At 40.0% G+C, this 72,089-nt stretch overlaps 1 protein-coding gene across 1 annotated transcript; it reads left to right on the top strand.

The window, feature by feature from the left end:
• The first annotated feature begins 3,983 nt into the window (after positions 1 to 3,983).
• On the top strand, positions 3,984 to 60,555 carry NPSR1 (neuropeptide S receptor 1). Its single transcript, XM_041466593.1, has 9 exons — positions 3,984 to 4,130; positions 16,657 to 16,789; positions 42,656 to 42,759; positions 43,077 to 43,170; positions 47,716 to 47,917; positions 57,084 to 57,160; positions 57,834 to 57,923; positions 60,148 to 60,328; positions 60,451 to 60,555. Exons 1-9 carry the CDS (start codon positions 3,984 to 3,986, stop codon positions 60,542 to 60,544), a joined length of 1,122 nt encoding a protein of 373 aa, XP_041322527.1. The 3' UTR covers positions 60,545 to 60,555.
• Positions 60,556 to 72,089: the final 11,534 nt, after the last annotated feature.

Consider the following 72,089-nt stretch of genomic DNA (forward strand, 5'->3'; position numbering starts at 1 on the left):
GAACAGGCTAAACTTTCTCTTCCAAAGCTGGCATATAAAGAGTTGGATAAGCATGTTTTTTTTTTTTACAGAAAAGCAATTAACTTGCTGCTCTTTTAGAAGTGAGAAATATCTCATTCTCTTTCTTCTTACAGTCTGATACCATTATTTGTTCTTTGCATTTAATATGATTATGCCTAACTACTCCAGGGTGCCAAAGCTCCAAAGAGCAGAAAACCAAATATTTTTTTAATTTTACTCTGAAAGATGCCTAAATACAACAAAAATAAATCTATCATAAAGTCTCAGTAAAAAATAATATACACTTGAGCAGATCTTTTTTCTGCCCATTTCAGATGTACCTAATCTTTTTAAAAATTTGACACATTAGAATATTTACACTGGCTGACTTTTGGCAGGTTATCTGCATCATGCAGAGAAATACTGCCACACAACAGTTTCTGCCAGGGAAGTCAAGAAACAGAAACAGGTAGCATAGGAGGAACCTGATATTCCTGCATAGTCCCTCCTCCTGCTGCTGCTGAGTTTTGGAGTGTAACATCCTCTGTGATGGCACCTCTGCCTGCCATGGAGCATCCACAGCGTGGTGCACAAAACAAACCATCTCCACCTACTGCATTTCACAGCTGTTGTGCAGGAAAGACCAGAGTTTTTGCATCAGGAATTTCAGGCTTAAATAATCAAAATCACTAATTTTTTCACCTGATCTTTAAAAACTTTGGTTCATTGCTTCCTGTTTTTTCTTTTTTACCTTTTCTTTCCAGTTACCTACCTACATCTACCACATCACATCATCGCATCACATCACATCATGTCACATCACATCACATCACCACATCAATCTCCTGGTTTCACTTTCTGCAGTTGCACAGGGTTTCCTCTTCTTTCCAGTCAGGAGTGCCATACCACTATGGGGAGATGAAAGATAGGCATTGCACATCTGCCCCCACGTTTCTGCACACGCAGGATATCAGTTTTGCTACACACAGCAATCACAGAATACTCTCTTTACGTTTCAGTGGAACCATTTATGCTCTTAGGTTTTCTGGTTCTTTGGTTCAAGGTTTTATTTAAGAAAGCAAAATGTGTGTAGCTTCCGAGACTGAGATAAAGGCAACGGCAAATGAAGAGGCCTCTAAAGCAAGTTCTCTCTATTCTTCTTTCAAATAATTCATTCTTATTGCTTATGGATTTTTTAAATATCTTTCCAACTTATGAAGCATGCTGTGATGCAGTACTACAATACAGTGACTTTAAAAAAAAAGCCACTTTAAAGGTTAAGAAGGAAGAAGCATATTTTATTATATATTAGATAAAAAACTGTCTTGCAATAATAATTGGACAGCGTTTTACATTAAAACAGAGAGAACACTGAATTTCTCTCCCTGTAAAACTTTCTCAATCTCTTAAAACTTTGAAAGTTCTCGGAGACTTTCAAGGTCCCAACTGAGGAAAAAACAAAGTGAGTTACTGGAATCAATCAGCTACTCTTTCAGCACAGAGGAGTTTCTAGGATTTGATCTTGCCTTTTGTAAGTTTTTGAGATTCAGTCATAAAATATTTTATTTTGCCATTCATTTCAGAATTTGCTTATTATCACCATGGAGAGTGGGGTGGGGAAAAAAGTCTGAACACCAAGTTTCAAAGAGTTGTTAATGACTTGTAGTGGTTTAAAAACAAAGTATTTTATTCTAGAGAATTAGCTTAATTCTAGATGTGGTACCACAGACACCCCATGGCTTCAAATTCTGTGACTAAACAGCTTTTGACAAAATGAGCCCTCAACAAAACATAGCAGTGACAGTAACTGAGAAATACTCACCAGCAGAAAAGCTAGTAGTGATGGAAAATCTGAATTAGTCCTGTGTAGACTGGAGAGTGCTGGAGCAGCGCACGGTATAACCTTTTGCAGCACCATAAGCACTACTTAGAGAAAGTAGCTGGCAAAGCCACAAGACAAGTCACTCTAGGTTAGCCCTGAGGGCTGCACATGATCTGGCGTGTGGGGTGGATTCTGAGAAGCCGCTTACTGCCTGTAATACGCTTGAGCTTAACAGCTCTGTAGGAATGAAAGTGCAAAGAACCCACCAGACCCAAAAGTTCAGTGTAATAAATTTTAACCCTAGCTAAGAGAATTCTGTAAATATAAGAAAGAAATAGTAGAAGAAGGAAGAAGAGGAGTAAAAAAATGGTAAAATATTTTCAAGAAGCTTGGATGCTACCTAAATACTTTTTAGCAGAATTTCAAAGTCAGCCTCTACAATCAGTCAGAAAAAAATGCAAAAATATTCCCCTCCCTTTTATATAATATATATATGAGCATTTTCCCAGTGTTTTTCAGCAAAAATATTGTGGTTCTATAATATTTCTTTTTATCTTTTTTCTTTATAATATTTTTTAAAATCTATTTCATGTTTCCAACCTGTGAATCATTTGTCACTGTTAAATATTGATCACTGGTGCATATTAGTCAGAATTGATTGCCTCGTGACTGGTACTGACTGTCTGTATTGGTCCAGACTGATTCCCTCTTCTAAATTACTCTGCTGAATGACTCTGACGACTCCAGCATCTTCTGGAGAGTCTGATTATTGCTCAGACACTCAGAATTTTCTGCAATCTCTAGAACAACCTGGTCCAAAGGCCTAAATCCAGGCATGTCCTAACTTGGGAGGGTTCAGAGTCAAAATTTGGACCTCAATTTCCCTAAATTTCCCCTATTAATACAGGATCTGGGAGCTGGAGGGCCCTTTAGTGACCCCTCTCTTGCTGCTCATGTAGGCAGGGATAGGCACAGTCCCAAGAAGATCAGGGACATGGATGATGTGGGCGTGTTGTGGAGAAAGCTGTTCCAGCACCTGGGGAAAAGGTGTGCTGTGCTAGCAAGAGAGAGGAGTTTAATGACTCCTGAGTTCACCCGTGGCCATCTGTACCAACATAAATGCAGGAGTAGGTTTTGCCACGAGCAGGTAAGGAGAGATTGAATTGGTGCGGTGTGAGTGTGAAACACATCAAGTTCTGCTTAGGATTGCAGTGTCATGGAGGCAGAGCATCCTCGCAAAGCTGAACAAGTGCTGTATTTACAAGTGACTTTGAGCTCTGGTCAGGGAAGGTGAGTGCACTCTCATCTGTCACCTTGGTGTACAGCTAGGCTGACACCACTGGAGATGTGCAAAAACATCTGAAAAAACAGAGGGTATGGGGGATCGGTGCCCAGAAAATCTGTGAACAGAGAGATAATTGATTACCTCATTCTGAAGAGTCTTGAGCCTCCAAGTATCTAGGAGCTGTGCCCTTCCAGACAGGTTTTACATATGGTGACGAAAGCACTGCCTTCCTGGGTGTGCAGCACACTCTAGCTCTTTGCAGAGGTGAGGGAGAGGTCTATTTATGGAGTCAGGTAGATATTGACAGGTATCTTAAGCCTACAAACTTAATAGGTTTGTTTTTTTTTTTATATGGGAGAGCATGTTGGTGTTTGTTTATGGATATACTTATCCATAAACAAACTTATATCTTATGGATATAAGACTAAAGGTAATCAAAATCATATTGAGCTCAGCTAAGGTAAGTAAGCAATGCTGCTGAGTGGAATACCCAGGCTCCTGGGCTTAGTGCAGGGAGGAGCTCCATGCCTCTACAGGTGTGCCTGACTCCAGAGCTAACAGCTGGGGGTGCAAGAAAATCCAGAGTCGACAAAGCACGTGGCTGGGTCCATGTGTGCTGACTCTGTCACTGGCTGTTGCTGCTGGGAAGAGCATGTGGATGGCTGTTGTCAGAGTTGTACCAAAAGAAAGCTCAAAGGAATGCCAGCTTGGCTTTGTTGTTTTTTTGTTTTTTTTTCTACCACTCAGCTGCACTGAAGCCCGACACCTCTGGTAGCCAGTGAGAAGCTGGTTTTGTGCTGCGCTTTTACGGGAGAAGCCTGGCTGCATTAACTCTTACTAAAACCAGCACCTAGACAACTTAAGCAAAATCCAGTGATGGAGGTCAACTCCACAGAAGCCAGCAGCAGCTCCCAGGGAGGCACCGGCTGTCTGGATCTTCCCCTTGTCACTTTCACTGAAACGGTGACTTTCACAGAAGTGGTGGCAGAAGAGGAGTGGGGATCCTTTTACTATTCCTTTAAGGTATTACTTTAAGGGGTGCATTACTTTTCTCAAATGCATGCAGCTTTGGAGCATTTTCAGCACATATGTGGGGAGGCAACTAAGATTCTTTAACTATTTTTCCCCAGATATTGTTGGGGTTCTTTTCCCTGCAAAAACAGCTGACAGCATGTGTGAGGCATTTACTGAAAAGCAAAATACTTGTAGAAATTGGACTTCAGATTTACATGTCTTAGCTGACTCTATCCCCTTCCAAGAGAGGATGGTACTGATTTTCTGTAGAGGTATTGTAATTATACATGCATCTTTAGTCAAAAGCTCGCATTATTTTAACACATTTTTAATGTAATTTCTGAGATGCATCATCTTGACATAAGGGATTTCTTTTCAATTTTCCAGCTGTAACAAACATTGTACACAAGTGAGACAGGTTTTTTGTTGTTTGGAGTTTTTTTAATCATGAGGGACAGGTTGTAATTTGGTTTTTGTTTGTTTGTTTGTTTGTGAGTTGAGTGGGGGTTGCAGTGTCTCTTGAAATCTGTTGTTAAGAATGCATCAGATGAGTCATTCAGTAGTGAATGCTGTTGAATTGAATGGGAAGTGTATTCAGTCATCTCCAAAACTAAACATCACCCTAGCAATATGTAAATGTAGGAAAAAAGTCTGGAGAAGTTCTGAAGTTCATATTTCCTTCAGATTTCTATGCCTGCTGCTGCTACTTCTTAATTTTGTTCTGAATGCCACATGTCTCTTTATTTTTATGGTACGTTGTACAAGTTCAAGTCATTAAAAAGTCTGGCTAGGAGTGTCCTGCCATTCCTTCTGGAGCTCGGCACCAAAGAGATCAATTTCAGCTGGAAAGATCCAGGCATTTATATCATTTGACAACATGTGAGGTAAAAGGGAATATACTCAGAAGTAATTTTTGTATCTGTGAGATTGGTAGTGCTCTGACAAAATCTTAGTGGAATCGGTGGAATTACAGCAGGTTCCCAGCCCTGATGAAGAAAGAGGTGATCCATAGTGCCAGTCTTAATTAGTGAGGGTCTCTTTTAACATGCTGCTTATAATTGCTAAAGCAATACTTCCTACCTAGGATTTCAAGGGTGAAAATTATTTTTTATTCCTTTTTTTTTTTTTCCTCTCCATGTTAGACTCCTAAAATGCTCTTCAAAAAAAAAAAAAAAAAAATCACAAGGGACGAGAAAAATATTTTAACAACTTTCTCTTTATCTCCTTTCTTCTTTTCACAGTTAGGGCTGTAAATCTGAACAATGTCATGGGAGCAGTATTTTATAATGGTAAAAGTGACAATTAATTCCATTATTAGAAAGTCCCCAGGCAGAAAAATGCTTGTTAATAGGAGAGATTGAGTAAATTACAATAATTAGGAAACTAAGGATAGTCATGCATGCTCATCCATTGCTAAAGGAAACAATTCTGTAGCTGAGGGCTTCTCATTAGACTTGCTCTTGAGTCTCTGCCGGATGCCTGGCTCTGGCACATGTAGCATGAACTTTGCAAGGAGACTCGCTGATTTCACATAAATTACTAGCTGTTGATAGGCATGGAAATATTTTGACTCTAGAGACGGGTGACAGCTGGTGCAGCTGTAGGAAAGGAAGGAGAAAGCACCTGCTCTGATGATTACAGTGCAGGGAAGACAGGGCTCCCTGCCAGCAGTTTCAGCACTCTGTAAAACCCACATGTGGAAGGTGCTGCTGACACCTGTTAACTCCACTGGCCATCCTCCACCAGCTCTGCCCGTGTTGTGGCTGCATCCTTGCCCACTTCAGCAAGCCAAGCAGCATCGTCTTCCTCTTTACAATGCTGTAGTTAAGTAGCTAAAACAATTCAAGTTTCAGTTCGGGAAAGGCTGAATGAATTTGAAAAACAGAGTTCAGTGTTCAAAATGTAGTTTACAAATAGGGTTTGGCTTTTCAAACACACTCTAACTTGTGGCTGGCTGTGAAGGCAGGGTGGGTGAGTGGTCACTACACAGCCTGACCCCAGAATCTGTGTACAGATAGAGCGCACAAGCTATTTCTGCTTGGAAAATGCAGGTGTAACCTACCTTAGCAAAGCAGTCATAGGAAAACATGATCTAAACTGATAAGAGGAGACTAGGGAGTGACACCCCGTACCTGTGTTGATGACTTTTTAAAGATTTTACCTAATGACAGCTGTCAGGGTATCTCACATGCTGCTCAAACTACACAAGCATGTGCTGGTGTCTTCTTTTCCTCCCGACCTGCAAAAAGAGAGCTGGTACCCACCCCAGTTAATGTCTCTGTTATACTGTGGTGGCAATATGACAAAAGTAAAGTAATGTGCATTAGAGTATTTCAGTGACAGAGAGGCTGAGCTGTGAATGCTTCTCTTCCAGAAAAAAATTTGTGCTTCTGCCTATCCCTCTGCTTAACAATTAAACCCTGCACAGTTTCAGATTAGAGAATGTTTTACCAGTTCAGATTTTTGTTGTCTTTTTGGGGGGAAGGCTGAGGGGAATTTTATTAATTTATTTTATCTCAAAAATGGAACATTTCCTCCACTTAGAGGAATGCAGATCTTCTTCTTGCAGTCATTACTACAGAAGGGCCAGCTGCTCATCAAAGCTTTGCTAATGAAGTCTAATTTGGAGCCATGTGGGCTAACTAAACTGACTCTTGGCATACAGAATGGCAGCTTTTGGGGCTGGACTGGGTATATCCATGCATCACTCAGCATGCAAGATGAGCTGATGCTTTTCATGGCAAAGGCGCTGCCTCATTCCCACTGCCATTTAGGTCTTGCTGCTGTGTTATGGCAAATTGAAAACCCAGATCATCTTTCTTCCTGGGTGCCTTTCTGTGGGGTATCCTGGTAGGTTACTGACTTAAACTACAAGGAATTCTGCTGGCTGTTTCAGCACCTAATTCAGAACAGATGTGCAAATTGGTATTAATTACAGCTCCAATCTCCCAAGCCAAAGGAGAGTTCATTACATCCCTTTACAATCTCCTCCATGTGTGCTTAATCCATGTGTAAAAGGGCTCTAAGCATCAATAGCACCTGCAAAATACACTAGTCCAGAAAGAGCAGAAATCATCTAAATATCTGTAGCCTTCCTCTACTTTAGGACCTTCTTAACTCTGCAAACCTGACATGGTACAAACCGGAAACCTGCCTGGAGAAAAGGTGGAATCTCAGAATAGGTTTGGCCTGATTTTGTGCAAGGTTTGGGAGACTTTGTCAGGGCTGGAGGAAGCATCTCCTCCTGCCAGATACTAAACAGCCCAGAAGTTTTCACAATGGTAGGAGCATGTGCTTGCCCTCAGAAAGATTGCGTAGGGATCATCTCTGTTTTAAGAGCTCTGCTGAGAAAGAAGATGCCCTGCTTTTATGGAGGAAAGTAAAGGTTGGAGTGCTCAAAAAGAGAAAGCGAGCAGCAACTGTGAGTTTTCTCAGTGGGACTGTGTTCCCACCATCATTTCCTACCTCCCAGCAGAGCTGGGAATCCATCAAGTAGAATATTTTGCTTCCTGCATTGTAGAGTCCCCAGCTGTACAGCAGGACACAAAGGTTTTGTTGCTTACATCCAGGGTTGTTGGGAACCCCAGTGTCCCCCTTCCAAGTGGGAGCCTCAGTCACTGGCCCAAATGTTGACACGGCCCTTCCTCTCCCCCATGAGCCCTGGTCCCTGTGCCATGCAGAAATAGCACAGCAGTGACACTGAAGTGTTACAGCTTTCCGGAGGAACTGTGTGCCTGTCAAAACCATCAGAAATTATTTTAAACATATGTCTTTGACTGTACTCCCCCAACATTGCAGCATTCCCTGTACCTGTGTGTTTTAGCCCATGGAGCTCAGATATTAAACAGCGCAGCACAACCTAGCACAAGTAAGCACAACTCTAAAAACATGGGCTGCTTATCCATGGAGGTAATGCTCTTTACAAAGATTAGGATTTACCATCAACAGCAAAGAGCTGAGGAGACCAACATGTTGAGAGGTTTTGTAGAACTGTCCAGTTACATGGATTTGGCTCCAGGTGTTCTCAGAGGCTGCTGAAGTCACAGTCTAATGTCCCTATCCTTTCATCCAAATGTAGGAGTCGCTTTATCTCCTGAAAAGTATTTGCTTATGCTATTGCTCATTCTGATTTTCAAGCAAATATCACAGAGCATCCCATCATTGAATGCATAATAGGAAAATAATAATGGGTGCTGTCAAATTTCTGGAGTAATCTCTGCAAATGCAATCACACATTTTAGAAAATAGACATATCAAATAATTCAGAGGTAACTTTGCAATCTTTTAGTCAGGGAGAGGAGGAGGAGGATTAAGTTTATACAAATAAGGTGTAAGGGACTCCCGAACACAGCCTCTGCAATATGCTGTAATGAATGTTGCTATTCCTGAGATGCTGTGCTGAGAATGATCTCCTTGGGAAACTGCTGCTGCAGTGCTGTTGGCCAGGCTGGCCTCATCCAGAGGCTTAAACACAGCACAGAAGGGATGTTGCAGTATGACAACCCAACAGGGAGCAGCTCTGAGCCAACTGATTTGGGATGTTCCACAATAGCAACCCTCATACTGCTGTCCATGTGCTTCACACAGGCATGTGGGTTGCACCTGTCTGCCTCTCCTACATAAATATGCTTAGAAAGTATAAATCTTTTACATTTTTTAAGATATTTTAATTTTACTGATTAGAGACACATAATAATTTTAAGCAATTAAGAAAAACAACACTTTGGAGTTTTAAATAGGGCTGCCAAAAATCATAAAATTATGGATGGACCTTTGAGTGATCTAATATTATGTTTCTACATTAAAAATATTCCACAAAAAAAATGGTATGCCATTAAAAATTTATGTTTTCTGATGAAATTTAAATCAGGAATATCTGTCTAATTCTGTCGAATTTTCCTAGAATACAATGGGTAAAACATCCTGCAATAACTGAACAGTACTGCCCACATTTATTATCTGTCTTGTACCAAATCACAACAGAATGGAAAATAAGAACTATTTGGTGATAGAATTGAATTTAATTAATCACATTTGTTACTGACTGTCACCATCACACCGATAGAGGATTTTGGGACAGAGTGGGGGCTTGTTCAGCTGTTGAGGTTGGAAAGATCATTGCAATTAGCATGCATTAGATTGTGCACACTGAAGGGATGACCCTGCTCATCCATGGTGATGAAGTCAGAGCTAAGAAATAGGTTTTTTTTTAAAGAAGAGAGGTTTAAAAAAAAAAAAAAAAAAAAAAAAGAAAAATTGCTAGATTTCAAAAAGATGAGAAAGTAATATTGATAACAAAATTGCCCCTTTCCACGAGGAAGTGTCCTGATTTAGTGAATAGACTTTCTCAGCTTTTCTGTTTTCCTAAGTCTGAAAGGAAGAAAATATTGATCTTTCCTCTATGTAACACATAAACATAACATATGAGTGGAATACCATATCGACACAAACTCATACAAAACTGCTTTTCAAGTTCAACAGAACAGAAAAAAATCAACTTGCATTCCTTCCAGCTGTGTGTTTTTTCCAACGATAAGGACTCCTTGGGAACTGACTGCTGCCAGTATATTTGATGTGTTGGTGAAGGTTTCGTGTGGCAGCGCATCCCTGCTTTGCCAGAATGTTCCATAACCTTGGGCTGGGAGGATAGCCCAGGCAATCAGTTAGAAAGCAGCTCAGCGAGGCAGCCCCTGCACAGTGGATAGGAGGGCTATCAAGCACAACCAGTAGCATTTAAATGAGAAAGCAGCAGTCCCAGAGTCAAACCTGGGGCTGAACTGGTGTTTATGCACTTTGAATCAGGCTCCATTCCAGGCCACACTAATTAAAAAAAAAAAATTAACTCCTAGAGGGCTTGTTGCCTGCTGAAATGTGTTTCTCCCAAATTCAATCATAATGGAAGCACTTTCAATGACAAAATATAAAACTTAGCTTTGAACTTTCTTTTCTCCCAGTCTTTCTTACCTTCACATGAGTTTTCCCTGGGTTTTTGAGTGTCAATCAAATTGTTTTCCCAAAATTTTCAAGAATATCTTGTGTGAAATCTGTGTAGAAACATCTTCTCAGTTTTGCCTTGCTGGATGGTGAACCTTCTTTCGAAACATATTTGTATTAGAGGGGTGGACAGTACAACTTCCTGCTGCTTGTGACAGCTAAGGCTGAAGATTTCGGTGACCTGCCCAGTTGTTTGAGCATGTTTCTTTCTTATTGAGACAAGGTCTATCAGCAAATGAATCAAGAACTTTTCAGCCTTTTTTTTCAACTTTTCTTTTCTTGAGCATTAGGAGATGATTTTAATGTCATCTGAATCTTCATATTCAGGTCATTAGCATTTGTTGTGTGAATCTTACTTCTAGCCCAAGTATTCTGTTTGTTTGTGCCTCTTCTTGTAAGATATTTGGTGCGTCTTACTTTTACCTTCTTGACAGTTAGAACTGTTGTCTACATTTAAAGTATACTCAATGCACCTACAGCTTTTTTTCAAGCAGATTGCTGTTAGGTTGTGGAGGTTTTTCACAATCTAACTTGTGTAGAAAGTTTCAGCACAGGAAGAAATATGGATGTTTCCTTGGAAGTTTAACCAAGTTTGTTCTTTTTTTGTGTATTAAAGATCCTTTATTTTGGTGGAAAGCATAACCATAGTCATTACCCCTTCAGTAGCATCACACTTCATTTCTGAAAGCCCACAGTTTAAGCTGCTCAACCTGGTGGTAATTCTTCATCTCAGGACTTCAAATAAATATAAGAAAAATGCCATCTTATACTTTTAAAGTCCTTTTTCTTAAGACAATTATGTTTTTGCCATTTCCATGCCAGTAGCCTTTACACCCATACTCTTTACTAGCAGAGCAAATTTTAATTTATGTAAAGATTCCCAGAAAGATCTGAGCTGTTCATGTTTCTGTGATACGACAAATAATATGCAACGTGTGCAAATCACTAATCTGATTATGTCTGTTTAAGTATCTTCTAGTTTTAAGAATATTTGTTAAGAAAATAGGTCTTTTGCATACTTGTGTGTGTGCATAATAATTCAAGTAGAGAAGGACTTCTGGAGGTTGTCTGAACCAACCACTTGAAAGCAAATCCAAATGATGCCAGATTTTTCAGGGCAGTGTCCATTTAAGTTCTGAATATCTCTAGGGGTGGAAATCTCACAACCTTTCTGGGTTCCCATCCTGGTGCTTGACCCCCATCATGAAGAACACTTTTCTTGTAATGTCATACCAAGGTGTCCCAGGTTGCAACCCTTGTTTGTGGACTCAGATGGTGCACATCTGAGAAGAATCTGGCTCCATCTTCTCTGCACCCTCCTGCCAGATAATTGTAGGCAGCACTTAGACCCCAGAAGACTCCTCTAGGGTTTGTGCTGTGTAGGAATCTGGCAGTATGGAAAAGAGGTGTTTTATTATTTTTGCTTTGTTTGTTTATTTAAAAATTCAATTAATTATATCAGAGGTTTAGCCAGTACCTTTAAAACTCCCTAACTGGGTTAATGGTTGTATTTCTTTTATTCCCTTTAGTGTTGCAGTGCAATCCTAAGTGCAATTTGCCTTAGAGATAAGCTGATTATAAATCCCTGACAGAAATCACTCAAACTGCATGGCACCCATCTGCCTCTAGGAAATTAATTATCCTGTTTTGTGGTGTTTATTTTTTGGGAGGGCTTGTTGTTTGGGTTTTTGGGTTTTGTTTTTTGTTTTTTTTTTTAAGGGTTTTAAGTTTCCATCCTAAATGGAGGATGTTAAAATAGCAAATCTGTCCTGATCATTTTCAGTTTTCAATGTTCAAGATTCCAGATCTTCTACAGTAGGATAAAAAAAATTGCTAATCTAGACTGCTCCATTTTTCTACATGGTCTGCAATTAATGTGATTATTTTAGAGAATGAGAAAAGATTTTTCTCTTTTTTTCCCCTCCTTCAAGAAAGTGCAATGCAATCTACTAGTGGTGAACTTGACCATGAGCATGACAGTCACCCAGTTTAACAGGGGGATTTATATATTCTTTTTATGTGTTAAGAGCACTCTTGCAAAATTGCTTGGCTTGCATCATGATTACAGCTCTCTTACAATCTCAATTGCTGCTATGCTAACCCCATAATTTTTAAAATATACCAAAGGGAAGATCATTTGTGTATTCCCAGAGCTTATCAACTGTCAAGAAAAAGCTGTTCAGAGACTTAAGCTGCTACTGGCTTGTGATATGAGGGATCGTGCCTCTTCTGCACCCAGGAGACCAAGAAGATGGTGCAGAAAGATACCAGGTCAGCAGGACCAAAAAGTTACCACAGGCCTGCAGTCCTCGTATTAAGGGCCAGTCAGCCACTCCAGGCATGGAATATCCCTCCCTCTCTTTTTCTATTTGCTCATTTCTTGCCTGAAACCTATTTTTTCCAGGTTGTTTCCCCAGCAGCCTCAGCAGTTAGAGCTAAACTGGTTTAGATTGGGTCCCTGTTCAAGTACAAATAATCTTTGTCCATTGCTAGTTGAACCTCTCTTTCTATTAGGCAACTTCTCTCTAATATCAGACAAAGGCTTTTGCACCTCAAGACAAGAGGAACAGCCCCTCCACTGGAATGGGCTATCAGGTATATCCCCATTCCACAGCCACAGCTGGTGCTCCCCAGGAAGAAGGATACAAATCCTGAGAGAAAACAGAGCAAGGAAGTTGTCTGGGGAGAACTGGAAGGAGGGATGGCATTTTGATACCAAAATACTATCCAAATCTCCAAAAGGATTTAACTATGGTCTCGATTAAAGGAGTTTGCAGGGGTGATCTCTGCCTCAAATATAAAGCAGAATACACCTCTTGTTAGACTTATTCCAGCTCTGCATTCAGAAATTTTATTAAAGAAAGAAAATGACAAGCCTTTTTTATAGCTGAAGGAAAATACACACTATTTCAGACAGGTTTTCTGGCTTACGTTTCACCCATGAAGAGGCATTTTCTTCATTGACTAAGCCTGGTTTTTATCTTGGAGCAGCATAGCAAAACCCGAATATGCCCTCTGGATGTTGAGCACTTCCATGCTCCAAACACAGCAGCCTTGTGGAACAGCAGCATGTGCAATGGCTCGAGTCAAACCAAGGAAATCCTCTTGACTTTCATTTGTTGGTGACCTTAATAATGTCAACAGCATCTCTAGCTTTTCTAACCTGAAATAACTGCTCTCATGGCATAGTCTCTCATGGCATTCTCATCTAGTGTAATTATTAATGCCCATTTCAAAAGAAGCCCTTGTCAAAAGAAGTTTGGGAGGTATCTTCCTGTTTATCAGAATGCTTCTGATGTTTGCACAACATATCATTGAGGATTGTTTTTTGTAAATTACCTTGTTCAGGGTTGTTATTAAGAAAGGATTTTTGTTTGATGAATGAACAAGGCATGAAACTAAACACTTCTATGTCTAAACAACCTGAAGATGATGAATAAAAGTAGAGATAATTCAGCTGGAGTGAAATTCAAAGATCCATCAGCTACCTGTCTAATCTAAAAACTATTTTTAAGACCTTCACAGATGGAAGTTTTCCTGGCTCAATCAATCTCCCTATCTATGATATATTTTAAAGCCTTCTTTTTCTTTTTAAATTTTCATCCTGAATTCTGCACTGTGGTTTTGATTTTTAGTCCAGTCCACAGTGGATCTAAAGAAGAGATTAGTCCTTTACTTTTTTACATTAGTCTTTTTGTGTCCTCAAGGCTGTGTTCATCTTTTCCTGCCTGAAAAGTCAGCTTTTCCTGGATTTAGCAGCTTGATTCATTCAGTGGTTCTGCCTGACTATATCCTTTATGTCATCTCGTTTGTGTGTCTCTCTTGAAGCACTGTGCCCAGGAGTGGCATGGTTCAATGGAAAGATTAGAGCAGAGGCACATGTGCCTGGTGTTGATCCCAAAGCGGTGGTGGCATCGCTCTCATGGTAGGGTAATGCCGTGATATTCTGGGGCACTTTGCACGTGTGCTGCGTGTGAGGGTTTATGTTTGGAAGGCTGGTCCAACCAAGTGTGATTACGCTCACTACTCTGCAGTCCTGCACTTCTCCTTGTTGGACAGCAGGTTGCTTTTTTCCCAGTACATGTTTCCAATTCATGAAGACAATTTTGAATTGCAATCCTAGCTTCTGCAAAGGTCTTTATCACAGTGGGCATCCCATTAATAATCATGGAAGTTTTCATTCTGCAAGTTAACACAGACTGAGAGAGGCTGCAGTGATTTAAGTTGCCTATTGTTATGGCTCCTTAATCCTCAGGAATGAGATCTTTTTCCTTTTTGTCAGAATGGCAGCTCCCACAAATAGATTAATAGAAATTTTGGCTTTATTTCTTTGTCTATGGCCCTTCCAGACTTACCTCTATTTTCAGTGTTTGCATTTTTAAGTTATCTTTGCAGCCTGGTTTAATTTCTGGAGTCTAACATTGCTTAATTGTTAGGCATTGCTTTTAAATTGGCAGAAGGGATTTAATCTGACCATTTGTACTGTTCTGTTACCCTTCTAACACAGCCTCTGATGCTCCATAGCTATTTCTTCAGTGGGAATCATAAGAAGGTTTGAGTGTCAGATCCTTCTTCTGTTCCTATCTATATCAGTAAAATATGGGAATATAATTCCTTTTAAGAAAATGCCATTCTGATTTTATACCAAAGAAAATGGGAACAAGTCTAGTCCCTTAGTTTTCTTCATGTGAGAAATATGTTTTCTGAAATGGAAAAACCAAAACAAACCCTGAGGAGAAATCATTGATTTCAAGGACAAAAGTGATGTGAAATCTTATCTTTTATGATTTTATTGTCTTCCTAAAAGACATTTCCTTCCAATTCCTGTACTGAGAAAAGCATCCCCATAAAAACAGTTTCCACCATATCTCTGCCACACATTTTTAAGGAAATTTGTCTCTAAGAAATTCAAGAGATTTGCAGATACCCCAAAAAAGATGGATTTTTTTTTTTTTTTTAATCTAAAAGCTATGTATCTAGCCCACACAGGTTGTCTCATCTAGGTCACTCTATATTCAGTGGAGACAACCCATTCCAAGGTAGGTGAGATGAGTGGTGACTCATCTCTGAGACACTGCCATTACCTAGACAATACTAAGGCAATTTAGAATAGTTGTGTCTCTTTAGAACTTTTAAGTTAGGTGAGATGACATGAGTGGTAGATTATGTTGGTGAAAATCACCATGCTGGGAAAAGTGAAATCCTCTCTACACAGCCTTCATTGTTTGGTTAAATTAATCTCTGGGCTCAGGCTCAGAGTGCAACATCAAATTGCTCCTCATCAGGTCTGGCTTTCCCTGCATGACCCTGTGATCCACAAGGTAGTGTGGCTCCTACCTGGACCAAAGCTGAGTCTGGTTACCAGGAGAGGCTGCTCAGGGGGGACGATGGGAGGGACAAGGAGGGACAATGACTGCTGGCCAGGAGTGAGGCTAAGTGCCAAGGAGGGACTTAAGCTAATTATAAATTGGAAGCTCCATGTCCCTGCTCCATTCCTTTCATTTCACCTTCCCTCCCCACACTCATAGCAAGCTATTTTCTTTGCAAACAGAAGGAGCTCTGGTTTCTGCTCACCCATAGTGGCTTTTAATGAGTGTTCTCCCTGGCTTCTGCTCTGTCAGTCCAGTGAGGTAGGTAGGGTCTTACTGAGAGCATCCTTCCCCCAGTCTGCTCAGGACAGGTCCTTGAGGCCATGTCTGTGGAGTCAGCACCTGGCACCCCTCCTCAGCTGCAACCCCCACCTGCCTCCTCCATCTTCCTGTGACTCCCACGCTGTGGCTTTGCTGTATGAATGGAAAGATCCCAAACGACTGCATTGACAAAACCTAAAACAGTAGCTAGCATGTAAAGATTGGGTGTACACTCACCAAACAAGCAAACGTGGACACATACGGTGTTGATCCTGCAGCCAGAGCATCCTGATGCTTTGAGAGCAGGAACAGCTTTCTTACCTTGTTTTCTTTGTGCGCACACCACTAGGGGACGTTTTGTCATCACGTTTCAGTCGCTACACAAGTATACTTTTCTTTAGTGGGTCATGCTTCCTTTTCAGTCTTGGTGCACATCTAGATCATGGAGTGGATGTCTGAATTTCATAGGGCTCGTGAATGACCCAGACTCACTGAAGTTAGGGAAGAGAGAAGTATTTATTTCCTCCATTTCTCCAGAGGAGCCCATCTATCAACATTCCTTATGAAGTGAGGCAGCTGGTTATTTCACAGCTTGCTGGAGCAGCACAAGAAAGCTGAGAGCTGACTCTCATTTTAGCACTAAGTGAAGAATACAGACACTTCTAGTGGTTTTGTGAAGAGAGAAGTAATATACAGCCACTGCAAACCAAACTGAAATGAACATCACCAGCAGTGATGCATGTTAAGTATTTTCTGAAAAAAACCCCAAGAATGTCATTTAGACTAAATAGTGAAATCAATTGGCAAAACTCAAATTTCACTCCTGTTTTCTGTTCTCATCTCATTTGTCTGAGGATAAGTGACTGTCCATCCACCCATCAGTATGCTTTTTTCCCTTCTTTCCATTGCAGACAGAGCAGCTGGTGACTCTTTGGATACTCTTTATAGTCACAATTGCTGGAAATGCCATCGTGCTCTTCTCTACCTGGAGGAGGAAGCGGAAATCTCGAATGACCTACTTTGTTACTCAGCTGGCGATCACAGGTAGTGTATGGGAGCGGAAAGGGCACTTGACCCGCACAGGAATCACTATTAAAATGACAAATAAGAAAATGTGAGTTCAGTGATGAAGAATTCAGTTGCCACCTAATGTCCATCCAGTTGCAGTTTGCCATAAAGCAGATGGATGGCTGCTTATTTTAGGGCTCAGTCTAACTCTGATGTCAAAAGATGTTGCTAGATGTAGTAGTATGCAGCAGCTGCAACTCATTGATGTCACTAAACCTTATCTTCCAGTCTGAGTTTGCATCTGCATTTCCCAGAAGCTGTCTCCAGCTATTGTCATGGAACTGCTTAAATTAAACTAGTTTAAGATTAATCTCTTGTGTTTTTCTACTAAAACTACTCCATCAATTATGTTCCTGCAGTGAAGAGTGAAAATAACTTCATGTTGTCCAGTTTAATGAAGGGAAATATAACAATATAAAGGTGAAGAGGAATGCATTTAGATTTTTTTTTTAATGGACAAAAGGATGCTGATCCAAGGACATGGTAGTTGTTAAACAGAATGTAAAATGTACAGAAGCCTGGTTTGTAAAATCTCAGTCTCAGCAAGAAGCAAAGGAAATGAGCATAAGCAGCACATTGTTTCTCTGTGGTCTTGAATGGACTACATTTGTGGGGGTTTAAGTTTCCCAAGGGAAAATATGTGCTGTTTCTATAACAGTGTCCTGCTACTAATCCCTGCTTACAAGACATCTGTGTTGTACTGCTTGTGTATATAGGATATATTTATAGGCTTCTATTGCCTTTTTTTTTTCCCCTAAGCTATGGTAGGAATTTTAGCACTTTTTCAGTAAGGAACAATTTAATATATGATTTTCCAACAATACTGCTTCCTCCTTTGTTGCCTGTTGTACCTGTGTTTAAACTGGAAAAACAAAGCACTACACTGCCCAATTTTCAACATGCATTTTCATCAATAAATGAACTCCATGGTCTGAGCCACATCTGCTCAGGAGCATGTTCACTTTGAAGAAGTACTCTTAGCTGAAACAGACCAGAGTGTGCAAATTGATGCAAAGAGGCAGGCCTGTAACAGGTGATGTAAGAATCCTTGCAAGGTGAGGAGGTGAAGGTTTGCAGTGACTCCTCTTCTGAAGTGCTGACAGCTGTTTGCCTGAATCATCTGTAATAAATTATTTTACTTCTTATCTCAGTTGTGACCTTTATGCCACTTCCTTCATGAGCCAGCAGTATTTTCCATCAGGTAAGGCAGGTCAATACAGCCTCACCCCACAGCTTGGAAGCATCAATCACAGATCAAGCATTACAGTGTTCACAGGAGTTTCAAAATAAACAGTCTCTGCTCAAAGGGTTCCCGATCCCAGATGAATGGAATGTACTCAGGCAGCCAAGCAGAAGTACAGGCAAAGAAAGAAGAGCAGAGGAAGCCCCAGATGGACATCATCCGTTTCATACTTACTGTCAGGTGTACTGGGAGGAGCTACTGCTGTTGCTGTGCTGGGTAAGTGTCTGAGTGGGAATTTTTCCATTTTGTACCCATAGGAAAGAGGACTTTTTGTACTGGAATGGAGGTCCACAGAGAACTATTCACTAGGGGTTTAAATACTGTCAGCAAGAAGGGAGAGGAAGGCATTGCAAGTGCAATTTTGAGGGAGCTGAAAGAATCAGTGACAGTGGCAAAGACAAGACGGCCAATATACCATTAGATGTGGGCAGCAAATAGTGCTATACAGCTGATTCTATAATTTGACTGAGATTTTTGTGTTCCACTTGCTGATTCTTCTGACTTCCCCTTCCCTAAAATTATCTTTGACTTTTAAAATTGCCTGAGTTCAACAGTCTGTTCCATTTCGTATTAGAAAAATTCACATAGGAAACTCACTTGACATCCACATCTGCAATGTTATAAGAAGTAACTTCAGCTTAAACAGCAAGGCTTCTTTCAAGCAATGTCGATTTCTTTTTTGTAATGCTGGAGTCAGAACTCTCATTTATCTTCTCTCACCAAGACTGCTTGTCAGTATTTTGGCACAAGGAGATGACTTAATTCCTGAAATGGAACCATTTCACTTTCTTATCTTTAAAAATATTATTAAGAACAAAGCAAGCTGGCAACAGCCATCATCCTTTCACAACAAGTTATGAGGTAGACGCAGAACATTATGAAAACACTGACTTGTCACATTGCTTTGACATGCCAAGCATATTTAAATCCCACCAACTAAGGCCTAATCTCCTGGCAAACAGTTTCTGCTTAGTCAATATTACTACTTCCATCTATTTTGAGGTCCTTGAAATATTTATTATTTCTGCCCAGTAGCAGAAAGAAGAATAATGGATATAGCTTTATCAATGCAGGCAAAGCCATTTAAAAACTTTTTGTCTATTGATCTGTGGCTCAATAGTTGAGTGGCACCCTCAATTCTCACATTTTCCCACTGATGTAGTACCAAAATGAAATTAAAATTCAGCCTTTGTGTTAGAATAAACAAGGTATTCAAAGCAAAATTGTGCATAATACATGAATAGGAAGTGAGCGCTGTTGTTCTTCTTGACTGGTTGCCAAGCCAGATGCAGATGAGAAGTAACTAACTGATTGAGGCTTCTTTCAATACCAACAGAATTCAGTGGTTCAACCCACTCCACAAATCTAGAGAATATTCTTACTGAGCCTTTACTACCTCATAATTCAATGTGGTGCTCAAGGTTGCAGGGATCTGTAGAGATGTGAGTAATCCTTTCAACTTCAGAATGCTTAAGGATGTTGCTGAAGCCTGGATTCACAATATTTCACATTAAATATACACTTATACAATGCTTGTGTCAGTACCACATTTAAGTCTGTGTCTAACTCTCAGTTCATGCATAAATCTCTTTGAAATTGTCTGTGAATTAAGCACTAGGAAATCAGCTAAGAGTTAACAGCTGAGCTGAACAATAGTACTAATCACTCAGCATCAGCTAATTTAACAAAGAGGAATATTGCCATATTTGCCTTGTGTTCAGTTTTCAGTTTGCCTTTGGGCATATTCCTCTTCTGTAAAATGTTGTTCTTAGAAACATGTTTGTCTGTGCAGACTGAAACTAAAGCTAGGTTTCCTACAGATTTCTATCTCCAGGGTAATTTAGTTTCTCAGAAAGAGCAAGCTCTGAAGATTACCCTGTGAGGAGGGTATTTCTAAGCACTTTTCCCCAAACACTTTTCTTCTGAGCTTAGCACAAGTTATGCTCATGGCATAGCTATCTCTCCTGGCAGGAAATCTCTTACATCTTCCCCTACCCGATGCCATTTCACATAACTTCAGTGTCTTAGTGTATTTAAGATGTTTGCCTCCGACTGAAATCACCAAGTGGTTCAAGATCAAAGAGTGGGACGAGTTCACAGGCGCTGTATAAAGCTGGAAGTATTGAAGTGAAATATTGTTGTTTTCAGAAAAGATGGTTTGTCCGCACATTTATATCTGTATAGGTCAGTTTACTCAGCTCTACCAAATGAAGGTCTTCTTAAATTTACTCTCAAAATGTAAAAGCAGTGGGCATGAGGCATATATCAAATTATTTGAGGAGTAGTGGATAAGAAATGTAATTTATGGGCCAAAGAGTTACTACTTTGTAACAGTAAGAACTGCTATTATTTGACCAATTCCAAAACCAATCAAGCAATACATTTAAAAAGTCTAAATTTGAATGAAAATAAATGAATTTAAGAGAATGAGTGAAAAGAAATAATTTTGCTTCTCATTATTTTCCATTCACCTTTAACTACTACTTACAGAGGAATGTATTTAAGTTCCTTTTATTGATGAGAAGTAGGTAGTTTATTTAGATCTTTTTCTCCAACATTACCATCTGGAAATTTGCAACTTGAAATGTCATGACCTTTAGAAGCTCAGTGTGCTTCTATTCCACCATTTAGCAGAAATCAGTAATTTAGGAACAGTGTTACATTTTGTCCATTGTTAGGGGTAGAAATACATGTAGGCACTTCACTGCATGCCAAATTTTAAGCTGTAGTCTGACAGTCTTGTTTGGAAATATGTGCTCTCACATATGTATTGCTGTGGCTGTAGTGAAGAGAGAAAATAGAAAGAACATCACCTAACTTCTATGGTAGCTTACATATAAACAGGAAAACAAGAGATTTTCTGTAAACATATGTAGCTGTGCAGTCCATATTATGGTATAAATACCAAATCCTAAGAGATGACTTGAGAATGACATTAAAAAGACAAGGAGGTAATTTAAAAAGTGATATAAAGATATTTGTATCATTACCTTCCTCAGTTGCTCTCAGAAACTTGAAGGCTTGGTCCTCCCCACTGCACTCATTTTGTCAGTGTTTGGTAAAAAGCGAATACACTGAGAACCTGCTACAAGACAACACAAACACATAGGTGGAAATGGACTGTGCTAAAGCAGAGTGCTGCTTTATTTCTGTGCTGCTTCCACCCAGAGAGAGCATGACTGTGAGACTAAAACCAGCTGGGCTCAATCTCTGACTTCTAGGGGGACTTTGAATTAGATGACTGAAGGCAGAGACTACCAACTAATTTTCCAGTTAAATGCACTAAATGAATACATCTAACTGTGCAGCTACAAGAGCTAAACATACAAATTTTGTACTTCATTTCTTCTTCTCTTTTTTTTTTTTTTTCTCCTACACCAAAACCAGTAGGGTACTGGATACTGACTGCTTGAATGCACTGTGCCTGTCCTTTGATAATTTTCTTCATTGTTCTATGTGACTTGAAGGAATGAAGATGACTTGTTACTCCATGATCTGTAGAAAAGCTTAATATAATAACACCATTACCAAAATTAACATGTGGAACATTATTAACAGATAATGGTCTCTGTTCCAGCTTTTCATCAGGAAAATGATACTTGGAATATTTCTGCACTTTAGAGAAATCATACATACAAATTCATCAGTTTTACAAGTACCTTAGACATCACAGTGATTATGAGCATTGGAAGTTAATTGCACAGAGCCAATTAGCAGCTAAATCAGCAAGTCACCTTAATGGAGGTGGACTTTTGGCAGCCAAAAAGTCCATAGAGTTCCCAGTTATACTGGAAAACTTGCCTATCTTGCCAGCTGGGTCTTGGCTGGAACCTGCCAATATGATTTACACAATTGTCCACCTAAGACACAGAAACTTAATGCACAAAACTGAATAATTCCCAGAAATCTATCTTCCTCCTCTTTCCACACTAATTGTCTGCTATTTATAGGAAAAATATGAAGGCTGAAGAAAGGTGAGGGATTTCATCATCCTACCTGAAGAAAAGAAAACTTAGAAGAAGTTACAATCATACTGCAGAATTAATTGCTAAAATTGAGAGAAGGACATGTGCATTTCTTATATTCGTTATGTCCTAAAACCTCTTGAAAGTGTAATTAATGTAAGGAAACTGTCTCTGCTAATGGATCATCTGTGTTCTGCATTGCATGCTCCCATCACTGCTGAAAAAGGTTTGTCAAGATTGGGAAGAAAGAGTGTAATTTGTTAATATTCCCTCAGGCACAGACACTGAAATTTTACAGAATACCCAGTGGCATCCAAATTCCCCACTTTTGCAAGCAGCTTGATTCCCAAACACCTATCTGGAAGTCTAAAAACTCTGCAAATCACCTGACTGCACACATGGCTTGATAAATAGGGAAAGAAATAGATTACATCCACCTTTCCTCTGTAGGCTATGGAAACTATAGCATTTAGTACAACTTTCATTTTGCATTTACAGAATAAATGTGCTTCAATTTACCAAGCGCAAAAATGGTCTCTGGGAGTAAACACAGCAATGTTAGTATTGCTTATTCAATGCATCCCATGAAACTATGTGAATAAAAAAATTGTTGCATGGCTGCATTAGCTTCCTGGAAAAGCAGCAATCATTTTTCCACGCTGATTCTGCCAAGAAGATGAATTCAGTAAGAGGAAAGCAACATGAGACTTTAAGTGAGGTATGTATTAGCATGCCCCCACAAACTGAAACATAATGCAGGATAAGATAAATGTGATCACAGCCTGCAATACCCTGTGGCAGCACGAGGCAAAACAGATTTGCTACCCATTGCCATTCCTTGTGATTTAATAGCATCTAGGAGAGACTTGAATTCTCCTTTGAACTTTTACTCAGATTTGAAGATGAGTCATAGTTCCCTAGTTTGTAATATGCAACTTGGACACTGGTGCTTTACAATTCCAGTTTGATATTATGAATCATCTTTTACTATACTCTAAGATTTCTTATGTAAAGAGCCATGAGTATTTCTGCATGTCTGTATGTATTCATTTATCTTTGCATAAATGGTTAGTCAAAACATAGTTTCTATTTTCCCAAGGAAAAATATCCAATACATGCATTCCTCTTAAAATGCATTTTCTCCCAAACCAGTCCTGAAGTAGATGGGGTAAAAAGTGGAATATCCTCAGAAGGTAGGAAAGGAAACAGGAAGTGAACTTCAGTATCAAAACTGAGAGACAGAAAGAAGCTTTATGTGAATGAGATATGTTCTCTTTAGGGGTATCAGGGCCTCTATTTCACATTGTTTGGTCAGCCAGCCAAAGGAAAATGTTCACAGAAAACAGAGTAGATTTTATGTTTTAGAGGTGAAATCATGAAGCAAGAGGTCTGACACAGAAAACTTGGTATCGTGAAAATACTTTATTCCGGTCCAGTCTAGTAGTGTAGGAACATTGAATTTGGGACTAGTGCTCAAACAATCCATGGAGTTACACTACTCGCCTGTGAGGTTTAAAGCAAAACAAGCTTCTTTTGGTGCAATATTTACCTCCTCGAAAGGGTAAAGTTATGATACAAGATACAAGAACAGGACTATAAGAAAAAAAGGTAGCCTTGGAGACTTGGCAGTAATCCTGGGGTCTAAGGCAGTTGGATCACCTTTGCCTTTATTGTATGTGCCCAAAAGGTTTGGAGTCAAGCAAGTACATGAGGAAAGACAAAGAAAGAGCAATAAATCAAATCTTGATTCAGTAACCAGAGAGTTTTAGGCCAGAATGAGATGCCCCAAAAACCTGGTTGGGAGCTATTGTAGAGATGGGACATTTGGAGAATGCAGAAATGAGCTGTAGGTTTGCTGACAACAACTTCTGCTTTAGAATTCAATTCCAAACCAAATCCTAAGTGTTTTTAACCAGCCCACAGATGGAAGCCTGTTATGCTATATTTTTCTTAATACTCATGTAGTTTTAGATAATTAAATACTTTCTCAGGGGATCACTGGAAAGTCCAGGAATGGACACAGTATTTGTGTTTGCTTAGACTCTGTCCACTGGAGCTCACTGCAGTAGGAAACAGCAGCACTAGCCCAAAAAAAAAAAAAAAAAAAAAAGCTGATGTGCAGTAACTATAGGAGTAGAATGCAGTGTCTCTCCCATTAGAGGCAATATAAAGGTAATTTGCTACTGGAAGCAAGCATGATCATCCCCTTAAAAACCCTGTAATGACTTTTATTTATATAGCCTGCTTTAATCTTACAAATGCAGGAACAAGATGTCCATGATTCATGATTTGTAATTAATTAATGCAATCACAACCCACTAGGCAGACATCCTTAAACCAGAGGTTTTCTGTCTATTTTCTGTGAACAGTGGTCTTCAGATCCCTTTCAGGTAGCAAAAACCACTCTGCAGCTTAAACCCAAGTACAGAGCTGAGGTTCACACAGGCAATGAAGACTCATGAAAAAAAGTATTTTCTTTCCTCCAAGTACAGTACCTAAATGCTGCACTAAATTGTTCTGGAAGAGGACAGTTTGTGTGTTCATCATACATAGGGACTCAGTGTGGAATTTTCAGAGTGCCTAGGGATAGAAACTGTGTCTTCCTCTGCAAATGCAAAACAGCAGACACACTCTCTCTGCCTGTCAGTAGTTCCAGTACCACGTTTAGTGTAGGATATGGTCATGTGGGGTTTTCTTCACATTCCAGTGGACCACCTGGGACCTGAGAATTTAGCAACAAAGATGATACGCCTTCATTTCATCTGCATCTCAATCACTTTAACACTCTGAAGCCAGACATATCCTTTTTTAATTTGTATTTTTTTTGAGTCATGAAGTATTTTCAGTAGATGTGTTGATTCTTGTACAAAGATATTGAGTATTTCCTCCTTATACAGCTTTTAGGGACTTAATAGGCTTCAGTTCGTAAATCCTCTTGCTTCTAAAGCAGGGGAAAACCTAACTACAACAGGCCTATAAATATGCAATACAGTGTCCAATGATTATTCCTTTGCAGTGTATGTGTATGTTTAAAATCACAAGCAGGCACTAGACTTCTGTTCCTAAGTCATCTGGGAGTGTTTCTGAATGCCATCCCTAAGATTTGGGTCCCTGGATATCCCCAGAACGGAAATAAGAAATATCAGTGTAACATCTCAGCGACAATCCTGTATCCCCAAATTCACCCTAGATCATGCAATTTTAAACTAAGACAGAATCAGTTGTTCTGTTTGCTTTTCTGGCTAATAAGTAATTTCTGAAAGGATTAAAAGTGATGAATGGACCTTGTATGCCCTATCTTTATTAAAGGCATTGTTTTCTCATTTCAACAGACACACACAGCCTAAGCTTGATTCCACTTACCCACCTGCAGATTTCTGCACAGGAGGTCCACATTTACCATTTCTGTTCTTTCAGAAGAAGCTGTCATTCCTTCAGATCTTTGCATACAAATGTTTTTCCTGACTAGACAGCTGTGTGACTAAAATGAAAGCATTTCCTTTCAGCTGTGGGGTTTTTTGCCAGTAGCTTTTTACCCCATCCCCGACCCCCCCCCGCTTTCACCTGCAATATAATTTCTCCAGCTCTGTGCTGACACTTGCACTGTGCAGCTAAATTACTGCACTGTGACAGCTCTGCTGATACCTGTAGGGCTGTGTGGAGATTATAAAGGTTTGTATGGGCAACTGCAGCACTTTGAGGGCTGTAAGACAAAAATGCAGTATGGTCTGGGCTCGTATGCTAGAGCAACCATGTGGTATTTGAAAGAAACAGCAAAAATAACAACAAAATTCTAATCTTGGTTACTTTTCTAGTCAGCCAAGTGAAATGCAGATTAAGCAAGTATCTTCAGATACCTTCCTTATCTTACAGCTGGGTGGTTGACTACATAGATGACAATTTACATTTGTAGGTCTTTGACCAAAGCAATTTTAATCTGTGACCTTCTCCACCTGAGGAAATGACTGTTATTTGGAATATTACACATTTTGTTTTATACAACATCATTAATACTGAGATTAGCTCAGCTGGTGAGAGTTTGGTGCTAATGATGCCATGTTTGTGAGCTTGATCTCTGTATGAGCCATTCACTTAAGAGTTGGACTTTGGTCATCCTTCAGAGTCCCTTCCAACTTAGAATATTCTGTGATTCTGTGTGATAGCAGGGAGGGTGGAGGGCAGATGCCCTGTTAGCCTCTTGCCATGTGTACATAAGTAGGTCTGAAGAAAGCCCACACCTTGACATCAGTCCTGGGAAGAAAAATGGGACATAATTGTCACAGAGATAATTGGAATAAATCTCATGACTGCATTCTTGCACACTGGTATTCATTTTAGGGATTATTCATGCCATCTATTTTAGGCACCTCACTGTAGGTATGTAAGATACTAAGTCACCCTTCCCATGCTCAGTTTATAGCCAGTAGAGCAAAACACTCCACACAGCTCTATACTTGGGTTTAAGTTTCACTGACTTGCACAGAAGGATTCAATTCCAAATTTAGATCTCTAAAGTTGACTACATAAATCCCTCCAGTGTTCGTACATCACCAAATATGTCAGGATTACTATTCATTTTTGACAACTAAGAACCTAATCTTCCTCCTTTTCAATCAGACCTCAGAAGGCTCTGACTCAAACCCCATCCCCAAACACAAAGTTTTACAGAGAAGGTATTTCTCAGAACTTTTCCATTTGTTTATTTTCAAGCACAGCAAGGCATAGCAGTGTTACCTGATGGAAAGTGCATTATTATTTCTTTTTGTGCTCAGATTTGTTTCTTAACTGCCATCTGGAACTTTTCCAAGATTTTCTAGGTGCTGCCCAAAAGACAATTTGTTCATGAAATCACAGAATTGTTTAGGTTGGAAAAGATCGAGTCCACACTGCCAACTCCATCACTAAATCATGTCCCTGTGTATCACACCTACATCTCTTTTAAATACATCTGGGCATGGTGATTAACCCCCTTCCTTAGGCAGTCTGTTCCAATGCTTGACCATCTTTTCTGTGAAGAAATCTTTCCTAATCTTTCCTAATATCCAAACTCATGTTCCCCTGGCACAACTTGAGGCCATTTTCTCATTCTATTTCTTGATACTAGGGAAAATAGACTGCCCTCCAACTTTCCACAATGTCCTTTCAGGTAGTTGCAGAGATCTAAATGGGATGTGGAACAAAAGTGTATTTTAAGTGATAAATATTACTCCAAACCTGTGCATTAACACTGCAGCTGCATGATTAGACTTAAAGGAGAATTTTTGGGATCATAGAATAGATTAGGATAGGAAAGGCCTTCAAGTTTGTTGAGTTCAGTGCATGTAAGTGCTGTGCCCCACTGTGTTGTTGAAGAGAACCACCTGAAATCACTGATGGATGCAATGGGGATCTGATTCTGTTTCTGCACACATGTAATACACGCACAGCCACATCCACCCACCCACCCCCACACCATAGCCCTGAAATAAAAAAAAACTTGCAGGTAAGTCACACATTTCTCCACTCCTGTAATGTTATGTTGCAGGCAGTAGCAAGCAAGAAAGAAGAGTGAAGACCTGCTTAACAAGAACATGATCAGTCAAAATAGGATGGAAATTACATCTGGAAAAACTTCCAAACATTTCATTCACAAATCAAACTTTTTGCTAATTCCTAAGGAACAGGGATAACAGCACTGAAAAGCAGAAGTGTTTGATTATGCCAGTTTCTTAGAGGTTACTGATAACAAACAAAAGGAATTTTTTTCTTGAAAGACACTTTTTACTTTCATTGTAAACTAGCAAAATAGAACAATAGACAAAACGCTATTCAAATACGCCAGAAACCTACACACTAGAAGTGGGCAATAAAGGGTTGTCTGCATGAGGAAACAGTTTGCTTTGAAATTGTGGGAACTTGAAGATACATGACAAAAGAGATGTTTATTTGTTTCCTAAAAAAAACCCCAAAACCCACAAACAAAAACCCATATACATTTTGAGATGGTATTGGTTTTTTGATGGACATATTCTGGTCTTGAATGGAAGAATGATTTCTACATTTTCATTTCCAGCTCCCATAGACAGAGAGAAAATCAGGAACTGATGCCACATATGGAAAGGATGGAGAGATCTCTTAGAAAATGGCTTTTCCATGCTGCAGAGATAGGGACTGCATAATCACTGTTTTTCTAATATGTTATGGGAGTGCTGAAGTTACTGCTATATTACTAGTAAGTCCAGAAAAAAAGGTATATTAAGTATGGTAATTTCAATGCTCGTTATGAAACTGTCTCTCCAGCTGATAAGCCAGCTGAAATACATGAAATGCCATTTTCTGCTCAACCATCTTTGTTTAATTAAACATGCAAAACTTTTAGAAATCAAGGGGACATTCTTATTTAAACCCTTTTCTTAAGAACTGGATGGTCACAGATGTTTGCTTATGGAAGTCGTTGGCAGACTCCCTCTAAAAGGGCTGAAAAGCAGAGTGTCTTTTTCCCTCATCCTTAGCATGGAATCCAGTGTCACGACTCCTGAGGACAGCCTTGTACATAACACTGGTAAAGTAAGGGTCTTTCAGTGTTTTGTTCATCTTTTTGAAAGGAGAATACCATGAATATTTCTATCTTTCATTCAGAGAATCAATTTAAATTTGGATTTCTTCTTATCCCTGTCAGAAACACATGCAGGCACACAGCAAGCTTGACACATTTTAAGTACTGAACTTGTCAGATGGCACTCACCATTTGAATAATCCTCACAGTACTGGGAGCATGAGACCCATGAAGGCTCTACTACAGTACCAATCCACTCATGGAATCCATGCATCTCCAATCTCTGATGAGGTTTTATAGTGTTGTGTTACTCAAATATCAAATAAGTTTCTTTGTGTCAAAGAGTTATTAGTGGCAAATCTCATTGCTCTAAGACAGAAGCTCTAATGAAATTTTAATGCACAAAAGACAGCACAGTGATAAAACTACCCACCTGAAATCTTTGCTTTGGCAAGGTGTCTAATCTAATATTAATAAGTGACAACCACATCAGTTGCACATCAACCTAGTTTCTCTGAAGTGTCCTCATAGTATGCTGTATAATCTTCTCTCTCAAGCACACAAACTTCTTAGACAAACAAATCAGTAATGTATCCTGAGCCTTTGCAGTCTGGCTGTAAGTGAAGACTGTCTCTAAGTCTCCCTGCATGGGTATGCTGGTACTTACAGCTTGCCAGGTTCAATGGGACGCCACAACATGGTGTCTCCCAAATTCCCAGTTTGCCTTCCCTGCAAATAAACCAGCTGGGTTTGTTCAAAATAGAGCAATTTTGCTCTCAGGTATTTCTCAAATATCACATGTCTACCAAATGCTTGTTAAACCAGATGCTTTTGAGTAGTATGGGCATGTGGCACCCCAGCTTACTGGGACCTGCTTGTAGAACGACTGAAACAAGATTCAGTGCTGGTCATCTTCTGAGGCCTTGGAGAAAATGGATGGCTGATGGAAATCAGCATGGAATTGTTTTGCACTGTGTCTGGAGAAGGGGAAAGTGTGTGTATATTGCCTCAAGTATGGATCTTCTGTCACTAATGGCATTAAAAGCATGTTTTGTACTCTTAGGTTACCTTAGTGTAAGTGCATACAATGTCCAAAAGCATGGAGCATGAAACAACTTGTATACTTAAAACTGCATTTCAGCCCTCTGCCTACTAACTTCTTTTGGTTATAGTGGAGGCATAACTCCACCACTGAAAGTAACTTTTATCTGCTCTTTTTGGAGGAGCACTCACACTCCTATCTAGACCAAAGTTACCCAAATCAAATGTCTACATTCAGACCTGGAAGTGGAGAAAGAGGAGGGGAGCAGTGGAAAGGAGGAAATGATGAAGTCCAGTTTACTCACTATTAAAGAAGAGTCCCTAATACACCAAAATTCACCCGAAGGGAAAGTAATTTCCATTTTAGGGGAAGTAATGAGTCGACAGAGAAATTGTTATTTGGGATAAAGCTCTTGAGGCCAACAGAAAAAAAAAATCCTATGTTGACAATTTCATAGTGACTAGAATGGTGCCTGTTGTCTGCATGAAGGTTTTAGGTGTTCCAACATACCCTGCATCCTTTTTGACTGCAATTTGCAGAAATATTTCTTAAGGCCACAAAACCTGGACCCTGTAGACAGTATAAAGTTAATGCTCAGTTTACAAAAGAACTAGGCAATATAGAAAAATAGATGAAGATAATAACACCAACATTTGAAGAAAATAATAAATGGTAGAAGAATTCCCCAGCACACTATAAGTATTAGCAATACTTATTCAGCTGTTGAACTCTACAGCAAGTCTTGTTGCTCTTCTGTTTCTGAGGAGAGCTCCAGGTCACCTGCACAGGTTCTGATTTTGAGAGAAAGCACATCCTCAGATATGGTCCCAATTCATCAGGTAAAGGAGAAAACATATGTCTCAATATTATGTCTGAACATAACATTCATGGATGTTGCCAGGCAAGGAGATGGGAAGATTGCTGTTTAATGCAGACAGAAAATAAAGCACTATGCCACTTTCTTAGTGAACATCAGGATTATCTTTAAAATTATTCCTTTATTATTCTACCTGGCAAAGCACACACAAAGCACATGGGCACAAAAGACACTCTTGTCCTCTGTAGCCTTTGCAGGTCTCCAGAACTCTCACCTAGGGAGCCAATTCACATTAGCAGGTGAGCAAAAGCACCTTTGCTGGACTGGGCATCTCCAGAGCCTCCATGGTTTGGGAGAACACTCATAAGTAGAAGGGAAATGGTTCAGGATGCTCTGGAAAGGCTCCTTCTGTAGGAGATGAGATTACTCCAGAAAGAATGTATGTGCCACCTGCCAGTCACTGAGCTTCCAGCAAACCACACTCAGACTCCTGACTTCTTGAACTGGAGGGAAGAGTCAGAGTCAAACCAGACCACGGTGACTGGCAGGAGAGCACGAGCTGTCAGCTCGAAAGCCACGACACCAACTCCAAGAGAGCACATCTCAAAATATTAAAATGCATTAGAAGTATTAAAGCACTTCAGCTTGTGTACTTTATAAGTTATGAGCACAAAGGGCATTTGCCTTTTAATAATGTTTTTTATGAGCTGCCTGAGTGGCTTGCAAGCAGTTCAATATCCACTGCTGCATACCATTACTGCTGTAGTTTCTAGAAGACTGCTTGGGAGACTCAAGAAAGAAAATTACTGTGATCAAAGTCAAATTACAATACACAATTGTATTTCTGTGAATCCTCTACCCAGCTAATACAAATAGACTGGAAAAAATCAATTCAACAAGATTGTAGGAAAAAAAAAGCCGTGCTTCCAAAACCATGCCCCTTGAAGGTATACTTTTAAATAACTCTGTGCTCCACTTACAAGGTTTATAATGTCAATGTGAATTTGAAAGGATTTATAAAAGGAAATGGTTTTGAGTTCTTCTATTGGACCTCTTTGTATGCAGATACTATCACAAACAAAATGTTTTGCTCTTGCTAAGACTAATTTGATCATTCTGAAATGTTACAAATTAATGGACTCCTGCAAGATAGAGTTTTTCATTTTCAACTCTATTTCCAAATCCTTAAACACTTACTCATTAGTATACCAAGTACATTTTCAATATGAGTGCTTTGGTAGGTTAGCATTGTTTTCAGCTAACAGTATTTCCACAATACATTTTTTGTGCCTTGCGGAAAATGTTCTTGACATGACAGTGGTTATAAATTCTTCATATTATGCCATTTATTCATCACAAAGATAGTTTCCAACCTAAATAATTCTATGATTCTAAGATGTTTGCAAAAATATTCACATCCCTTTCTAGACCTTTCATTGCTTCAGATGTAGATAAACATACTTGGATCTTCATTAATTTTTCCCCACAGTTACATTTTTGGTGTGAATTTTAAATAAACACAAAACTTCATATTAATTCATCATTTGGGAAGACATTCCAATTTCAGAAGTACTTTGCTAGGATGTTGACTGACAGGATGTGGAAAAGGCACAAGTCAATTGATTTTAGCTGAATTAGAGTTGTTGTTTACACATCTTTATAGTCAATCAATCTCAGTGAATTACCTGCAGGGAAAATCCAAATATCTGGTTATTAATCTAAAAGATTCTCATGCATTTTTGGTCAGGAAAAGCAGCCAGGCATTTTGAAAAAACTAATATATTTTATGATTTTAGCAGGGGTTTCAATTTTGGGCTGCGATTGCAACCTTGACACAGCTTCTGGCTGGCTGGCTTAGCCCTTAAACTAAAATTCAGATGCATCCAAATGCTTTTGACACTGGTGTGGGACTTTGACTCCATTATAGCAAAGCCCTGTGTAGGTCTTGGAGGTTTTTTGTGCCCTCATATCTCAGGTTGAACCCTTTGGGAACCCAGGGAAGGAGTCAGAGAGGTCTGAGTTGGCCACACTGACAACATCTGATGCACCAGCTCCATACAGTGCCACAGTCCAGACGTGGTGTGTATAGGCACAGCCTTTATTCACATCAGTAACATAGTTTGGGAAAATGGAACAGCAGCGTCTCTAAGTCTGGCTGCAAAAACAATGGTCCTGTTTAATGCCTCTTTTCATAAATTACTTTCTTCAAAACACCACATTTTTCGAACAAGGCAAAGTGCAAGAACAGGCGGGGTTTTATTCTTGTTGCATGTAATGAGGCACAGGGAAACATGAAGGGCAAGAGGTGAACTCAGGGTTTTCTATGGGGCTCCAGAGCAAAACCAGACATAAAGATGGTTTAGGAAGCTTGTTTTGATAAACTTATGAAGTTTATTTTGATAGCCTTTCCTATGGCCCAATGGTGGCCCTGAATATGTTTTGTAGATACACTTGACAGTCAACGAAATGAACCATGCATTTTCTACATCAGCAGCAGTCAGCTTTTGCTGTGCCAATTTATGTCAGTTTGTAGGAAGCCTTAATTCTTGTTTTGACAGCTACAGAATTGTTATGTGGTCCTGAAGGACTGATTATGGCTTTCCTATCTTCAGCCTGTTTCAGACATTCAAATACTAATGACAGTTGTGTTATGTTTGTTTTTGGTTTTGTTTTTAATAAAAGGTGCTTGGCAGCTAAATTGTATAATCCTCTGGGTCCAACATTTCAGCATTAAGGGGAGAAATGGATTTCTTTCTGAATTACTTGGAAAACATTACCTCTAAATTGTATGGATTCCTGTTTGATTCCCTGATGGATGGATATCCAGGCAGGATTGTCACCTGGCATAGAGGACATTTATTTTACAGTTACTCTGCATGAGAGTTTGACTTCTGTTGTTAAATATAGGTAGGGGTGTGGAGTTTGCTACCTGTCTTTCTTCACGTGCCAGCAGTAAATGCTGACAAACAGGATTGCACAAGTGTGGTGCTGCCAACAGCATGGCCATAACGACTACACTTTACCTGGAATCATCACTTAGGATCTCATTAGCTCCCATTAAAAGACATGACTTTAAACTTTTCACATCAAAAGTACAAATACATCATTAGCACCTTTTAGTCCATCATCAGTATACTGCAGCACATCTAGTTGCAAACAGAAATTATGCTGGAAATAGGCTTTGCATGCACTAAAGTTAGCTTAACAAGATCAGGGTTTTTCTATTCCCCTCTTGTATATTAAAGCAGTGATATTTATTTACTTAGATTGTCTTTGTGTCACTAACAATAACACTGACACATTTTCTTTTACCCATCTTTGCAAGGGCTGTAGGATGACACATCCAACATTTTCATGTGGTAGTTCATCACCTGCCAGTATGTCCAACTCACGTTCATATGTTTTACAGGTTTTATCTGGAGAGGCACTTCCTTTAACTCCATTGCCTAGCTGGTTACCAAATGTTTACAAATTATTAACAGGATTTATTGAATTCAGGTCAAAGATATCATGTGGCGCTACAGAGACCTAGTTGCTCTATTAAGACCAAATGCTTAGAAGTCCATTTTGGCCATGTTCAGCTCAATTGCAGGACTGAGATCCAGACCACATGTAATGAATTTTCAGCCTGTTCTGGCACTGCAGCATATTTAATGGAAAACAGCTCAGTGTGCGTTTGCCTGATCTGCCTTTTCCACATGATGATTTTACATGGGAATTTGCCAAGGAAACTAACTAGTGTGCTTTTGTTCATGCTATGAGCAAACACCAGGGGAGACAAAGCAGATACAAAAATGGGAAGGAACACTATTCTGCTATTCTGTAAAGGAAAGCCTAAGCTTCAACAAAAATTGAGCTGCAGCATGCAATGTCACTGCTTGAGCACCATGGGAGTCTGATTTACAGTTTGCTGCGAGGGAAGAAAGAAGGCTTTACCCTTACCACTCCTACTTAAATTAAATTATCTGCATCAACAATATCTGAGCCAACTAAGGCAGCGTTGGAAGAAGTGTGGGTAATCAATGACTATAGTGACCTGGGTGCCTGAACTACACCAACAGAAAATACTCCTAGGATGGTCCACGTTTTTAGATGAGAATAGTCACACAGTTTCTGTTGTGACCAAGATATAAACCTGCTGTCCTTCAAATACTTGAGGAAAAGAGTTGGCAAAAGGACCAGTACAGAGGATTCAGAAGAAATATGTGCAAGATGTTGGGGAAGCAAATAATTAAAAATTGAATTGTTTGGTACTTGGTATCTCAGAATGTAATTTTTTTTCAGGGAAATGCTACAAGTATAGGCACCACTTGAAATATATACAGCAGCAATGAATTACAAACAGTGTGATTCCTTTGTCTTTTGAGGAGGCATATCCATGTTTTTCTGTGTTTAAGTAAGACAAATTGATCCACAGGAGTGTGTCTTCTGCATTTACACTGAGACATATTCTCTTTACACAGAATGAACCACTGAGAAACTGCATGCAACAAAATAATATTTCATCTAGTAGAAAGTGGTCTCATCTATGTGCAAGTAACACAAGATGGGAAGAGAAAACTTTATCCTAGGATTCAGAATTATCACCAACTTCATCTGCCCCTGCATATTCCCCCTAAGGGCAACTGCCAATCCCAAACCACAGGATCTGCAGGGGTCTGAAGAAGGGGTCATCTGAATGAAAATTACTTGCCTTTACTCTTCTGGTTCATAATACATCTTGGTTTGACAAGGAAACCATTCTCCAGTAATCTCTTCAACTTTGTGGGAGGAACCAGTTTTTCTGAATAATGAGACAAAGCCCTCTGTTTTGCCCACCCCACCATCCCCCCCCCCCACCGCCACCCACTGTATTTGATGTGCTGCTGCTGTTCCCGTTATCCTGCCCTCTTTGGGTAGGTACCATGCTACTTCTTGGCAGAACTGCTGGATCAGTCCAGCTCCATCCCCAGAGCAAACGTGTGGTAGGAAGAGATATATTAATAAAGGCAAATTAAACAAAACCTGAATGCCTTTCACCATCCCCCCCCCCACCGCCACCCACTGTATTTGATGTGCTGCTGCTGTTCCCGTTATCCTGCCCTCTTTGGGTAGGTACCATGCTACTTCTTGGCAGAACTGCTGGATCAGTCCAGCTCCATCCCCAGAGCAAACGTGTGGTAGGAAGAGATATATTAATAAAGGCAAATTAAACAAAACCTGAATGCCTTTCACAATGGCAGGGCATGTTACATTTCAATTCCCGGAGGCCTGATCTCCAGGTCTTTTGTAAGTGCTGTTTCTTAAGAGGTTGGTACTGTGCAGTATATGCTTTTCTCAGCCCTTCATCTTTCAAGCTGGATGAGCTATGGAGTGAGGCTGAGGCATCACTGCATCCATCCTTTACATCTAGCCTAACAGGGCCTGCCTCATCTCATGAGAAAGTGGATCTCAGAGCAGAAATATAAGAAATGCAACAAATAAATTGGGTGCTCACACAGTTCAACAACATTTCCTGTCACTTCCAGTGAGCCAGAAAAAGAAAGAAAGCACCACTTCTGCCACAAAAGAAAAAAAAAAAAAAAAAAAAAAATCCACATAGCTTTAACAGGTCAATTGAGCAGGTTTTCTCTTGACAATTTTCAATCAGGTTTTACTTCGTACATTACATTTGGTGTTCTGTTCCAGGCTGCCAGGCTTGAAGGATAAAATGCCCAGGAGCAGCACAGTAGCACAGTACACATTGTTAGTACATGTGGCAGAACTGCTGCTCCAATGCAAAATGTGTGCTCCAGTGCAGGCACCACAATGCAACAAAGCACTTGTGGGCGTCCTTGCTGATTCCCCACAAAAACTTAGTGCACCCCACATTTTGGCTCACACTTTCTGTCCTTTTGCCAGAGATTCTCTGGCAGAGAGCTGGGATCCTTGCAGATTGGATTGATGCATAAGCACAATCACATCTGCTTCGTATCAACACTTCTAAGATAGTTAAAATAAGGACTGGCAGATTCATGGCAGCTCCTGGGGTTGTCAACCATCCTCCCTATTGGCCCTGCCTCCGGCACGGTGCCCAGACACTCTGCAGTGCTGGAGCAAGGGGCTGCAAACCACCACAAACTCAGATCAATGCACATGGAGGGGTTGTGAAGAGGAGGAATAAGTTGTCAAAGCATGAGGGCAACTCTTGCACCCAGGCCCCCTGCACCCACCCTGCTCTTGCTGCATGGAGAGGCCACACACCAGGCTCTTGTGGCTCAGTGTTTAAAGAGCTAGAATGTCATAATTTGAAAAGGCATCTTATAAGTATCTTATAAGTGTCTTGTCATACAGATGCTCAGAGCAAGGACACAACCTATTTCACTATCAGGTCCTGAATGAGAGCACAGAGCAGGGTATATTTTTTAGGAAATGTGGCAACAAAATTATTTCTAGTGCAGTAAATAGTTGCAAAGCCATCTGCGAAATTTTCAGTGGAAAGCATAGACTATGTGAAGAGCAGGAGAAAAAGAGCAGCAGGGGTGTCTGCAGGAGGTAGGGCAGCTTCTCCTCCTCTCTTTGCCCTGTGCTTGTACTAAAGCCAACCACCAGGACCCCAATAACACCTAATTTAAATTTCTTGCACCCACTGTAATAGCTGTAGAAGTATCAGATGTGGGTTTTGCTAACTTGCAAGGCAAGTTCACAGCATGGTTAGCTGACAGCACATAAAGTGTGATACAGAGCAGCAAGGTCAGAGAGCAGTGGCTGCCTCATCAGTTCAAAAATCATGGACGGGACCTTAGTTTGGTCATAGGGCAATGAAGCCACTTTTTTTTTTAAGGGTCTATCACTCTGTTACAGACAGGTGTTAGTGAACTGCTGCTTCTGATGCTTCCAGAGGAAACGCTCCTTGGGGAGTGGTGGGTGATGGGAATGTACATCACTAGGTCCAAAAAAATGAGCCACATGAAATGCTCAGCCCTGACCAGGAGCTTGCACCCTTTGTCTTGCCTTACAAAATGTGCTGCCTTGTGCAGCTTGGTGCTGTTTACAAAGCAGAACAAAATATACCTCGTTAAAAGGGCATCACTCTGTAAGAGACATGAAAAGAGAGATGGTATTTTAGTAAGAGGCACAGCTTCACCAAGAAGTCATGGATCACCACATCCAACTTAATAGAACTGTTCTCATCAGGGGAAAATGAAACTGCAGCTGAGATGACATGTGGAGCTTTTTAACCCATCACAGCTTACCAGCAATCTGCTCTCCTCTTCTGACAGAAAAGACTTTCATCCTCAGGGTAAGTGTCTTGAGGGAAGAGTGGTGTCAGTAGTAATAATAAAACGATAGAGATATTTTCTTGTAGACTTGCTAGTGCAGATTTTTGTCTGAACCTCCTTAGTTGTAACAAAAGGAATATCCTAAAGTCTGCACAGGTACATCTTTTTGGCAATACCATCGCTTCAATGAATTTCTATGAACATATTATCTGAGACAGTTGTAACCTGTCTATTCCCAAGCCAGATTGCTAATTACCTCCCTTTGCTTTATATAATGAACTTCTTTCTCTGTGGAGGGTTTTTTGACACAAAAATTTGTTTCTCTCACACCAACAGCAAGATGACATTCAGATTTGTCCCTCCAAGGGCAGTGATTTCTTTTTTACATATCTGAGATCGGTCATATGAGGCAGCACCCACTACCCAAGCTACTGCAATCACCTCCTGAACCAAGTGGTTCCTGGGTTCAAAAGCATAGAGGCAATGCCTGCACTCATCCAAAATCCAAAGGCATTTTGCTAAAATGATGGAAACCTGAGCTATGTTGGCCTTTAGGACCCAGGATTTTCACAGGTTTTTTCAGTACCTGACATATTTCCCAAAGACAGATGCTGTAGCTTTATGTTCAGCATGTTTCAGTCTTCTCTGGGAACAACAGGGTGCTTCTCCTTCTCAGGCATTTTCTTGGCCTTTTTGATAAATGCTGTCTAAAAATGCTGCATTTTGAAATGCTGACAGGTTTGTAATTACAGACACTAGTTCTGCCTTTGAGGACTGGCTGTGGCCATGGTGGCAACAGAGAGGAGGCAGATAAAAGTTTCCAGTTCAGTTCAGTTGCCGTTCAGTTGCATAAACCCCACAAAGCTGTTCTTCCCTCCCTCTGTCCAGGCAAAGCTATCTTTACTCCCTACCTCCCTTTACTTTTTAGTATTATTAAAATCTTATGGATTATTTCTTTTACATTTGTTTATAGAAAATCCACTCTCCCTCAAGAGCAAACTTTTACCCTTCCTATCATACTAGTGCCATGTTCTCTCTTCAACAAGGAATTGTTTCATCTTTATCCTTCTTTGAATATACATTTGGCTTAAAAGTCACAAATTCTCACTTGCTGGCATCTTTATTTTGTATCAGAAGAGAATATATTTCATTAATTGAATTTCTGCCTATTTTTCTGAGTAATTAAATGAGTCTATAACCCCACTGTTGCCTAGCAATGCTGGCACAGTACCACAGTAAACACACCGCTGCCTGGTAAAAAAATTCAGAAGACTGTTAAGAAGGCAGTGGCAATGACAAGCTTGTACACAGCTGTGAGTGAAGGCTGTTTAGGACAGTTTTCAGAAATTATCTTGGTGCCATTTGGCCCAGGAGCACTCATCAGTGAAAGAACACCAGTATCTAACACTTGAGCCACCAGCTGTGTAAGGAGTGGTGAGGATACTCAAAGTAATGAGGACACTGGGGTTTAGAGCAAGGTATTTGCTATGTCAGATTTGTGTGCCTGACATTCACCACTTAGGATGGCAATGATGCAATCCAGTGACACAGTTTGAGGTGCAAGCTTGCCAAAAACAGCCAGGAAATGTGTGATCTGCTGAGATCATTGCTGAAACCAGCTGACTTCCATGCACTGACCTCTACTACAGCAATTCAAATTACATGGCAAATGAGGATTTCAAGATGCTGTGGTCATGGGTATAATTGCATCTGAGATGATACAAGGGTGAGAAGGATTCATCTACCAGTGGCAAAAGGTGTGCTGGCAATTCATTATCTCTGTACCAGGTTTATAGTGCAGGCATGTTAGGGCTTTGTGCAAAAAGAGGCTTGTAAGAAAAACTGCTGTGAAGGTGTGAAAAATACAAAGTATAGTTATTGAAGGTGTGATGAGCATAAGAGAACAGATTAATGAGCAGCACATTTAGTGTCTAAATCACTAATAAAGCTCTGCGCTAGGTACTTGTGTCTCTGGAGAGTATATAGCAATCCTTTGTCATAATTTGTAGGTTTGCTGCATTTTCCCTTCATGCTGTGTGATCACCAGCACAAAGCACATTATTTATTTGGTGGCCCTATGCAAAATCTGCAGGACAAATCCTCGAGACATGTGTGGTCATACTGAGAGAGCCTGGTCCTTTGCAGAGATGGGATAAGAAACACTCTCTGGAGCAGGCAGCAGAGGACTGAAGGATACTCTGAGAAAAGTTAGTCTGGTACTTTTAGGATTGAAAAGACAAGAGATATTTCTAAAACCTGAGGAGGGCATGAAGGCATTGAGTGGGAGAATGTTTCTATAATTAAAGGGCATTGAGAAATCTGACTAAATTTGGCCCACACAGGCAGCTGGGTGCATTGGCTTTGGTACACACGTGTGTGTTGTGTTCAGGGGCACGTGTTTAGAGGCTCATGCCAAGCCCTCCACAGCAATTCTGAAATTCAGCACAGGGAGCTCTTAAAACATACTGCTGGGGGAGAGGGGCTGAGGCTGCCAGCACAAAAAAACCTGTGAAGTTTAAACCTCATTTAAAAGCCTCTGCAGTCACCTGAAAAGCCTCACTCAATGGCTCTCAAGGGAATGACAATTCTGAGTTGTCTTTAAAGCTCCTTGAAGTACTTAAGGCTATAGATATATTTGTAGTTAATGACACACAGTGGGTAGAGACCTGTAGCATGGAAAAGACAGAGCTGATATCCACATTCTGTATTGCCGGAGAGGGATCTGCTTCTGCTTCATAAACTTTGCCGTGGTTCCTGAGCCTGAGCACTGGCTGGTAGCTGCATGGTGTGGGATGCGTGGAGGGCAGCTCTGGAGAGTACTTTTGGGCCGAGCATCATCCAAACAAAGGCTCATTTCCCTGTGGATCTCCATCACAGGTTAAAAATCACACTCCTGATGCAAACTAAAACGCTGACATGGGTATAAGCTGGAAGTGTGTTGTCTGGGACTGCCAAATTGCTTACCTGAAGGAAACCACCAGCATGCTGTCCCATCTCCCACCACAGCTGCAGCATGCACCTCTTAGGGACTCTCTGATGCATTGAAAAGAGATAGGAAGCTGGCCGTGAGAAGAGGGGAATGAGGAGACAGTCGAGGTGCTGAGGGGCTGTCCTTCCTCCCTCCCTTTCCTCTTCAGAGCACTGACATTGGCAGGAGGGAGGGCAACCTCTGCACCCTCCCCCTCGTGAGGAAAGCTGAACCCTGATTTAGCACTTGCTTGGCAGATGCTCAGACCATCAAAAGCTGGAGGATGCCCTGAGGTGAAGCTCTATTGATGTGTAATACTTTGAAGCAATATATATTTCATTACTGTAGAGAGAAAGAATATGAATCAATAATTCAGGAGTAAAGAAAGGGAAAGGGATCGGTTGGAACCACTGCTGGAGGATGCATTTCATTTTTTGAAACACTTAAACTGTGTGTTTTTTTCAAAGACCACCTTAATTATATATCTACAGTCTTTTCAGTAAAGTCTTAAAGCCACTGTACTCATCAGAGGAACAATCATTCCTTACCCCATCCCCCTAATCAATGGACAATATTTAACATAGTATTTCAAACCACAGACTTCCTTCTGGAGATTGTCTCTGATCCAGCCTCTCTCTGGAGGCAGGGGAAGAGAGAAGAGAGGGAAAATGGGGCTGGGAAATGCTGTGAGAATAAAGAGCAAACCAGTATTAATTGAACAGTAGTCATAAGGAGGGAGACAATGTAGTTACACTAATTTAATTTTGCACTAAGCCTTGAAGGAGAAGATAAATGAAAGAAGAAAATGAGGAGATAAAGGACTACTGATACAGAAAAAATAACCCTGATTTTCCAGCGAAGCAAAACAGGTTGCTTTTTCTGAAGCATTAAGCTGAAATCTCAATTTCCATCTAGAAATATCTGGAATTTCTGGAATTACAAAGGGCTTAGAAGAAATCTATTTTGCAAAACACACACCTATTTGCTTGGAAATAGTGTCGCAAACTGTTTATTTCACAAAACATTTTTTTTTAATTGTTGAAATATCTTGTTTCCAAAGGCATAAATTTCAAACCAAAGTCTTCTGATATGGGGGTTAAAATATCTTTATCACACTAAACTTTAATGATGGGTTTTCAGTGTGTAAAATGGTGATAGCAAAAATGAAACCCTTTATTTATTTATTTATTTTAATATAGACTGAAGCTCTTTCTTCATATAGCTTGATTTTGTCCTGAAAAATTGCATGAAAAGTTTTTGTAACCTTTTTCTCCCTTTGTGGTAATCTGTGCAAGAAGAGCAACGTGACACGTTACTTGAAGTGGCAGGACATTGGACTGGTACACATTTTCTTCCATGGACTGCACTGAAAACATTTATCTTGTCCAAGTGAGAGAAGTTGGTTTTAAAGACAAAACTTAATATTACCCGTGTGTAAAACAGGAGTACCAGTTCTTGTGATTCATTTGTAAAACTTGCATCTCTGTGAGCACTCACTTGTTCAATAAGAAACAGAACAAAGGCTGGAATATCTCTTTAGATTTTATTGCAGGAGAAAAAAAAAGAAGAAGAAAGAAGAAGAAACAGCCTGAGGTGTATTTTATTTGGCAAATATAAAAGTACAGGCATAAGTAGGTTAACTTCAAGCTGACAAGGCACAGTTAGTCATTAATTAATTAAGTTCGCAAATTAACTCCTGACAGAATTTCCACTAACTTTAGCAGCATTTGGTTGCCACTCCAGGTGATTTCACAGGAGACTTTTTTAAGTGAAATAACAGATAAAGAATAAAGGACTTTTAGTGGTTCAGTATTTGTCACAGCTGTAATCAAGCTGACACACTTAGACACTAATTATGGGGTGTTTTCTGAGGCTTTCCCAGCACCTCTGGCATACTGGGCTGAGTGGTCATGGCTTGACTGCCCCTAGACTGGGGAGCTCATACATCCCGTGGATCCTGCCTGCCTCTGTGGTTCACCTGAAGTCATGTATTTGCTTCTTCCAGTGCTTATTCCCTTAATTTCTTTGTAGATTCATTCACAGGACTCATCAACATAATGACTGACATCATTTGGCGCTACACTGGAGATTTTATGGCCCCTGATATCGTTTGCAGGGTCGTTCGCTACTTCCAGGTAGGAAAACCTCGTGCTTTGTGCCCTCATAGCAGTAAATTCTGACAAAAACGCTGTGTAGAATTTTTTCTAGTAACAAAAGTCCAAATGTTGAAAACGTTCATTTAAAGGTCAAACATATTAAAGCATGTTAAATATTTTAAATTTTGTGGACAGGAAAAAGCAAAAATACATGGGTGAATATACAAGGAAGGGGGGGGTTCCTTTTTTTTTTTTTTCAGTAAGTTTTGAAATATTCCTAGTTCAGAGTTCTTGCTGACATCATCTTCTGCAGTAGATGTGTCTCAACTGTTGTCTTGTTGTACTTTCTGCCCCAGGTGGTCCTTCTCTATGCGTCCACTTACGTCCTCGTGTCACTAAGCATAGACCGGTATCATGCTATAGTATACCCCATGAAGTTCTTGCAAGGAGGTAGGAGAATTTCAGTACCTTGTTATTGCTGTAGACATTATTGGATAATTTTTTAGCTCTCAAAATTCTTAACCATTTTGCTATGAATTATTCATTCCTGCTCTAGCTACATTTGAACTCCATTGCAGTTTTCCAAAGGACAAAGTAGCTGTGGTTTCAAGATTTATTAAACTCCACTTAGCCCTCAGCAGTTCTTATAAGTATTGTGTTAGCAAAGAATGAAATGACATTTTAAAAAGTATAATGGTTTTCATTATATTCCAGCACTTTTAGAAGGTTTTAATGGGCAAAAACTGTCCCTTGTTCCACTATACTGACTGTAGGAGCTGCAACACCTATACTATCTATTTATTCACATTAAAAAATAATTTGGATGGAGGGTGTACTGAGAATTCACACAACAGTTTGATATATCTTCAAAAGAGATAGCATATAAGTTTGGATATCTATTGTTTCTTATAATTTCCTCTGTTTGTTTGGTTTCAGTTTTTTTTACAGCACTCAGATATGTCCTGGCCTCTTAGCAGTACAGTTTAAACAAAATTATTTATTTCCCACAGAGCCAAAGTGGGGCGTTAAGTACGTTGCACTGAGTGAAGAAACAGAAATTGCAGGTAGGGAGGAAGAAGAACAGTTACAAGAACCGTGAGGTCTGGAGGATGTGCTTTAATCAGATGCAAATATCATTCTTCTTTTGGAGTAATGATGGCTTTTGCCAGACGACTCTATTCAGGGGATCAGATTAATGGTCCTTCCTGGCCTTACAAACCTGAGAGTCAATCACAGCTGAGACAGTGGCACAGCTTTGGCAGATGTTAAGGTCTGAAAGCTTCAAAACCTTGTGTGAAATTTAGCTTTATGTTCCCCAGCATGCAAATCAACTCTTTCAGAGCAGGGAGATGGATATCAAGGTTTTCCCAGCGGGGTTTGGGAGGGGTGGCATCGCTCTACAGCTCCTTCATGAACCAGGCAGGGCGGGGGCTCATAAACCTGCTGGCTGAGCAGGATGAGCTGTGTGATGGACCCACTGGCATTTCTTCTTAATTCATGGTACAGGAAAAGCAGTGCTTGTTAAATTACTGCCTGGGTATAGAAAAGAATTTGATGGGTAATCTTTGAAAAACACTTTGAAGTTGAAAAAGAACCGATGAAAAACCACTTCAAATCTTCGTAAAAGCCTTTTTTAAATCCCATTTCCTATACCTAGACCATAGAGGTTTTTTGTTTGATTTTTTTTTTTTTTTTAACTGGAGAAAAGCAGATGTTGGTCCAGTTGAGAGTAGCAAAATCATCAGCTGGGTGCAGCTCTGGTCAGGGGAAAAAGGTCACAAGCAGAGACAACACTGACAAAACCCATCTGCCTCTTGCAAGGTCTGGCTACACACTGAGGCACAAGCAAAGAGCATGTTCAAATGAAAGAGAGCTGTAAATGCAAAAGAAGGCTCTAGAGAGGTATATTTAACATAGCAACTTTCTGGAATGTACATAAAATAATCACCTTTTGCACCCAGGTATTCCTTGCAGAGGTGCCGTGTGGGACGCTTTTGAAATGCCCTCTTAGCTATTCTACAGATGGAGAACAAAGAGATTTACAAACCTTTGTCATTGGTGATGACACAGAGGAACTTCATGAATAGTTCTGAGTCAACCTGTGGCAAATTTCTTTGCAAAATGAAACACTCATCCCCCCAAAATCCTTCAATCAAGAAACAAAAGAGTTCTTTCTTCTTATTGATCTGAAAAATTATGTTTCCATGTAGCCTTGAAATATCATTTTAGAAGAAAAAAAAAAAAAGTCAAACATTCTACTTTGAAAATGTCATATAATTTTTTTAAATTGTGGTTTAGTTACTAACCTCAAGTCTTGTTAAAAAGTATTTGCAATGAGCTGTTCTTTGCATGGTTTTTAAGAAAACAAACTTCAACAGCTGAATATTTTATACTTCTCAAATACATAAATGACCAGAGAAATTGCAGTATAGGAAAGAAATACACCTTTTAATCCTAAATCTTTTATTATGAGACGCCTAATTCTACAACCAAAGGGGTATTAAGAAAAAATTGTACAATAAAAATCAAAAAGAAAAGAAACTGAGAAGTTATAGCAGAAAATATTTTATGAATACTTCATCATGTTGGAAAGGTATATGCAAACAACATGCAAATAAACAAGAGGTGAAAAAAGAACTGCTGAAGAAAATGACAAAACCCAAAAAGGTGTAAATTGATCCTTGTGTGGCTTTAGGCTGGAAACAGTGCTGTCACTGAGGTCCTGGAACAGCTCTGCTCTCTCTGGATTTAAAACCTAATTTTAATGTGGCACTCAATTTATCAGAGGATTGCACAGCCTTGACATTCTTGACGGCAGGAAGCAAAGTTCCTTCCAATCGGTGCCCCCCTGTCCCATATTGCTGGGAGCAGAGAGAGCTACTTAAACCCATTGCCACAGTGCAGGGATGGTGGGAGCAGATGAAGGGGACAGTCACAAGGAAACGTCTATTAGGAGAGTCAGAGCCAGAGCTCACAGCTGAGATTTCCACTCCAACCCTAGGAGTTAGTCTTGGCCACCACAGTTTGAAAAGTTCTCAAGGAAAATGCTCAGACTGGTTCAATGGAATATTGTATTTCAAAAGTTATTTGTTTGATTTCATTCATAACTGATACAGCTCTAGTTATTGGATTTGCTGGCATTTTGAGCATATTAGAGCAACTATTAAAAATGCAGCATAAAAAAAAGCCCTGCTGGCGAGGCAGAAAATTAACATTATCCCAACAAAACAAAAAACTGCTTACCAATCAGTGCCCTGTAAAGCCCTTTAGACTAGCAAGGCTATATTCTACCAAATTCAAGGGACATTTAAAAATAAAAATAAATGAACATTACAGGAAAAGTGTTATGAAACACAAAGAAATACTGCTCTTGCCCAACCCAAATTGCCCAGTTCTGTTCAAAATACAGTACAAAAAAATAAGGTTTCTTTTCCAGCTCTGATCTCTTTTAGTTAGAAAAACACTGAAGCTTGCATGATTTCAAGTAAGTAGTTAGCCACATTTGAAATGTCCTTTCTGTGAGGAAATATTTTTTAAAATTTATTTTTAATATTCCTTTTGCTAAGTTTATTCTGTTATGCTTTGGGAAATTTCACAGTTCTCTTTTGCCTGTACAATATTTATAGCCTTAATCTAACCCTCTCACTTACGCAGATGTCATCAGAGTTCCCTTAAGCCCTAGATTAGCAAGACCATACTTTCCTGAACGTGGGTAGCATTTAAAAATGAGCAGGATAACTGAGTATTTGCAACTGATGTTTTATAAAGCATAAAATTACTTTTTGAATGTTTCACCCACATGCTTTTGTATTGCTCTTTGAGCTACAAGGAGGAAAGACATTCTTCTTGATATGCATAATTTAAAGTGGTTTTCTATATCACACACAACCTCGGGTATTTTTTAGGACAATAAAATATTTGAACACTAAAGATCCCAGATTAAAAAGAAAAAAATCTGTCCCCATATGTTCCTCTTGCAATCTGGCTGAGGAGGAATAAGTGTCACTGATAATCATGGGTACTCTATGGATAAGCCCTTTTCCCCACAGTTTTCAGCTAGAGCTAACTGGATTTTAGCCAGAAGATGCAGGTTTTTGAAAATTAAAGCCTTGGAACTTTCTGCTCCAACCCATTGATATTTGCAAATGGGTGCCACCAGACATCATTTCATTTCCCACTTGCTTTTCCTCTCTTGGCAGTGGCCAGAAATCAAGAGGATGCAGTAACCAAAACCTGATGGAGGTTTTGGGGTCCTTTAGCTCCTGTTCTTCACCATGAAGTCCAGCAGGATGTCCGAGTTCCTGTATTTTGCAGCAGATAAAACAGGGCTGGGCACTTGAGCATTGCCATCTGCACTGTCTCGTGGTTAGCAGTCCACTCCTGGCATGGCTTGGGTTCATCAGCAGGAGCTAAATTTCATCCCCACCATCATACAGAGAAGGGCAGGACATTCCCAGGCTCTTCAGGCCCATGATTCTTTGGGACAGTAAAACTGCAGATGGGGTAAAGGCAGCTAGTTGTGCAGTCTTGTTCTGATCCTGAACTGAGGCATTTTCTTTTTCCTCATAGGAAATGTTCTGCAATCTTTCTCACTTCAAGGTGCATCACTAGGTATGCAGTAGGGCAGGTCTGAGGTCCTTCACATCCATAAGTGATGTTCTCTCGGTGGCATAGAGGTACCATTTGCATTTCATATTTCTGACTTGCTGACCCTGACCAGTGCCTTTCTCATAGTGTTTCAGATTCAACAGGCTCTAAGCATCCTTGAATAAAACTTGCAAATTACAAGCTCCTAATAGTATGACAATTTATCATGAGAAAGAGATTAAATCCTTTTTCTCCTTTGAAGTCTTTTCAGCACCAGCCAGCTGCAGCCTAAAATTCCCTTTCTTCAAAGAAGTTCCTTCTCCTCCCTGCCTTTCTGTCAATAGAGCTGCAAGGGTTCACTGGCACCAACAACCCCACTGACACTGTCTGTTTGACTCTGTTACACAGAAAGGCAGGCAAAAGTGCTTATTGGAGTGGCCTGGAGCCTTTCCTTCCTGTTTTCCATACCCACTCTGATTATTTTTGGGAAACGGCAGCTCTCCAATGGGGAAGTGCAGTGCTGGGCTCTCTGGCCTGATGACTCCTACTGGATCCCCTACATGACAGTTGTGGCTTTCCTGGTGTATTTCATTCCTCTGATCATTATCAGGTAAGTCCGAAACCCAGTCAGCAAATGTGTGGTGAATGCTGTCAAGTGTGCAATCAGCTTAATGCTTTATTTTCTAGTCATTCATTACAATTTCATTTCCATACCTGCTGCATAGCTGTTTTGGGTTCTATCACATAATACATGGGTCATTGTACTTGCCCTGGGTGTTCTCTGTGTGGTATTAACAGCCAGAAACATTTTCTCTGAAAAAAGGAACAAATCTCTGAGTGTGTCCACTTATCTCCACAGCTTCAGGCTTGAAAGATATCTTTATAAACCCAGTATGAATATTTATCCATTACTACAGATAATTTTTATCCATTATTAAAGATAATTTTAATAGAACAGGAAACTGCACTTAACACTAATTAAACTAAAATTAACTTGAAGTGCTCTTAAGCTTCACAGTACTCAACAAGGGTTCCTTCAACAGGATTGGAAAGAAATCTCCAAGCGCTGAAGTTGCCAACTACTCCTAAAATATGAACAAATGTACTTCTTCCTGTTTTGTAATAGGAAACCTAAGCTGCAGATATTTTAGACTGATTTGCCTCAAATCACAATCTGCAGAAACTGTATTAAACTGAGGTCAATAAATATCGCAGACTGTGCTTAGTGCTCAGCCTCCCTCTAGAGCACTGCCATTAGCTGCTGTGAAACAGAAGGTAACAAGCCATGAGCAGCCACCAATGCAAAAGAGCAGTAAAAATCAGAGGTGGAAGGGCAGTGAAGCTTCCTAACTGTGGAAATTCATAATTCATAAAATCAAAGAGTTTTAAAAAGATGTAAAAAAGCAAGCCTCAGAGACAGCAGAACTGTGATTAGAGCTAAGCAGTAGCCATAAGATTGGTCAGCAGACAAATTATGTAATTGGAAAAGTAAGGACAAATACAACAATGCTCTGTGTATTAACGCTTAGCTAAAATAACTCCCTAAGCTGCAAAAAAGTATATCTAGTGAGATATGAAGAAGTTCTAAGCTTAATAATGGAGCTCTGTGCATTGTGTTTTAAGGCTTACAAGCAAGTATTGTATTCAAAATAAGCAAGCATTGTTTTAACCAAAAGTACGTGTGCTTATAATGATTAGATAGAACTACAGTCAATATGCTTTTGCTTTGTGTCAAAAAACTTTTAAAGTAAGTTGTAACATTAAGTTCTTATTCTGCTGCCTGTGAGCTGATGGCATTTTCCCATTGTCATAACCATGTAATGAGACTGATGCTGGAAAATAAAACAGCTCAAGACACGTTCCTACCAGTCCCGTCCTGTTCGTGATTTGTACATAGCCCCTGGCCAACAATACTAACTGCTTCAAAATGCTGCCAGTGTCAGTGACAGTTCTCAGAGCCATTATTTTTCTTTCTTTCACTGGCAAGGTTACAATCGTATTTCTTGGTGTCCATCTCTCCTTGTCAGCAGCAAGAAAGACTTGCTGGGACTCCCTTTTTCCCCCCATAATTTGGTGCTGCTTGGACTCTGAGAGAAGAACTATTTTTGCAATGTCCCTTGGATTTATCTCTTGGTCCACCTGCTTTTCCAACAAGTGATGAGCCATGAGTCTCCCTCAGCGTCCTGCTCATTAGTACCCTGGGTGAGAGTGGGGTGGGCAGAGGCTGATCTCTTCTAGATGATGACAGGACTGGCTACATAACCTTGAAGTTTATTACTGTTTTATCATAGAGACTAAGTTCTGCAGCTTTTAATGGCAACAAGTTTATCTCTGATAGAATCAAAACCATGTGGTGCTTGAACTCATCTAGCTGACTTTTTGATACAGATTCAAAATGGACCAGTGTTGCTCCCTAGAAAGAAGGGATGATTTTTACACATTGCTCATAACATGTCAGTTCACTAAACCTTCAATTTTTTGTGCCAGATTGCATAGATATAATTTAAAAAAAAATCAAGAAAGTTCTTCTTAAAGAAAAGGATGAGAAGAAAGAAAAAACTACTCCCAAGTTATCCTTCCTAGGTGGGATCATTTGTCTGCATGTTTTCCTGTCTCTGAACAGCCTGGCTTTCAATATACAAAAAAAAAAAAAAAAAAAAAAAAAAAAAAAAAAATCTTGGGAATATGCAAATAAAAATGTGGGTAGATCTTCAGCCCAGCAGTAGCAGCAAAAACAAAAAACATACACTGCACTGACAAAAAGCAATTTAACAGTGAAAAGAAATGGCACTAGAAAATTTTGAGGCTGGCTGTTACTGTGAAAGGGGTTCTTTTATGAGCTTTCTCAAATAGGCAGCAGTTGGAAATTCTAGCCAGCATCTTAAGTGTTTCAGGAAAAAAAGCCCCACAGCCTGCCCAGTTACCAGTCATTCCACAGGTGTGTGAAACATCTCTTTCACACTCTAGCATAGAGATTTGCATGGTTTCTGTTACAGACCAGCCACTCCTTTTACACGCCATCTATACTTGTTTGGCAAGAAAAGGCAAGCTACAGAGCAATAAATATTTCAGAGCTGTTGACATTTTGCTCCCCTCCTCCCTGCCAAAGAAAGATATTCAAACCAGATCAGCTCTGTGACTTACTTTACAGTAAATCCCCAAAAGCAAGAAGGTGATGAAGACATGATGGGAAAGAGAAAGGCAGTGAAACTGGCATTTCATGAGATTGCCCTGACATCTTAGACATGAATAAAACATACTAAAATTTTTGTGGCTTTAACCTTAAGCAACATTCACACAAGAATTTTATGGCAGGACAGGAGCTAAAACCACTGGTTTTGGAGCCAGGGGCAGCGCAGTGTCCATCACCTGCCCAGAAACATTCCTGGTTTCAGTGTTTATTCATACAAATGCTCCTGTGTCCTTGCCAGCAGAAGTCAGATTTTTGACAGATCCAAAGTGGTGTCTGGCACTGGAATGAAGGAAGGGGAGCGGTGCAGGGAAGGATTTATTTTGTGCTTATTTGTTTCTAGTTGTCAGTGATACTTTTTTCTTCAGAACAGAGAGGATTGTCTAAAACCACAGAAAAAGAGGATTAGCATCAGGGCAAGGTCAGCATAGACATTATGAAAAAAGCCAAGCAATTTGGAAGGAAATGGATATTTTTTAGAACACTTTTTTAAGTCTCAAGCATAAAAGTGAGGGTTGCAACTTCCCAGCTGATATATCTGTAAAACATCTGGCAGCATAGCCTGAAGGTGTGACATCTATTTCTTTAAAAATCATTGGCAGTCCAGGAGTTTGAAGCTAATCCACCTGATGTGGCTGCAGCATACAAACACTCTGGTAAGCAGTTTGTGGCTCAAGAACAGCAGGAATGGCTGTTAACACCCCGAAGGGATTTGGTTTCTCTGTAAAAATTTTATTCCCCCCAATACTTTCTGATGCATAGGAGGGTTGATGATAAACAAGATGCTGTTTCATAAGGGTGAGAGAGATCGCATATGTTCCAGTGGTGTGTTACTCTGACAAGAGATTATTTATAAAATGAAAGATGTTATTTAATAAATTTAGGAGGGCATTTTTTAAAAATTTAATGACCTTTAGCCAAAAATGTTATTTAAAAAACGCCTCAACATAAAAATGGAAATAATATCCATAAATGTGTAACTGAAAGGTCAAGGATCAGTAGAAGAAGCCATGAATACATATAAGCCAGAAGCTAAGTCATACACCACACTTAGTGAGGAAGTGAGGCAGGCTGCACAAAGAGAAAAAAATAAAACCTTTTCTGCAAGAATTCATATTGTTTGCGCAGCTACTTTATTTTCTCTGCTGAAGCAGTCTGATTTAGCTGCATGGCAGGTGTCTGATGCAATGTGGGACACTGGCTGGCAGAGTTAATTCTTAATTAGTTCTGCTGCCTGAATCTGCTGAAAACCTAACCTCTAGAGCAAAGCAGTTCACTGATGACAGCACTTTTTCTGGTGCTGTTCATCTGAAGTGCATACAAAGGATAAAATCTTACTTTTCAGGTGCAGGAGTTAATTCCACACTAGATATGCTGCTTTGGCTGAGCTGTTTTCACTTGTTACAGTTCAGACACCATCATCTTTTAAGCTGCTCTCATCCAGCCCGCAGCTCTCTCTGTGGAGCTGATCTCACGTGTTCCTGACAGCCCTCAACTAACTCACAGGAGTTGTGTTATTCATAACACTGCAGCTCATGGAATGAATTATTTAGCTGATAACCTTATGCTCACCATGGAAAACCCTTCCACTGACAAGCTAAACCCCCAGATGTGGTGTGAGCAACTCTACAGATTCCAAGCCAAAACATGAACCAGAAGAACACAGCATTCTCTCCCCCTCACCCCCTGCTTTTTTTTTTTTTTAATGTATGTATAGAAAGGTAATTTATGAAGAAAACTGCAACAGTCTGAAAGACCTTAATACTTCTGAGGTTTATTCTTACCACTTCTTCACAACTAGAGAATCAGCAATCAGTTATCAAAGAACTTGTGTTTTTTTCAGCAAGATTTTTTATCTGATTATAATACCAATGAACAAGACCTGAATAATGAAAAGAAAATGAAAAGCTATGATTGGTATTTTTAACCCAAGTGTGTGGATATCTTTGAGAGCTGAAAAAAGTGGAGAATATTTGTTCTTTTCATATTAAAACTTCCCTTGTCCCCACTGTCTCAGCTTTGTACAAGAAGAACCACAGATCCTGAGTCAGGCATTTCTATACAGTGCTTAAAAATTTGTCCTGTTCTCTCCTATTTACATTATTCTACCACTTCTTCTACAGTTAATATTATCAACCTATGAAACTGCAGAAGATTCAAAAAAAGTAATTAGGGAACCTGCAGTAATTAGTTCTCTCCTCTTCTGGGAGAAGTGTCATCAGCTATAACCAAAGCCTTTTCTCCCATTCCGAAATACACCAAGCAAAGCTCCAATGGTATCTGTGATTGTTGAAAACCTCTGGGGCACTGTTGAACAGAGGTTAAATATGGCTCAAATCATGATTACACACTGCTCTCCTGCAAATATTTGTACCTGGGACCCTCAGAACCTGCGATGGGGAGGCAGAAGAGCTACTGCGTTTCTAGTGTGCATTGCTACTCTGTGCCAAACCATAATTATGTTCTGGCGCTTGTGTATCCAGAAATTCAGAGGTTTTTAGCTGTTATTCATGCTTGCTAAATATATTTTTTATATTTTAATATTATAAATATAATACATAGACATTTACCTAATATAATTGCAAACTCATGTTTAAAAAAAAATTGCTAAAGCTCCTCTTGAAGCACAGAGGAAAAAGATATCCATCTGCTGTTTAAAATCTGAACTCCAAAGAGAACATTTGCTTTGGAGCAGCTGAAAAATAATTAGAAGAGGAAAAAAAAAACCAAAATCAGCTAAAAGGAAAAATATGGAATTAAACCCAAGGCATTGCAATGAAATGAAAAATAGATTAAATAAAATATATTTTTCTGAATTAAATCAAATAAAGGGACTGGAAATGCCATTAATAAAAATACCAAAGGTCATTTTCTGAACTTGATTCAGTGAGGCCATTCTTTTTTGCAGTTTCCATTTCTAAATAAAAACCCTGGCTCTTGCACACACATTCTAGTATCTGTCCATCTCTTCACCAACCCATTACATGTGCCTGCAATGGTTTGTTCAGACGAGGTTACTTTTCTCTTAAGACAAACAATGCTTTAAATTAGCTGCCATAAAACAAAACAGCCACATCACTTTGCACAAATAAAGCATAAGGAACAATAGGCAATCCTGGATGATAAATAGAAGTAATTAACAGGGAGCTTAAGTGCACTTTTGCCATGATAAAGGCTCATTTTACTAGAAAATACTGAGGCTGTGTGGGACGCCATTAGAGTGAAATTATTTATTTTAAAAAAATCTACATTTAAAGAGTGGGCAGATCAATAACACGTATGATTGTTAATGTCTGTACATAGCTTTACCAGAAGCCATTTTATTTAAAAAAAAAAAAAAAAAAAGTGGTCTATGAATTAAAAATACAAAAATACAGATGGGGTGTGATTATTCACAGTTACATTTGTATGACTAACCATAAGTTTTATATTTAAATGGATAAAAATGCTGTAATTACCAATGAGGCATATTAAACAACACCATTAACTAATAGCAGGTTATGATGAACATGCCTCTTAATCCTTTAGAATTTGGATCAAGCTAAATTGTTTTTGGAGATGCAAAGAATTTTATTTCTGAGATACACCCGTAATGTGAGCCACATTTTTGTATTTCCCTCCCACCTCTCAAGATATGCATTTTATCAGGGTTAGAAAAATCATCACATTTTCAGATCAACAGCATGTCCTTTCATCCTGTGGTCTTCAAAGCCTGAGCAGCTACTTTTCAGAACAGCTTGGATGAATTTTCTATCCAGGTTTGACTTTTCCACCTTAGTACCCTTTCATTAGTCTCTCACCTACAACCTGGGCTGGAAGATCAGTGTGTTGAGCACCTACAGACACAAAGAAGCCTGACAACACCTGGACCTCAAGAGCTGCACATCACATCTCCCAGAGCTTTCAGTGGAGACAAGGGCAAGCAGCATGCAGGCATGTCACATGGGGTAAAAAACAAGCTTTGTGGCAGTGTGTACCACGTGCTTTTACATCTTGGCAGTGAAGGCTGAGCAGTTCAGAGTCCAGAGGAACGGAACAGAAATTAGGATATAGTTGGAATGGTGCAAACTATTTCCAAACACTCCTCTGAATACCAGTTTGTCATCTGTTCCCTGCTACTCTTTGCTTATCTGCCATTTCATTTTTCAAGTGAGAATTTCTTTGACATTTGACCAACCTCTGCATCCTCCTCCAGCCGCCTTTTACAAGAAAAAAAGGAGCTACAAACGTATTCTGAAAAAAGCTGATTTTCCCTCATAAGAAAAATACTTCTCTTCCATAAGAGCCCTGTTTTGACTTCTGTGGCTTTGAAACACACATGCAGTTGCCTGTTATGATCCTATGCTTTAGGTAACTCATTTCTGGGAAGTCTGATTTCCCAGTTCCATGTCAACCTCGCTAGGGAAAAAAAAAAAAAAAGAAAAAGGGTTAGGCTATGAGGGTTCCACTATGAACTGGAATCTGAGAGAGATCAAATCATAAATGAATAATGGTGGCTGGCACAAGCGCTGCTCAGAAGTTTACCTAGCATGTAACCTTTCTTGACAGCCACCCTGAGCAGCTTTACACCATCTCTGGTCCACTCCTGATAAGGAAGGCTCCACTGGCTCCAGCTACAAACAAAAGAAAGATGAACAGAGGCAGAACCACCGACACAGATCCACTATGGTGGCAGCACTTTATAAGCTGCTGGCTGAAAACAAGAATTCAGCTTTCCTCTGGAGTTCTAAAAGTTAAGGATTCAAATAAATCAGCATGTAATCTCATAGGTGACATGCCAATGAGAAGACAGGTGATGTAACTGTATCTGGCAAAAGACATGCCCCTGCCAGACTCTGCAGCCAAGAGGACAGGAATTCTGGGGTCAAAGGGAAAGCAAGTGAGAAGAATGGCTTCATAATTCAAATCCTTATGGCATTTGGCCGAAAGTAGGGAGTCTGGCTATTTTGACTACAGAGTTAGACTCCTTTGTCCTGATGCTTAAGAAACTCTGAATGTTTCCTGCTCGACAAAGAAAAATCTGCGTCAGAGAGGACATTGTCTCAGCTGCAAATAAAGAGGTCACGTTAGAGACAGCAGGCTAGGAAGAAAATAGAAACAGGACTTTTAAGAGTGAGCTGATAAAATTTTGAGATGACAACAATTATCATTATAATACATTCTGATTCATTGGAACAATCAAAGGAGAAACGGTACGTGAATTTTCCACCATTGTCTGTAAAAAGTACAAAGAAACTCTCGAGTTTCAAGTGTATGAGCTGTTAAATAAACAGGCTCTTGAAAAAAAACAGGAGATAAAAGGAACATGTTCAAATCAGCTGGGAGCCAAGCTGGACTTTTGAAGCGATTAAGGAGAGTAAGTTGTAGTCCACAGCAGATGCGAGCAAACCCCTGACTGGGCAAGGACGCTACTGCTCCGCTGCACAGCCCAGACTGCACCTTGAATTTACAGCTCTCACCTACCGAGCCTGGAAACCAGATGGCTCAAACTTCAACAGAAAGGGAAACCTCCAAACCTCCATAGTTTTTTGATCGCAAATTCTGCCTTGGCAAGCATGTCTAGAAATTGAGGGTACTGTAGCAAAGACTCGTATGTCAGTCTGAAAGGACTAATAAGTACAGTGCCTCTTCTGATAACAAAAATAAGCCACATAACAGTAAGACACATTTTTGCCTCTATAAAACACCCTGAAATTATGTCCTTTGTTGTACCTTTTTCACATAAGGACCACTAAGGTTTATGACTATTAACATCCTCAAGCAGGGCATAGGTTTAAACAGCTCTTCATCTTGAAGGAATTATTTTTATCTATTCTGTATTAAATCAGTAGAAGTCCAGATTGGCTATTGCACAGGGAAAGTCCATAACTATCCAACGTCACTGTGTACTAGGGCACTTTTCATCTTTTCTATTGAAAGTATATAAACCTCTCTAAATATGCAAATTGTGGTGGATCTGGTTTTGAATCACACTCAGTCTGGTTTTGAATCTAACTCTTCCCATTTACCTGACACTTCAGTCCTCCTTGATTTCCACCAGTGGACCCTGAGACCCAAAACTGAGCACTGCTGTATTTATTTGCATTTCTCATGGATCCTGCCCTTATCAAATTCCCCAAGGTGAAATTTTATTCACCAGCTTCATACCCAAAAAGTAACAGCAAAGTTGAAGTGTACATACAGCAAAACCAAGTCCCTCCCTTGCTTCCCTCATCAGAGTAAGTGCTCCAGGGCTGACACTCAGATGGATTTGGCATTGGCTGGCTCAAAATCACCAATGAGCTCTTGCCTGAAAGATTTTTGGCCAAATCACTGCATTCTTCTGATCCTCAGATTTGACATCTACAAAGCCAGGACAACCATAAGGACTTCCATGGTGAAAAGTCTTCAGATCTTCTGAAAAATACTGTGAGAGAGTCATATCATATTTATTATTATTATTGTCATTTACTATTATTACTCCTATGCAGTCCCACCACCTCTGTGAACTCCTTACACATAGACAAGTATATTCTTGGAGCACAAATTACCAGGTTGTCTGTTAAATTTATTGTGCCTAATACCAGCAACTTTTCCCCTTCTGCAGTGTCATATACTCCATCGTGATTCGAACCATCTGGATGAAGAGCAAAGCTCAGGCTGTCATCATATCCAGCTGTCCTGGTGAGTCTCAGCATACCTGTGACTCCAGCTTTGTGATTCAATTCCAGCTGTTCCTCACAAATCTGGGAGTGCTTGGACATGCACATGTCATTTTGGGCCCCCATCGCTGCAGTGGGAATGGGGTTTCTGTATTTGTTCATTCATAACTCATTTCTACATTATTTACCTTCTTTCCTTTGGCACTAAATTCTCTTTAGAGACATAATAGGAAACATATGTGACAAAATGCATAAAAAGTAAAACCTACTTATTCTAGAAGTTAGAATTCCTGCTCCTAGAACTTTGTCCATTTCCAGAACAGTTTTTTCTAGCATATACTTGGCAACACTTTTTCTGTGTCTTCACATGTCCTTGCAAGTCTAAATTTTGCTCAAGATCAGAAATTCCTGGCCTCAGAATGCTATAAAATGATCAGAGTATTCCATCCGAAGACTACACATGCCTCAATGCTTCAAGGAGTTCTACTCTGCTTACTTTTTCCCTTTTTTATTTTGAGTGGCTCAGGTTTTGATCGTCCAACTTGAGCGACTTGCTATTTTCAGGAACTACTGAGGTCCTAACTGACCCCAGGGAAAGATGAGATTGTGTATTCCTGTCCTACCTGTCAAGGTACACACTGACACATCCACACACCAGTCCTATTCTTTCACTAGCTGAACTGTTCTTTTCCCAGGTGGCAAAACCTCCCGTGGCTACAGCAGTCGTGGGTTCATATCCAGGGCGAAGGTGAAAGCGATCAAGTACAGCATTGTAATTATCCTTGGTAAGTGAAAAGCCCCAGAGCTCGTAGCTAGGGAGGATGCTGACATTAGGAAGCCGCTTTTCCTCAGCAACCTCTGTCATCAGCGGCAAAGTAGATGGCTTGGAGAAGAAGCTTTACTCGGACGCCTGACTTGCCGTCTCATCTTGTCCTTCTCCTCTTTTCTGGCTGATATGTTTCTATTTTAGGCAACTGACATAATCCTTGAATTAAATTAGTTGCACAGCCTCTCATGTGCATTCTGTGTGTTCTCAGAAGCGTATCCAAGTCCCCAGTGGCCACACCAAGTGCCAATTTAAAATCTGGCCACTGATTGGTTTGACCATAACTTCCCAAAATCTCACTTCCTGGTCAAACCACGACAATAAAGAAAGTAAAGAGACAATGTCTAAAAGAAACAAAGGAAGTGGTCATCTCTTTCCTATCCAGACTGCCAAAAGATTTGGCAACTGAGTTGTCTTTTAGGTTTAGAGACACTGTATGGCCTGTGAGCTGCTGGGGTTGTGCAAGGGAGAGAAGAAAGGTGAGATGTGCAGCAACTGTATTTGATGTCACAGGTGTGTTGCCTGCCGAGATGGAAAGAATGAGCTCTCCTTTCCCAACTGGGCAGCAGATGACTTAGTGCAGGTGTTCTCTGTCTCCCAGGGAAATTACATTATTCTGATGCAATTAGGAGGCAGATATTCTATCTCAATAAATAAAGGCAGCATCACACAGAGGTTGTGCTTAGCTGCCAGAGACATGCAGGAAAGGAACCAAAGCTGTTTACTCCCAAGGGCTGACAGTCATCCCTTGACACTGAAAAAGAGATTGCCTCTCTTTCCAACACTGTGCAAAATTCAGATTGGAGAATATTGTGATAACAGCCACTTGAGTAGCTTAACTCCCTGTCTAGTGGCAGCATCTGTAGACATGAGAGAGGCCAGTGTGATTCATACTTTTCAGAAGCCCAAGAACAGCTTCTCTGTGTCTGAACTTTTCTGCTTGGCAATCAGGGAAAGCTTTTGGCAGACACAACTACTATTGCAAGGCCATCAGATATTGAGAGCTCACATGGATGCTCAAGTATTTCAGCAGACCTTGATAATATTAGACAGCCAGCCTCTCTTGATGTGCAAACAGATTGACACCTAACATCCATGGATTTTTTTTTAAGCCACTTAAAGTTCTGCATAGTGAGTGCTATGATCCACACTGTGTATTGCTATTTTGCATATATCTATGCATAGACACTTCCTGTTTGGTTGTTCTAAAAAACAGAAGGGGAGCTTACCTCTTCCTTGCACTTTTAGTGAGCACTCAGCTCGCTGCCAGCAAAGAAATTCTGATTAATGAGACAAGAAAACAGGCACAGGATTACTCTGCTGTTTCATCTGGGTCAGGATGTCATCATGTGTCTGATTTCACAATTACGTGTATGTTTGCAGCCCAGGTACTTATAGCTTATTTGAGTGAACTGCCTGTCCCAGCATTTCTATGCAAATCCTGAATCAAAAGCCTTTGTGAGAAGAGACGATTTATTCCCTATGCCTGCAAATAAAGCTAGATCCATGGCTAACCTTTTTTCTCTGCTGGCTCGAACAAAAGCAGAGGCTATGAGCAGTGCAGTCCTCTCTTCCCTTCCTCAAATTCATCTCTCAAATGGCAGCACAGGAAATTAGGAGAATCTTCCTGCACACTCCATGTACACAGCATTTTCATCCAGCATGCCAAGTGACATGTTGGTTTGCCATAATGCAGTGTGAAAGAGTGTCATTCCTTGCTCCTGGGTGTCTGAGAACCTTATTTTAATAGGTGGCTGTGACAGGCAGCACTGTCACGGAGCAGCACTTTGGCTGTGTGTACATTTAGATTGGCTGCTCACTCCGGGGACCATTAAAAGAGCACTTCACTATAACTGATGATGCTTTAACTGGCTACCTATTTACCCTTTATGTGTTGTGTAGTGTTCAGAAGTGTCTCAATATGTCTAGAGGGAGTACTCTAAGCACTTAGAGAAACACACGTAATATATTTTATAGGCATTAAAATCAAAATAAAGACAAATAAAAGCACCGTCTAATAACTATTCTCTTAAATAAGATACTGAACGGGAAGAAGTTTTGTTTTTTTTTTTCATGAACAAATATTTATGTGTTATGACAGTTGCTCCATGAGTGTGTAATTACCTCCCTAAATTGCTAAACTATCCCATGTCAAGCTCTTCCTCTCTCTGTCTCATCTGCAGCATTTATTCTCTGTTGGAGCCCTTACTTTCTGTTTGATATTCTGGACAACTTCAACATACTGCCTGAGACCAAAGAGCGCTTCTACGCATCTGTGATTATTCAGAACCTGCCAGCCTTGAACAGCGCCGTCAACCCTCTCATCTACTGCTTCTTCAGCAACAGCCTCTGCCCCCCTTCTGAGTATTGCTCCTTTTCTGTCACTCTGACTACCCCTAAGAAGGGAGGGAACACATAAACACAGTCCCTAAATTAACTATTTTTGAGTCCTTTAATTCTGACCATTCTTTATTTTTTTTTTGTAGGGAAAGAAGAACTCAAAGGCTGGGGGGAACTTTCAGGGAAAGGAGCGATGGAGGGCAAGAGATGCAGGTCTTGTCGAAACCAGAATACATCTAGTACAGACAATGTTCTGCAAAGCCACGCTGGCACCTGTACAGAGGAAAACAGAGGTCCCCCACAAAGCCCTGTGCACCATGACATGGATGGACACTGACTGGCAAGAGCCTGCACCTTGTGCTCCTGTGCACCTTACAGCACACGTGTTTTGGGTGGGCACTGCAGCCTCATCAATGCACACTCCAGTGCCAAGCTCAGTATTAGAGGTTTGCATGCCTCTGTTGTGAGGTTTTATCTTGACCCTCTGTTTAAAGCAGCTGTAATCTATGTGCTCCAAACAGAAAGAAAAAAAAAGTGTAAATGGTGTCTAGTCAGAGTCTTCTCTATTTTTCAGGAGTCACTGAAAGCCATCTACTGCACCATCTGGCTCTTATAACTGATAGAGTGTTTACAAGCAATTACAGAGCAAGGACCCCAGCTAAAACGAAAACACAGGCACTTTTCTAATGAGAAAACACCATTGTCACTCTATGTAATTACATCTGGGTTTCATACAGAGCCACTTACAAAGTCATAGCCAGAGAAGAGGGGAATGGATGGCTGGGATACTGCCTGCCACATCACCAGCTTCTCAGCTCACATCAGCAGCACCATCCCTGTATCTCTTCCTCCCCTTCCAGTGTGTTATTTCCCTGCTGTCCTACCTTGGCACATCAGTGGCACCCCAATGTCCCGGCAGGACTCACACATGACACATCTGGGCAGCCATTTATTTCTGGGCTACTGGCGAATGGTTCACCAGCCCTTCCCAGACCCCATGGTGCACCCCACATGCAGATCCTCCTACACTTCTGTGCCAAAGGCCCTGAGCAGCTTCTTCAGGATCCTATGGGGAGCTGCCATGCAGGGCACTTAGCCAGTGCAGATCTTTCTCACCACCCACACGGCAGCACTTCCCTATCCCATACCACAGTAAATCATCCCTGTCACTTAAATCATGCAGGGAGCCACACATCTTTGCACAAACTCAGAGCTGGAAAAAGACCCAAGCAAAACCACAAAACTCGAATTACATTTAGAAAAAATAATCTGTTGATGGTCAAGTCTAGTGAACTCATTGTATATTTCACAGAGGCAGAACTTTGCTGCTGAGTGCCCAAGCACCTGGGCATCTCCTTTCCCCAGCCCTCTGGGTATCTTCTCACCACACAGTTCTCAAATGTAAGGAAAAATTTCTGAAGCAGGTGGTGGCGAGTGATATTAACTTCAATGTTCATTTTACTGCAAGGCAGCCTGAAGTATTTGTATTAAAAATGCACTCTAACCAGCTGTATGGCAACTGAGTTTGTTTCCTCTCTGTGAAAAAAATTATTCTTACTTAAGTGGACTCAGTTTAAAATGGGGTTTTCATTATTATGATCTTCTGCAATGAGTTTGTTCCCTGTAAAGCAAGAACTGAAGCAAATTTATTTGTAATTGCCTATATTACAAAAATACATTTTCCTAAGTAGAAGACATATAAAATCATGGGGCTTTATGTTCTCAGGAAAATAAATAAGGTATCTCTTTTTATTACCATGAAGTTCTGTTATTTAGACTCTATGTCTAAATTTTGCTACTGCTTAATTAAAACTATGAATCTGCAGCAGCCTTTACTGCAGCGACCTTGGATAGGCTGTATATAAGGACAAGACAATATTTTCTTCCCATGGGCATGTAATAACTTTCCTAAAATTGGATTGCTTTGTTTAAACTTCATAGATTGTAGATTTTAGCTTTTTAATCTGATAAATGTACACTTGCTACCTACTTTTGAACAATTAACGGAGTTTTTAGACTTAATACCTGGAAATCAGATAACATTTCTGAGCAGTACTTTGATTTGCAAATTCAGTATGACTCAATCCCACTAAAATTTACATAATAGTCACTGGGGTCATCACATGAATTATCCCATCCATCTAAATTAAGCATATGCATGAGTTAATGTAGGACTCTGGACTGACATAAAGTCATTATCAATCTGTTTTCAAAGAAGCAGCTTTTTGTTTCATTCATTATTGTACTGTGTACCATTTACAAGTTGTTCTTATCATTTTTCCTCTGGACATGATTGTGATGCCTTTCCTCATATGAGAATCCTTCAGTCTAAATGGCCTCACACTGCTTTTGTCTGCATCTTTTCCAAGTGCTTAAATACAGAAATAAATAATTCATCTTATTTTCTATGCTGCTTTCTTACTGTGCAAGAGATGGCATTTTACTACCTTTTTGTATTCTCCACATCCTCTGTTGTAAAGCTGAGTTTTTCCATTAGTCTGGAAAACACTTGCACCGTCCTCCTTTGTCTCTGGGGAGAGAGATTTAGGGAATTTCATCTGTCTCCAGTAGGTTTCTTATTCCTTGCCTGCAACTCACCCCACATCTGTTGACTGTTTAGCTGCTTAAAGGTGCCAGAGTTGCTCCGGCAAAGCCCACACTTAGGAGGAGGCAGCAAAAGTCAGTGCTGAGGTCTGACTGCCCAGAGATGGGGGCTGGACACAACAAAGAGGGCACCCAGCTGGCTTGTCCATGACAGCCCAGGAGCAGCTCTGGTTTTCAACAGCTTTAGCACTTCAAGAGGCATCTGTGAGATCCTTCTGACATTCCCACGGTGAACAGAAATATTCATATGCATGACTGCTAGGACATAAAGCCTTGTATGATGATAAAGTCCTGTTTTGACTGTAGAATCCTGAGAAGCATGAAAAATCAGATGGTCATCTCTCAGAGAAGTCACATCAAACAGCTTAGAACTAGGATACTTTCCAAACTAACACTAATCCGAGAAAACATGCATGCTTTCAGTGCAAGTCTCAAATAAAATCAGAATGAGAAAACTATTTCATTCTCTTTTGGGTATTTTTGATGTAATTTAAAGTTCAGTTCTCTTGGACCAGATTTCCACCTCTTGCTAATAGTGTAAAGCTGCATTTTGTCTTTCAGTTTGGTTTTGCCTCAGAAATTTCTGTCTCCTCTTTTTGTTTTTGCTTTGAAAAAACTAATGCAAAGCAACAAAATTCAACATTGCCCACTGTGACCATTGAAGAACATCAAAGCAAAAACTCTACCTAGAAATATGTTTCACCCTCTTGCAGACTGCCAAACCAGTGCTTAGAGATGCAGACATTATCAGTCCAAGAAAATAAAAATGTAGCCATTACTTTGTCGTTTGTAGGTTTGGTGCTCTTTTTGAAAGATATTTTTCATAGAAATATAATTACACTTTTTGAGATGACACAGGATGATTTGACTTCCATAGAGTAACAAAAAAAAATTTCTTACACATCTACACATCTCCAATTTTTGTGAGGTGAGGCATAAATAAGTCTAATACTTATTTTAGTTCAAGCCCTGACATTTGAATAACAGAAATCTTTATGTCTATTCAGATTACATATTTTCTAGGCAATACAAAATGCAGGAAATTAGGAAAATCCTCTCTCAAACCATAGGGCCCTATGAAAACCAAATGAAAAATAACCCAGCTGAACACCCCACAACACTGGCAAAGAATTTCTCAAGATATGAGTATTTTGGGGTAACTGTGAGCCAAGACAACTGAGAATAGTCTCTTGGCTCTCTTTACAATGAAAACCCTTGCTGATAAGAGGCCTCAAGTTCAGTGTTCTTTCAGAAGTCCTAATTCTCTGTTTGTGCAGATATGTTTCAAACAAGAACACAGAAAGCATCACACTACCTGCCACTTCACTTTACCCTTCACAAGGTCTGCATTTACTCTTCATAAACACTTGATGGAAAACGCACCACGAAAGAAAGAAATTGTAGAAAGCACACAAAAAAAAATAACTGTATACATATATGCTGTGGTCACAAGTGCCTTTTGTCATCAAGAGAGGAATCATTCCACAAATAAAAATAAGCTGGTGTAGAAGCTATCTGTGTGTACCTTCCAATACAGGGCCTTGGTGCTAACAGGAGAAGGGATTTTACTTTATCCATCAAACTTGAGAAATGTGATTAATTTTAGAGTAAATGCAATATTTAGTGAAAGGTAAAATATGCTTCATTTTCTTTAGCAAACTAATTGATTTTACACAGTGTTTCATTTAGATAAGTATTATAGCTGAATGGGTCATTAAATAATCTTTTGTCATTTTTGATGGCATCTTATTCTGAGTATGCATAAAATATGGGGGTAGAGAGTTAGGCACACAAACATATGCATGAATTTACAAATAGACATTGCTGATTCCTCAGGCTGAGTTGGTTACAGTGGTACATAATTAGAATCTTAGCTGTTGATTTAGTCTCAAGCAAGGCAAATGAAAATGGGTTAAAATTCAGTAATTTTAATAAACTCAGTAAAAATGAACAGTCTGAGGCATCACATAGAAGGACCCAAATAGCAGAAATGTGGTAAGTACAACACAATGTTAACAATCAATTACATCAACTATGAGGAATTCTGCTGTAAATGGGGAACTCTTCAGCTGGAAACATCTGAAGAGAAGAAAGCCTTGAGCATCCTCAGCCAGAGGATGCCTGGTTACCAATGCCACCATAGCCAGTGGGGTAAGGGGGTTAATATGATCTCCACAGGTATCTGGTGAAGCATTTGTCAGAAGAGCTCTAAGACTGCGTGAGTGTTACTGTTGTTCTCTGATGAGACCACTCGGTGTTAAACAAGAGAAAGAGGGAACATGGAAAAGAACAATCTGAGATTTTGGTTTGTTGAGGCTGGTAAAATGGAAAGCTGAAAAGGGATGTTTCTGCTGTCTATTAAGATGATAATGTCAGTGGGAAAAGGAGGAAAAGGAAAAAAACTACTTAAAAACATAAGTTTGCAACAAACTCTGTCCCCTGGAATAATCTCACTATGAATAAATTCCTCTAATACAGTGATCAGCCTACCCAGACATTGCATGGGTTGGAAACAAGCTTTTGGTTATAAGTGAGCTCTTCTAGTTTCTGCTATGGCTGTTTATTGAGCCCTAAATCCACAACAAGGCAAGGCAAGGTAAAGCTTTCTCTACAAGATTTTCAAAGGAACCAGGAGTTGTTCCTCTAATTTTAGATCTTTCCAATGGTCATGACTCTGTAATGGTGCAGCAAGGAGACCTAATATGAACAGTACCAAAGGGGACTTCTATTTGGGGAGATAATATCCTCTTAAGTCAAGCTGAGAGAACTGGAAAATCCAATGAACTTTCAGGCATTAGCATGCTCTCCCCATTGCTGCCCTGCAACTCACATCACAGATTTCAGGAAAGTACAAGGTAGCATCTGGCCTTTTTGATCGTGCTCAGGCTTTCAGGCTGAGATCAATACTGATGAGAGCAGAGTTATACAAGCAGTGCTCTTTGAAGCTTAATCCCCTGTCCCCTTTGCCCAAGACACTCACACTCTTCTCACATGACAACCTTGTGCTGGAGCAGTAGCCCATGGCTACCCTGGCGACTTGCAGACAGCCTGGATCCACTCACCATTGGGTTCCCAGTCTACTACATTCACATGTGCTCATGGTTTTACAAAGAGGTGACTAAATGCCTGTAATTGCATAAGTTCTATATGGAGTGACAGCAGAATTCAACCTCCTGGGCAGGAAAGACTAATGCCAAAGGGAAAAATTCTTGTAACTATAAATTGATAAAGTGTCCTTAACTTGAAGGATTTGGGCCCCTTAAATGCTTTACACAGAAAATTAAAGATAAGTCAGACTCCCTTGATTGTGCTAAAAGCTAAAAGGCACTTAATGTAGCTTCTAGAGAGTGAAAGGAGACTTTAAAGTGACCAAGTAGCAAAATATCACCAAGTCCCATTTGGACCTCATGGCTTAATCTTCTCCTTGGGAGGATAATTCCAAGAGCATTTTTAAAAACCTAGACAGAGGAATTACAGATTTGTATATATGTAATGTAGGTGGAAGAAGCATGCTCAGTTTTAATATAGGCCCAAAATAGCAATTTAAAGGTGACTCAGCATTATGGTGTTTGTGAGATGCTGTGGGTGTCAGATAATTCATAGTAGAAATTCAAATGTCATCATACACTTGGCAATTCCCAGAACATTCCCCAAAGAATGGGGCTGGTAATGTGGGACAAGGTGTAGGGTCATCTGGAAATAGTTACTGTCAATCAAGCTCTTCTAGCAAATTATTATTTTTGAGAGAACTCTGAAGTTTTTTGCATGGAGAGAACATTTTCTGAATCAAATGGAAAAGAGAGGCACTTCAGCATCACCATGGCCTTGGCTACAGGGTTAAGCAATGTGCTTAAGCAAGGTCTTCACATAGCTTCTCAGATCCAAAATCCTCAGGGCTAGAAATAAAGAGACGTTTAGTGACTTCCACTCCTCCATGGTGTCCAGCATCCCCTCTGTAGTATTGAACCCCTCAGACTCATCTCATGACTTCCCATTCTAGGGAAAAGACCCTCACAGAGGAGCACCCTGGAGCTGTATTGTGATTTAACCCCAGCTGGCAACTAAACACTACATAGCTGCTTGCTCACTCCCCTGCCACAAAAACTTGTAGGCTAAGAACAGCTCAATATTTGAAACAAAGTAAAATATAATAATAATAGTAAATTGAGGAAGAAAGACAGGAAAAGAGAACACCCAAGAAAAACAGGTGATGCACAATAGAGTTGATCACCATGTGCTGACCAATGTCAAATCCCATCCCCACAACCAGTAGTCCTGTCCAGATAACTCCCCCAGTTTAAATACTGGGCATGACATTCTGTGGTAGAGAGCATCTCCATGGCCAGCTGGGTCAGCTGCCCTGGCCATGCTCCCTCCTGGCTTCTTGTGCACCTGCTCAGTGGTCAAGCATGAGACACTGAGGAGTCTCAGGGTAAGCACTGCTCATCCACAGCCAAGATATCAGTATGTTATCAACATTCTTCTCGTACTAAATCCAAACCACATCACTCTACCAGCTACTTAGAAGAAATTAACTTTATCTCAGGCAAAACCAGGACAAGCTGCCTCTGCTTTCACACCCCTCTGCAGCTCCTCCCCGCGTTCTTAGCTTATCTTCCCTCCTACACCAAGATTTTCATGCGGCTTGGGGTTTCTTGTTGAGTCTGGAAAAATATCTTCATTCTTACAAAAAGGGAAATAGAAAGAGAAATTTCATGCAAATGGGTCTAACCTGATTCAAGAGGGGGCAAATGGCTCTGCCTCAGTTTTCTTAAAGAGCACTGCTTGGCCAGGAAGAATCACTGCAACACACCATACTGCATGCCTACAGTAAACGCTCATTTCAAATTCCAAAGCCGTGGGTGAGATACCTAATTAACAATATATGGAGGCAAGCTGTTGATATGGCTCACACAGGCACTCAGATATCAGAAAGAGCCTGGTGGGAATTCAGCATTACACATTTGAACCTGTTTAATACTTAGAGCCAGGTTCTCTGTTTATGGATCTCAGCAGGTCTTTATCACCTTCCACTGAAGATAGGGTCAGTTCATTAGATCAGGCCTACGTCCATATATCAAGGAACTCGAGTGTGAGCCATTCTGAACCACAATCAATCATCAGAAAACAGGCATAATTTTAATTTTATAATTATGAGAATAATTGCAAAAGATTAGTAGTCTAGCCAGCTGGAGACTTTGCAAAAGCCTGAAGGCAATTAGGCTGCTATAATTCGAAAGTATCTAATCAATTTAATTTCTTTTCTTAGATAAAGCAGCATGAACTTCAGTTTGCATTGTTGGAGGAGGCCTGTTGGGTTATGAATAAATATTTCTGGTAGATTAACCCAGCCCTATCACAAGTCAGGAAGATTCTTTTTGTTGGTTTCAGAAGGAGTTGATCAGGCTCTGTTCAGGAAGAGCACAAGACCTGTTTAATGTGTTTACATTTACTATTTCAGGCAGGACTGCACTGATTTAACTGCCACCTCAAAACAAACTGACATTTAAAAAACAGGTTGCAGAGACTTTTCTTCAGGTTGGCCAAGCAAAATGCTAGGAGAAAAATAGTGCACACATAGGGTTATCTAACAAAATCATCTAAGATCATCTAACAAAACATCTAAGAAATGGGATGGGAGGAACCACTGAAATGGTGACAGAGTGCTGAAACAAGTAATGCTTGCTTCCTATTTCACAGGTCATTCCTATTTCTTGAAAGAATGCCCTGATACCCTGCTGAATTCAGTAGATTCAAATTACATCACAGATAGGAGAGACAGGAATATCATAGAATACCAGCAGTCTTGAGACAACATGTATTTGATGACACAATGGGACACAAATCTTTCCAGGATTTTTGCACAAACCTCAGACTTCTTCTTGACATTTTTATGGGTTTGGCAGTGGTATAACATAATTCCTGGATCACCAAGTATGCTCAGAGTCACATCTATAGGAACTAAAGCCAATCTTAGGGAAAATACAACCCTCTCCCTACTCAAGATCAGAATTCTCATGGATTTTTCTCTTTTCCCCCACAAACTGGGATTAAGCAGCATAAAATCCATACTTTAAAGGTCCCAACAGACAAAAAATCTTAAATGCAATAAAATGTGCTACCCTGCCCTCAGACTGTGACAAAAAGTCATAGATAGATTTTCAAAAGTAGGCTTGGAGTATTTCACAGGTGTCACTCTCTTCATGGAGAGTTTGGGGATTCATTGCTATCTTTTTCATCTTCTTTCTCATCTTCTCATCCTGGGGAAACCCTGGTTTCTGTGGGGTAACTTGTACCATGCACTTGCATCTGCAGCCTGAACACCAAACTGCAGAGAGAAGGAATCAGACTGGAAAAAGCCCTGGAAATATTTACTCATGGTCCAAGCCCATCATTTCAGTAGCACTCTGGATGGCAACTTGTGCACACATGAGGTTACAGGCAAAAAGTCTGGGACCATAGTATCCTGGTCATTCTACCCATATTCTGAGCCAGTTTGGATACGTCTGCATGCTGCTGCACCCAGTGGCATCCTTAGACACTGCCTCTGCAGGTACCCACTCTTCTGTCTAGGAGACAGTCACACCAATTCTGACATCTGTCTTTTTAGTAAAGTAAAAGCTTTTGGATAAAAGACTCAGCATGCCTGATTGCTTTGCTGTTTGCTCGAGGAGAAGGTGAGCTTCAGGGTAAAAGTGCCTTAAGTGCTTGTCTCTGCCAAGACATTCTCATTTAAGATTAACAGTATAGCACTCTGATTTTAATATTTCTATGGTGTAATAAAAGCCACCCACCACTCCATTTCTGCTTCACAAAGTTAATATGACTCAGATAATTAACCCAAAGACAAATGATTATCAAGCTACAGGACATTCACCAGTGGAGTCATTAAACCATTTAAACATAGAACCGCTGCTCTATTGACTGACAATCTTTATATGATTAGCTGAAGTCATTTCATGATCTTTTCAGCCAGCACAAAATACAACTGCAGTTTCCCAGTTTTCCTCTTCTGAATTGCTACATTAGCTGCCTCTGAAGTTTGAATCACAAAGATTTTTGAAGTTTCTGCTGTTATCTATTAAAGTAATTTGTGGTTCGTACTATTTCAGATGGCATACCTGCAAGCAGAGACAGCACTTTTGCTCTAAAGCTGCTTTTAAGTTCTTTAAAGCATTGCTGAAAAGCAGAGGGGAAAAAAAGACTTTTCAAGTAGAGTGACTACCAGGAAAGCTTGTTTACTACAACTCACAGCTACAATCAGAACTGCAGCATGACATTTTGGCATGCCAAACCCCCCCATTTAGGGCTTTCTCCTGCCACCCTCTTGCAGCTTCATAAATCCTTACAGTGCATCAGAAATTCTCCTGTCACCATGTTGCAGTGTGTTGAAATCCAGAGCAATCCCCACACAATCTCTGATGGCAGAGGTCTCCTTTCCTTCTAATCCTCCAGCCTCACTTGCTATACAGAAAAGGGACAGGAGGAAATGCAGGGGATTAGTCGGGGACAGGCAGAGCTGGCTGCAGGTGCCCTCTGCCAGGACTGTGCAGGCAAAGAGGACATTGAGAAATCACCTTCCACTGAAAGTCCTTTCCCCAGGGCTCTTGCAATTGCTTTGCTATCAAATGTTATGCAATCTGAACGCTGTAGGCAGATCAAAAAAGAAAGTGGAGAAATATCATCTTGATCTGATTCAGTATACTTATCAGTGATTTGAAAATATAAAGGAAATCACTTCTGCTAAGCCATGCAGATGTCAAACAGATAAACTCTGATGGGGGCTGAGTGTTCACAAAAGCAGGACAAGGACATTCAGTAAATTAGACCTATACAAAAGGTGTATGAGTACAATCAAGCACCAAGCTATCAAGGGGAAAAGAATGTCCCCTCTGTCTAAAGAAAGTGGTGCTGTAGATGCAAAGCCCAAGACTAGAAAGGGACTAGATATGATAATAATAATGAACAACAAAGCATGAGCTCCCAGTGTTATCAGAGGATCAAAGGAGATCAGGGACAAAAAACAAGGGGTCATTCAATACCCTTCCAAAACAATGGCAAGGACAGACATACAAATCACTCCCTTTTCAAAAAGCTTTTACAGATTTTGGGTGTTTTTAACTAGTGAAGGGAATTACCATAAGGAAGAAATACTGGATTCCTTATCTTGGTTGTTTTCTTATCAAAGCTGAAGAGCTTCTCTTTTATAAGTGCAGTTCAGCAAGCCTTCTTCATGTTATGGGATTTGTAAAGCAGTTATATTCTGCATAGCTTTGTCTCATCCCTTCTAGCAATAGTCAGCCATAATGGATAATAGAAGAAACAAAGGTAAAATAGTTGTCCAGCTTCCAACATGATTTTTGCATCCTTGGTTTGGGATAGAAACAAAATAATGATTATTAATGTAGAATAAAAATCAGTCGAGTGCCCCAGTATCTTCTAGGACATGTTGAAGTCCAGGGAAACCAGTGGCTGGGTGAAGTCTGGGCAAAGCAAACTCCAAACCTCATCCCAGCAGGACACAGAGTAAACTGAGCATCTTAACAGAAGGGATGAACAAGACCATGGTGGGGGAGCAGGAAGAAACTCACAGGATAATGAAGATTTCCTGTTCCTATTGTTGTCAATGGAAATTCTGATGTTGAAACCAAAAGGAACACACATTGTTTAGTTTATCTGGGAGAAAGCCAGAATTTGGACAGCATCGTGATACTATTTATGCACTATTGGGACAGTTGTCTTATGAGAACAGGAATGAGATATAAAAGAGAGAAATAAAGAACAGACTGTGAAACCAGGTGCCCTTCTTAACACTAAATTGGTATTAAGGAGTAAAATTCCAATTTTCAGAGATTTGGTGACACTCCTATCTATTTTGTCACATGACCAAGGGAAAAAGAGAACCGTATTCAATGAGAAAGGCAATTACACTTGTAAGCAATCACTATAAATGCATTATAGCAATTAGCATATCAGTATTTGGAATTCATCACTCCTCTCTAAAACTTAATCAGTTTAAATCTTTGTAAACTCTTAAATGCTTGACTGAAATGAGCAGCACCTGCAGTAGCTCTGGGTGGATTTCAGATTAAAAATACCATGATTGCTATCTTTGTAAGCAAAAAAATATCACAGAAAAGTGGTGAAACACTCTCCCTGCAATATTCATCTGAATGAGTGC

Source organism: Pyrgilauda ruficollis, unplaced genomic scaffold (assembly GCF_017590135.1).
Source record: "Pyrgilauda ruficollis isolate IOZ18807 unplaced genomic scaffold, ASM1759013v1 scaffold2, whole genome shotgun sequence".
Lineage (NCBI taxonomy): Eukaryota > Metazoa > Chordata > Aves > Passeriformes > Passeridae > Pyrgilauda > Pyrgilauda ruficollis.

What these genes read in the sequence shown, in the direction of transcription:
- NPSR1 (XM_041466593.1), top strand. Translation starts at nt 3,984, where the DNA reads ATGGAGGTCAACTCCACAGAAGCCAGCAGCAGCTCCCAGGGAGGCACC. An exon ending in GGGTCGTTCGCTACTTCCAG is followed by an intron (nt 42,760 to 43,076) that starts GTAGGAAAACCT and finishes TTTCTGCCCCAG; the next exon opens with GTGGTCCTTCTCTATGCGTC. An exon ending in ATTCCTCTGATCATTATCAG is followed by an intron (nt 47,918 to 57,083) that starts GTAAGTCCGAAA and finishes CCCCTTCTGCAG; the next exon opens with TGTCATATACTCCATCGTGA.